Source organism: Camellia sinensis, chromosome 3, assembly GCF_055761805.1.
Source record: "Camellia sinensis isolate YWXY chromosome 3, ASM5576180v1, whole genome shotgun sequence".
NCBI classification, from domain to species: domain Eukaryota; kingdom Viridiplantae; phylum Streptophyta; class Magnoliopsida; order Ericales; family Theaceae; genus Camellia; species Camellia sinensis.
This window is the reverse complement of record NC_138963.1, coordinates 90,524,794-90,596,882: the sequence shown is the minus strand read 5'-3', so window position 1 is coordinate 90,596,882 and position 72,089 is coordinate 90,524,794. Positions and strand designations below refer to the sequence as shown.

General features: G+C 35.1%; 2 protein-coding genes across 4 annotated transcripts; one reads left to right on the top strand and one right to left on the bottom strand.

The window, feature by feature from the left end:
- The first annotated feature begins 11,999 nt into the window (after positions 1-11,999).
- ATG2 (autophagy 2) lies at positions 12,000-28,300 on the top strand. 3 transcript variants are annotated; one of them, XM_028214951.2, is made up of 15 exons: positions 12,000-12,658; positions 15,014-16,092; positions 16,758-16,906; positions 18,902-19,077; positions 19,199-22,486; positions 22,584-22,696; positions 22,940-23,144; positions 23,426-23,539; positions 23,745-23,852; positions 23,946-24,078; positions 25,329-25,531; positions 25,888-26,084; positions 26,657-26,729; positions 26,849-27,088; positions 28,037-28,300. In XM_028214951.2, exons 1-13 carry the CDS (start codon positions 12,455-12,457, stop codon positions 26,724-26,726), a joined length of 6,039 nt encoding a protein of 2,012 aa, XP_028070752.2. In that variant the 5' UTR covers positions 12,000-12,454; the 3' UTR covers positions 26,727-26,729; positions 26,849-27,088; positions 28,037-28,300. The 3 variants fall into 3 exon arrangements, with proteins under 3 accessions (XP_028070752.2, XP_028070753.2, XP_028070754.2); XM_028214952.2 differs by having other exon boundaries at positions 24,321-25,531; XM_028214953.2 differs by lacking the exons at positions 23,426-23,539; positions 23,745-23,852; positions 23,946-24,078; ... (3 more) ...; positions 26,849-27,088; positions 28,037-28,300 and adding an exon at positions 22,784-22,800 and having other exon boundaries at positions 22,940-23,143.
- A 7,589-nt stretch (positions 28,301-35,889) lies between these two features.
- LOC114273202 (uncharacterized) lies at positions 35,890-37,409 on the bottom strand. Its single transcript, XM_028214976.2, has 2 exons — positions 36,930-37,409; positions 35,890-36,189 (listed from the first exon to the last, which is right to left on the bottom strand). Exons 1-2 carry the CDS (start codon positions 37,405-37,407, stop codon positions 36,179-36,181), a joined length of 489 nt encoding a protein of 162 aa, XP_028070777.2. The 5' UTR covers positions 37,408-37,409; the 3' UTR covers positions 35,890-36,178.
- Between the last annotated feature and the right edge of the window lie 34,680 nt (positions 37,410-72,089).

The window sequence follows — 72,089 nt, the reverse complement described above, 5'->3', positions numbered from 1 at the left end:
TACTAAGGTTAAGAATATACATTCATGCATAATTTAAGATTCCTAAAAAAGATTGAAGTTGTTTTGTATCTTCTAATTTATCTGGATATTCTAGGATTTTCTTGACTATATGGGGTTGTAACTTAATTTTTCCATCTCCTAACTCCATTCCTAAAAATTCTATATGTGGCATATTTAATACCATCTTTTTCTTGCTAATTATTATTCCATTGTTTATGAATTCTTCTAATGCTAAATATAAATGATCTATGTGACTATTTTTATCTGGGCTGAATATTAATATGTCATCTATGTATACCAGTATAAAACTATATTTATCAAATATACTATCCATTTTACGCTGAAATATGGAATGTGCATTTTTTAGTCCAAAAGGCATGGCTAGCCACTCATAATGTCCCTGTGGGCAACAAAAGGCTGTCCAAGGTATGCTTTCCTTTTCCATTTTTATCTGCCAAAATCCTGACTTACAATCAAATTTGCTAAATATTTTAGCTGTCTGTATTCTGTTTATGAGCTAATCTTTATCTGGTATATTGTATTTATCATCTTCTGTATTGTCATTTAACCTTTTATAATTTATAACCATTCTAACTTTTCCTCTTTTTATCTCTGCATGATTTCTAACCATAAATGCAGCGCTCCTATGCGGACTATTACTAGGTCTAATTACTCCTAAATCTAGTAACTCTTAATCTGTGTTCTAAATTCGTCTATATCTGCTGGCATATGATCTATTTGTGCTGAGGTAATCCTGTAATCTTTATTTTTTATATCTAAGCTGGCTAAAATTTTATTTCTTTCCCAATATTTCATGGGCTGTTCTCCTAAAATCTCTGTTGTTTCGGCTAATCTTATTATCTCATCTAAATCATTTTCCGTTCTTCTATACACTGGTTTTTTCTTTAATTTTCCTATTTTTGCAAAAATTAATTCTAGGTTAACTGTTTGTTGAAAATCTTCTAAATTCCAATAGTCTCCTTTTTCTTCAAAGTCTTCTAGATCTTCATAATTTTCTATGTCTAAATTTTCTAAAGAAGTATTTGCTATCTCATCAGGTATATATTTTTGGGCTAGCTCAGGAAAAATATTTCTACTGGGAAATAAAAAACTAGCAGGAACGGAATCTACTCCTATGGTACCACCACGCTTCGCATACAACTCTGATGAATAGGCTATGGTGCTAAGGGCATATGCTGTAGGTGTATGTACTGTTCGCTTGAAGAAGCTAATTGTGATCTGGCTGATAAACATGCCGCCTTGTAAACTAAGTATGAAATTAAGTCCTAAGATGAAAGGATGATTCTGTCGGGTATTGCCAATCCAAACTTGAGGTAAAGGGAACCATTCGTTATGCTGATCTTGAGAACCTAGATGATGAAAACTAATCTGTGCTCCATTGATGCAATGTGTGTATGTTTGTTTAGTGTCGTCGGCTATACTGACTAAAGCTGGGGTTGTTAAAGCTGTGCTCCATCCTGGTGGAATTACGTGTTGTTGAATGTATGATTTACTGGCTCCTGTATCTATCATGGCGTCTATATTAAGGGTTTTTTCTACAAATTTAATTACACAGGCTATCTCAACTAAATTTGGCTTGGGTATAACAGGGTGATTGGATGGTAAATATGTATTATCTGGTTGTGCTTGAGAGTATTGACTAAAGGGTTGAGAATCAACTAGGTTGACTAATTCTAAAGAATTCATATGTTCTTTAATCAGTTTATCTTTTAAAGGATATTTTTTGTGAAATTGTTCTAGCTGCTGTTTAAGCTGTCTATTTTCTAGTTCTAAACATTCTATGTCAAAACTAGTCTTGGTTTCTATCTCGTGTACCTGTAACTTAAGTTCTCTTACTTGTATTTCTAATTCTCTAATTGTTAAATGTAATTCTCTGCTTTCTAGACTATGATCTTCTCTGTTATCTTCTAATGTTATCTTATGTGTCATGTTTAATTTTTCAAGACAGACTAAACAATAGGTTATGCTGCATAATAAACATTGAGCTCCCTTATCTTTAGCTGGAAACCAATTACAATAGCTACATCTAGTGGTATCAAATCCTAGTCCTATTTGAAAATTATGCTGACATTCAGTATCTGCATTACATTCCATCATAAAGAAAGTATCTTGGGAAGGAGTTAGTCCTATTTCCTGGTTGAGTTGTCCTAAAAGATTATCTATATTCATATCACTTTCTGAATCACTATCTGAACTTATGGCTTCTATTTGATATTCATAATCGCTAACTATGCTATATACTTCTGAATCATCACTAGTTATGCTAACTATATCTTCTTCTAAGTCTTCTATAATATGAAGTCTTTCTATCTGTTTATTAGTATTCGGCCTTTGTCGTTTTGGGCAGTTTTTTGCAAAATGATTGGGTTCTTTGGGTAATTTCTTATAATTTATCCTATTAAAAGTTCTACTTTTTCTAATGAATTTCTGTTTTTTCCATGGTTTTCTATGTTTTTTCTTCCAATATTTTTCTTTTCTATATTTTTCATATTTTTTGTATTTCTTCCTATTAAATTTATCTTCATATTGCTGAGGAGTATATATTACACTGCTATAAAAGCTGTAACTTTGTTTTTTCAAATCTTTCTGTATTTTAACTTCTATACATTTTTCTCTGAGTTTATAAGATATGAAAACTATTCTAGGTCCTATTCCTAAAGTTCCTCTTATTTTTATTTCTCCTGTGGCTATTTTTGCTGGTAAACTTGCATAATAAACTGACCATTTATTTTCTATCTCTCTTCGTAGTTCTCCTGGTAATTTTCTAAAATATTTATTTCGTATTTCTTCATCAAAGCTTTTTCTAGTTCTTGCTGCTATGGCTAAATATTCTTTACTAAAAGGTACAATGTATTTCCAACTTCCTAACGTTATTTGGTCTAGCTCAGTTAATGCTACGCTTTGAGCGGAATCATTTCTTCTAGAGGGATCATATCCTAAAAGTATTTCTTCAATAAAACTGGTGAAATTCCACGGGTTATTACCTAACTCTTTGAGTTGTTTAATTGTTTCTTCATATTTTCCTTTGAAAGTTAAATAACTATTATAAGCTGAATCTCCTAAAAGTGTCTCCATATATTCCCACATATCTGTTGATTCATAGGGACTGGTCATCCATGCCTTTACTGCATCTTTTTCCCATCTTTCTATTACTTCCTGCCATATCTGAGGGTCGAATCTGGCTAAATCTAAAAGGGTTCCTTGATTATTGATTGGCTGTAATTGTATACTCATAGTTTGGATCTGCGTGACTACTAGTTGTCTACGTTTTCCATGAAACTTATAGTTTTTATTTGGATCTGCGTGACTACGTCCTGAACTGGCTAATGGTCTTCTTCCTCATACTGCATAATGCATTGGTTCTATGGGATTTTCTACAATTGGTTGTGGGTTATTAGTTCCTGAGCTTTCTGTATTCATATAAAAAGTATCTTCTACGTTAGATTGTTTTGGTATTCTAAATATTTTGCTAGGATGTATATTATCTTCTATGATATCATCTACATATTCTGTATGAAATTCCTTATCCAAAAATGACACTGCTTCGTCATGGGTATCTCCTCTGGCTAAGTATTCATAATATCTAGCATCTAATATTTTATTCATGTCTTCTAGGGTAAATCTTTCTAAATCTATCTCATTAATATTATATATCTTATTTTGTGACATAGTTTTTTCTTCTGTCATTACATAAAGCTGATTTATTTCACTACGATTATCTTGATTTTCTTCCCTATCTATACTGCTAAATTCATCATCTTCAGACTTTTCTGGTGCTACATAGGTATACTGAGTAAATCTTACCGCATAATTTCCATCTGCTGTCTGATATAATAAATTATCTTGAGGGGCTAACCTTTTTTGTCCTAGAAAGTCTCCTAATTTCCAATCTAATGCTGCATTATCTTCAGAACTAAATTTTTTAGCTGGTAATGCTTTTATTCCTTTTGCACCTAATAACTTAACTATCTGATCATTTGTAAGTCTATAATGAGTATTACTTTCTAAGACTGCTAAACCTAAAAATCCTGTGCAAACTAATAAATTCTTTTCTCCTTTTTTCATATTGTATCCCCTACTCTTTATTCCTATTTTTATCTTTTTATGAAAGGTCGAGGTTGGTAGTAAGAAATCTGGTGTAAAATAAACTATACCTCCTTTTGAATTCATATCTAATTCATAGCTGCCCAAAATACTCTGTCCTACATCATTAAAATCTATCATCATAAAGACATACAAAGACTTTAGTTCCTAAATTTTCTCTGGTTAAAGCTTTAATTCCTACCACAACTAATCCTAAATGAGTCATTTTAAGGTGTTCTTTTACTGCATATTCATAGCTTTCTCTATCTATCAAATTTAACTCTATTTTCTCATCTTCATGAGTTACACTAATCATTTGTTCACCATAATGTTTAAATAGATATTGTTTTTTATGAATCTTACCTAGCTTATATATATATTTAGCTGGAATTAATTCTAATTTCTCTTTCTTAAATTTTTCTATTTGTTGTTCTACATCTATAAATTCTTCCATTTTAACATCTTCATCTTCATTACGCTTTTTACTACTACTTCCTTTTTATTAGCTGTTTAAACATTTTTATTTTCTGTAAATTCTACAGGTGGATTTTCTTGGTAATTTAAGTTTTTCAAAATATCTGGCTATATCTTCTTCGATTACCTGAGATTAGGGTCTATTAGTTTGTCCTTCTACTCCTTTTCCTTTTTGAAGTATTATTTTTTCTAAAGAAGCTAAACGATTTTCTAAGCTGTGTAGTTGTTCTGATAAATATTCAATTTTTTCACACAATCTAATAAGAAATAAAATTTCTATATTATTTTGTCTTACTGATATTTTATCTGACTGATTTATTCCTTGATAGCTATTGATTCCTTCTGGGTTATTATGAAAATCTTCTGCTTGTTTTAAAATAATCTGGTAGTCTCTATTAGATTTCTTATCACTACTCATAAACTAAGATCTTACAAGTTGTTCTAAAATTTCTAATTTCTGTTTTAAATTATCTTGAATTTGGTTGATTTGTTCTATTTGTTTAGCTATTTGATTTATCTGACTATGGATTTTTTCAATTAATTGTTTAAATTCTAACTCTATTTGTTTTGAGCTGTTAGTATTTATAGCTGAAATTAAAGTTTCTATTTCTAGCTTTGTGGAAAATTTTTCTAAATTTATATCTGTTCGTTTTTGTAAAATTGAACTACACTGGTCTTGGATATAATCTAATTTTTTATCTTGATCTTTGATTATGCTACGATTATTTCGAAGATGATCTATGGATGAAATAAAAAGATTACTAATTTTATCTATGTCCTTTTTAATATTTTATGCAAAATTAATCTGATAATCTATGATGCTATTTAACTGAGGATTATGTTCACTATGAAGCTGATATGTACAAGTATTTTCGAAATTACAACGAAATTTGTTTTTATCTATGCTGAGACGATGGTTATGGCTGCTGAGTTCTAAATCTAGATACTCCACTTTTTTCATACACAAAATTAACTCCTACTTTAAAATTATTTCAAGCTACTGTAATATGACATTTATAACTAAAATGTCCAAAAATAAAAACTACTCTATTACCATAAGCAAAATGCATAAACTAACTTAAACTGTCCTAAAACCGAACACTGCTCTGATACCAATTTTTGTTTGGGGTGAGTTAGTGGTCTACCACTATTTTGAAATTGGGTTGAGAATTATCTAATTAATTCTACAGTTGTGCTAATTGGTCTTCAAGCTGTTGTATGGCTAATTTTAAGGCTTCTTGTTTTACAGTTAGCTGTTTATTTATCTGAGAAATTTTTAAACTGTAATTTTCTAAAGATCTGCCAGAAGCTAATGATAAAAAAAACTGATATCTTGATATTTGATCTTCTAATTCTTGTATGAGTTCAGTACTAATTTTGATTTTAATCCTAAGTTTTTCTTCTAAGGGCATCAAGTTTTGATTTTTTAAATTTCTTTTATGGACAATATTTCTTTAATATTTCTACTCGGGTTGCACTCCTTTTATTCTAAAATTCTTTTCTTTGGCAAAAATTATTTTTTGGCAATGTTTGTTTTCATTACATGTACTTCCACCTTGAAGCTAAGCTTCGTTCAACATAGTATATTTTTATTTTCTAAATTTTACCTTTCCCTTTCTGCCTACAATTTGCCCTCCAACACCTAACCACGGCTAACACGGGCTCTTCGGCTAAGGTCACTCAGTAACAAAATAGAAAATAGCAGATACTACGAAGGTTCAAAGCATGTAATATTAATGAGCAAACAAGCTTTCCATAAGCTTAGTTTTTCCAAGAAGAAAATAAATTTTTAGAATAGAAGAGTTACCATTTTGAAATATTTAAGGAAAAAGAGAAACTACTCACACTTCATATTAATAAGAAATATACTTATAAAGATTATATTACAGACTCTGAAATTCTGAAAGACTTAGTACACTTAGAGGTTTTTTAGAGGGGTTGGAAATTTTTACAACGCAGAGTGAAGGAGTATTTTTCATTCTGCTTTTTCCGTTGGCATGAATGCCAATTTATACACATGGTTGATACATACAAGCCAAAAAGAAATATCTCTACGTCAAAAGTTTTAGACTCAAAAGTCCAAAGGCTACTAAGCCTAAGCCATAGACTTTTCTAGACTTTACATGATTTTCTATGGATTTTGACTATTCAAATCACTATTCTAAATATAGATAAAATTCTATCAATAAAAGATTTGGATAATGATATCGGGTACTGCTTTGGGCCCCATCGCATATCATTCAATCCTCCTTTTTTAATAAAATTTTGACACTATAATTGATTACAGGACGCGTGTAAGGATTCTCACAGCTTTTCTTTAACGGAGCAGGGTGGAGGTCATCTGCTCTACTAAAGTAGTGAGTGCTGGAAAATCCTTATTACCGACAAAAACAAATAATTACAGACACAAAAATCTACAGAATATTTTGGCGCGCATTTCTCTGATATCTGAAGGGAAGCCTTATCTTCTACGGATTTTGTCTTCTTTTGCAAGATTTCCAATTATTGATGTTGGCGCTTGGAGGATGATTCTTCAAAGCGGATTCTGTGTGGAAGATTTGCAAAATTTGAAGAGTCAAAAATCTTGGAATTATTGCAATATTTTCAAAATATTATATGAGTCTTAATTTTGGAGTGTCACTTAATTTCATACTTAGTTTACAAGGCAGCATGTTTATCAGCCAGAACACAATTAGCTTCTTCAAGCGAACATTACATACACCTACAACATATGCCCTTAACACCATAGCCCATTCATCAGAGTTGCGTGCGAAGCGTGGTGGTACCATAGGAGTAGATTCCGTTCCCGCTAGTTTTTTATTTCCTAGTAGAAATATTTTTCCTGAGCTAGCCCAAAAATATATACCTGATGAGATAGCAAATACTTCTTTAGAAAATTTAGACATAGAAAATTATGAAGATCTAGAAGACTTTGAAGAAAAAGGAGACTATTGGAATTTAGAAGATTTTCAACAAACAGTTAACCTAGAATTAATTTTTGCAAAAATAGGAAAATTAAAGAAAAAACCAGTGTATAGAAGAACAGAAAATGATTTAGATGAGATAATAAGATTAGCCGAAACAACAGAGATTTTAGGAGAACAGCCCATGAAATATTGGGAAAGAAATAAAATTTTAGCCAGCTTAGATATAAAAAATAAAGATTACAGGATTACCTCAGCACAAATAGATCATACGCCAGCAGATATAAACGAATTTAGAACACAGATTAAGAGTTACTAGATTTAGGAGTAATTAGACCTAGTAATAGTCCGCATAAGAGCGCTGCATTTATGGTTAGAAATCATGCAAAGATAAAAAGAGGAAAAGTTAGAATGGTTATAAATTATAAAAGGTTAAATGACAATACAGAAGATGATAAATACAATATACCAGATAAAGATCAGCTCATAAATAGAATACAGACAACTAAAATATTTAGCAAATTTGATTGTAAGTCAGGATTTTGGCAGATAAAAATGGAAAAGGAAAGCATACCTTGGACAGCCTTTTGTTGCCCACAGGGACATTATGAGTGGCTAGCCATGCCTTTTGGACTAAAAAATGCACCTTCCATATTTCAGCGTAAAATGGATAGTATATTTGATAAATATAGTTTTATACTGGTATACATATATGACATATTAATATTCAGCCCAGATAAAAATAGTCACATAGATCATTTATATTTAGCATTAGAAGAATTCATAAACAATGGAATAATAATTAGCAAGAAAAAGATGGTATTAAATATGCCACATATAGAATTTTTAGGAATGGAGTTAGGAGATGGAAAAATTAAGTTACAACCCCATATAGTCAAGAAAATCCTAGAATATCCAGATAAATTAGAAGATACAAAACAACTTCAATCGTTTTTAGGAATCTTAAATTATGCACGAATGTATATTCCTAACCTTAGTAAAATAATCGGACCTCTATACAGCAAGACCACACCCACAGGACAAAAATATTTTAATCAACGAGATATAGCTCTAGTTAGAAAAATTAAAGACATTTGTAGAAATTTACCAGGCCTACAACTTCCCTTAGAATCAGAATATATAGTCGTAGAAACAAACGCAAGTCAATTAGGATAGGGAACAATATTATTAGCTAAACCTAGTAAGTATGATAGTAAAAATAAAGAACGCATCTGTAGATATAGTTCTGGAAAATTTAAAGAAAAAGACACGACCATGACCAGCCTAGATTTTGAAATACTAGGAGTAGTATATGCAACAAATAAATTTAGATTATTTTTGCACAAACCTTTTACCATTAGAACAGATTGTGAAGCTATAGTTAGATTTCATAATAAACTTAACGAGCGTAAATTAAGTACTAGGAGATGGGCAAAATTTTTAGACTGTATAGTAGGACAAGGATATAAAGTAGAGTTTGAACATATTAAAGGGAGTGATAATAGGTTAACAGATTGGTTAAGTAGGAAAATTTATTTAGAAAAAGAAAATAACCAGTTTAATTTTTGTGCAGATAATGGAGAACAGCAAAACCATGAACTTTGGGGGATTCGCTCTTCCCATTCATGAAGGCAGAAACAAGTTCAGACCATTAACAGGAATAGACCTAGACATAGTCCAACAGTGTCTTTTAGATAACCTTTGAAACAGTCAGAACCATCCAGTTAAACGCCTTTCAGCCCTAAACTCTCTCAGTATATATTTTTCAAAGATCCAAAATAAACTTTTGTCAAAACGTTTTTCTTTCTATGCAGTAGCTAAAGGAACCAAGCCCGGGATTTACCATGACTGGATAGAAGTAGAACCCTTAGTTAAAAATTTTCCTATACCCTAGTTTAAAGGATTTTATGATTTTGAGTCAGCTAGTACCTATGCCCGAAGACAAATAGGAACCAGTTACTTTATTAGCCAGATAGCTAAAGATTACCTGGACACATTGAGCAAGATGAGGTCAACCATTCTTGCTACCAGTGGAGTTCCAGTTAGCCAGATAATTGGAAGCAGTAGTACATGCAGTAGTAGTTCTAACCCTCAGATAGATTCTCAGAATCCTCTTCAGATGTGCAGACATTGTGAAGGCCTTTCTAGAAACTTCAAGAAAATTATGGATAAAAGCAAAAAGGTCAGTGAAGAGTTAGATCAGCTCCGAGACGAAGAAAAACAATTAAAAGCAACCGTTCGAACCCTAACTAACCAGCTTAAAAAATTAGCTCCAGAAAAAACACCGACCTACTTACCTAGCCTAGAAATCAAACAACCCACCAGTGAGGAATTTGACCAATTGAGTGCTAGAATGTATTTCTTCAGGCATTCTATCATTCGATCTTTTTGTGAGAAAAGCCAAGTAATGGAAGACCTAAAACCCTATATTTACACCTTAGCCGAAGATAGCAGAAATAGCGAGTTAGTCATTATTTAGCAATTTCTTCAGGACCTCTCCATAGCAAGAGTTGGCTGCCCTGGCCTAGCTTACCAATGGACATATACCTATGAAGATGAAGAGCAGCCCTGCTTAGAAGAAGAAAAATGCAATAAGAGGTCCGAACATTTTGGTAGATGTTAGTATAACCTAGACTTCAGCATTTGCCTCTGCCAGATAAATCTAGCTACATTCGAGCCATTGGAGATAGAGATTAGGGGCGAAACTCGTTATCTAACAGCCCCAAAATTGTTAGATTACGACTTTGTCTCTAGACTAATTTTTACAGAACCAGATCAGACAGATAGCTTTGGACATAAGCTTGCTCATGCAGTACTGTGTGTAATGAAAGAACATCATCCGTATGTAGAAGCATTGATAGATAGCAGATTACCAGAGTAGAAGGGAATATGGTGCAATCCAGCTAAACATAAAATGTATCTCAGAGGAACCTCAACATTCCCAGGATTTCCAAGACTTCTCAATCGAAGACCCTGGCCATGCAGAAGATTTCCACTCAAAGACTAGCTCAATAAATGGAGGAAATTTGCTAGCGACTCTCTATTAGCATATAATGGAAATTATGGACATCTAGTTTGTGAAGATAGACATCAGAAGATACATTATAATTTAGCCATCCCAGGACATCCCTTCAGCAAAGAGACATTTGTCGATGAAAGTCAGTACCCTAACTATCAGCATGGCATCTCTCATGAATCACCGATAATGGGAGAAAATGACCAAGAATGGTATGATGAACCACCCATGGGAGATGGGGATGACTTTTACGACCAACTCTCAGCAGCAGACCTGGACGACCTCTCAGACAGAATGTATGAAAATAAATAAATAAATAAATAAATAAATAGGTGATACTCCAAAATCGTTGGCAGTGATAGTAGATAAATAAGTAGACAAATTGATAATTAGGTAATAGTAAATATGGTCTTTTGAATTGTTATTATTCTTATAGACAAAAAAGAATAGAGTTTAGGACAATTGTCACAAAATTTCAAATTTAACCTTATAATTTGAGTGCTCTTCAATTTTTCAGAACTTAATTTTTATTTGAGGGATTTGGTCAAAATTCCATCATAATAAAACTTTAATACTTTAAGGATAAGCACAAAAAAATTTTCTTAAAAAGTCCAATACATACTATTATTACTAAAATATTAAATTTTAAAATAATGTAACTTCTGATTTAGATGTCAATTTTTAATAAAATTAGTATTTTTAGAATCCTCTCATTAAGATTTATCAAATAATATCTATGTTGACTATGAAATTCTTTATAACAAAAAATTATTATCGTCAAAATTAATATAAATAGTAACAAGTTACTGCTACTTTATTTGACAGTAACATATTACTCTGATAATATTGTCAGAGAATAAAAAGAATATTTTACTTTGTTCTTACTCAATTATGTACCTCCTCCTTAGAAGGTTTATGACACAAAATAAATTAATCTGTCATTTTCACCAAACAAGAGTCTAATAGAAGGGTGTTGACTAAATTTTTCTTTTTATTTTCTTTGGGATCTTTCTATTTATTTTAAAAAATAAGGACAAATTACATATATCTCCCTTGAGATTTAGTTAAATTACAAATTTTCTCCTGAGGTTTCGAAAATTACAAATACCCCCTGAGGTTTATATTTTCATAATAAATCGCTCCCTGAAGTTTATATTTTCATAACAATTTGCCTCCTAATTTGTTATGCAAATAATACCTTCAGGTGATATCTGTAATTTCTCAAACTTCAGGGGTATCTGTAATTTTGCTAAACCTCGAGGGGTATATATAATTTGTCCAAAAAATAATTTGAATTTTTTTAATATGTGACAAAGAATAAAATATTTTAATAACTTAAAAAACCAAAGGCAAACGAGGCTTCCAAGCCATTTTACACGTGGGGTTTGACTCAACCGACGACCCTCGTCACCCCATGTTTTGTAGCAAGTTGGGTCGAACACAATCATCACAACGAATACGACACAGACTCGGACATTACGAAGGCACAGAGTCTTTCCAGCACACCTTTTTATATTGCAATTCTTCGTTTTGATATTTATTTAGCATGAATTAAAAAAAAAATTTACAGTATGTTAATGTTTCATTCTAAATAGCGTTTTAATTATTATTTAATTACCGTTAATAATGTAATAAGAAAACATCAACAACAATACAATCTCAAACAAACTCAAACACGTAAACACAATCCCAAACCAGACCTCAATTCATCGTCTCTCTCTCCTAAATTATTTCTCTCTCTAAAAATTGGAGCCATATACATACATAATTTCTGTATCTCGAACGAGATCAGTCTCTCTCTCTCTCCTTTGTTTGTGGATGGAGGTGCGAGCTTCCATCTCGAGCAAGTTGAGGTTGTGTTTGGCAAAACCCTAATTCGCAGATAGAACCCCTGAAATTAGGATTGTGGGAAATTGAAGAGAGAGAGATAGCGAAGATGTTTCAGTGGAACATCGCCAAATCGGCGGAGGCGATGTTCTCTCGGTGGGCGATAAAGAGGGTGTGCAAGTTCTTGTTGAAGAAGAAATTAGGGCAATTGATTCTCGGCGACATCGATCTCAACCAGCTCGATGTGCAGCTCAGCGCCGGCACTATTCAGCTGTCCGATCTCGCTCTCAACGTCGACTATCTCAATCAGAAGGTGTAAGCTTTTTCTTTTTTTCTTTTCTTTTTCTTGTTTTCAATTCACTCTTCTTTTTAACTTCTTTTTTTGTCTATCAATTGGAGATTATTTACAAATATCATGATTATTCCAACAATGCATACCCCAAAATCAATACGAGAAACAAGAAACAAATTAAGTAAAAATAGCCCCTACTAGGAAGGTATAATCAATAACTGTCAGTGGTAAGTATTGGACTCCCTTACTTCTCAACGTGGCAAACTGAGCTCAACCCTTGTTTCTTCACAGTGCTAATGTTCGTGGGTAGCTCAATTTTGAATTTTTTTTTTTTTTTTTTTTAATTGAACTTTGTGTATTTACTGTTGTTGTTGGATAATCCAATTGGTGTTTAAATTATCAATGGCATGGAATTTGTGTCCCAAAATGAGTAGAAGCTTTACAATTAAAAGGTGCTACCCAGTGTACAAGCCTTCTGCTTGCAGCTGGGAGAGGTAGTAGGTTGATTCCCGTGACACAAACCCACAACCACAAGATTGGGGGATAACACTTGCCATTGTGTTAGGTCGCCCTTTTAGCACTTGGCTTCCGTTTTGTAGAATTTTTTATTTGTTTTTTATAGGTATGGATGTTGTGGGGGTTTCATAGAGTGTAGGTGTAAGCTTTTTCTTTTCTTTTCTTTTCTTTTTTAATTTATTTTTTATGTTCAATTCACTCTTCTTTTTAACTTTTTTTTTTTGTCTATCAATTGGAGATTATTTACAAATATAATGATTATTCCAACAATACATACCCCAAAATCAATACAAGAAACAAGAAACAAAATAAGTAAAAATAGCCCCCTAATAGGAAGGTATAATCAATAATTGTCAGTGGTAAGTATTGGACCCCCTTACTTCTCAACGTGGCAAACTGAGCTCAACCCTAGTTGGTTCACAGTGCTAATGTTCGTGGGTAGCTCAATTTTGATTTTTTTTTTTTTGAATTGAACTTTGTGTATTTACTGTTGTTGTTGGAGAATCCAATTGGTGTTTAAATTATACAATGGCATGGAATTTGTGTCCCAAAATGAGTAGAAGCTTTACAATTAAAAGGTGCTACCCAGTGTACAAGCCTTCTGCTTGCAGCTGGGAGAGGTAGTAGGTTGATTCCCGTGACACAAACCCACAACCACAAGATTGGGGGATAACACTTGCCATTGTGTTAGGTCGCTCTTTAGCACTTGGCTTCCGTTTTGTAGAATTTTTTATTTGTTTTTTATAGGCATGGATGTCGTGGGGGTTTCATAGAGTGTAGGAGACTTAGTTTGAGAGGCCTGGATGTTTGATTGGACCAGTGATTTTGGCTTATCCGAGCTTCATGTGGCTTTAGATTGAGAAGCCGAAGGTAAACGGCCCAATGTGGTGGATGAACTGGGGATTAGTGAGATATTTATCTCGGCTGGAGTTTATGTTGTGATTGACATTGGTATTAAAGTCACCTTCTTTAAGCCTCACTAAATTAGTGCATGCAAGGCACAAAACTGAAAGGCGGTTCATTTTTTAGGTTCAAGTAGTCTCTGAGTGTATTTGTTTATTCTATGTAATTGTGATATCGATCATGAAAGGTAGGGATTGATATTATAGTATTTTTCAGTTCAGTTCAATTCACTCTCTTTATGAGCTAGAATTCTAGTGCATCTTATTCTTACCAGAAAAAAGAGGAAAAAATAAAATGTTTCGTAGAATGTGATTGGAAAGCAACTTCAGATGACAAAATGGTTGAGTGTTAATAATTACTTGATTCTCCAAATTTATTCTAGATTTCGACACCAATAGGCTTCATGTTATTGCTTTATTTATGATATTTTTTTTTATAGGTATGCTTTATATATTTATGATTTCAAAACTATTTCAATGCTTCAAAGCTTTCAACTAATAAATTCCTTTACATTCTTGTATTTCCAAACCCCACATTCTAAAAGTTTCTAATGTTTGTATTTTATATGACATTGAACACCACTGGAATGGTTACTTATTCATTTAAAGAAGGGGAAAAGGAAGAAAGAAAAAACACTACTGGAATGCTTCAAAGAATTGGTTTGAAGAGAACGAGCAGTGGTTGTCAATTGTTTAAGGCCCAAGTCATGCACTTTAGTCAAACAATCTGTGTTCTCCTACCAAAAAAAAAAAAAATTATGAAAGGATGCCTGCTGGATTGCCACACCTTGACTTAGTCATTTTATGAGCTTCTAAAAATCACTTATCTGTTGGTTTACAACTTAATGATTAGGTTGTCATGATTTAGTGAGCTTCTGTTTCTATGAATTAGAATCTCTCTCTCTCTCTCTCTCATAGCTGTGAATCTTTTGGTGCTCACTTATGCCTGTTGTTTCAGTTTGGTGCTGCAGCAGCAGTTCTTGTGAAAGAAGGATCGATTGGTTCTCTGTTAGTCACAATGCCTTGGAAGGGTAAAGGTTGTGAGATTGAAGTGGATGAGCTTGAACTAGTGCTTGCGCCCTGTGGGGAGCTTAATTCATCTGAGACTTGTATTCCCAGGCAAAATGTGAGCCATGACTCAGGAAAGCTGGAACATGAAAAGGTGGAGAATTCTATGATGTCTACTTCTGTGGATGTTCATGAAGGAGTTAAAACCATTGCTAAAATGGTGAAATGGTTGCTCACTAGCTTCCGTGTAAAAGTTAAAAAACTGATTGTCGCATTTGATTCCTCTTTAGTACAAAATGAAAAGAATGCAGGGTTTCACAGAACCTTGGTTCTTCGAATTACTGAGGTGGAAAGTGGGACACGCATTTCTAAAGAGGTTGCTTCGAATGCTGATGCTACAGCTGATAACTTTCTTGGGTTAAATCAATTAACAAGCTTTGTAAAATTTCAAGGAGCAATACTTGAATTTCTTCAGATGGATGGTGTTGACAATCAAACCCTACTTCCATGTGCTTCAGGAACAACTTTCGGTGAACGGTTTTCAGTATGTTGTCCATCAAATGCTAGGACTCCCATTGTTACTGGGGAAGGTGGTGGATTTTCAGGGACCCTAAAATTAAGTATTCCTTGGACAAATGGTTCATTAGATATCCGCAAAGTGGATGCAGATGCTTATATTGATCCTCTAGAATTAAGATTTCAACCTAGCTCCATAAAATGGTTCTTATATTTGTGGGAAATTCTTAAAGATTCGGGTAAGAATGACAAGGGTCATGCAGATTGCAATATGACAGAATCTGTTTATTTCAATGCACCATCTCCATCAATGCTAGGTTCTTTTGTAAATTCTACTTATAAGGTGATGCCATGCAATGAAAGTTCGTCCACTGATTTTGGTTATTCAATTGGGAAAGAAACAGGAACAGATGCCCTGCTACCAGAGTCACAACTTATATCAGATTGGGTGCCATTCTCTATTAGTAAAAACCAGAAAGACAGGACCGAAGAAGAACCAGATTTTGGGGCCAGGTTGGTATGCTTTCTTGTTCTCTCAATCCCGTATTAAAGTTTCTCATGCTTTCATCCCTGTCTAATAAAGTGGTATGTGAAAATCAGTTTTGGGCTAACGGCTCCAATATGTTTCATATTTGCATTTTTTCAATTGAACTTTATAAACAGTAATGAATAAATTTAGTTTGCATTTGAATTTATGTTGTAGCCAGGGGGCCACTGATTCAGTGGTTAAAACTCGGCCCGTCAACCTTGAGGTTGTGGGTTCGAGGGTGAGTGCGGCCACTTTATGCAAATATTGTCGAAAGTCAGGTCTGTTCCCAATCTACCCGCCTCTACCCACTTCATCCAATGACTACTGAACCATGCATACTTTTTCATTTGAATTTATGGTGTGATGGTACCTTATCAAAACTCTATATATCTTGTATTGTTTCTTTTTCTATCAGTGAGGTATATTTTCTCTACTAATTCATTTGCATTAGCCCTTCCTAGTTTGTAGTTTTTGCTACATCTAGTGTTGTTAGTAGTCAAGGTCATTAAATTTGTGAATGAGAACTGGCAGTTTCAATTTTTGAAGTGTTTATGCCTATATTTTATTTCTGATATTTAAGGCAGTTCATCTACCATTTTTCAAGTTATGCTGACGTCTATGTTATACCATGAAATTGATCTATTTGCAGCGTAGAGCAGTTTTTTGAATGCTTCGATGGTATGAGAAATTCTCAATCAGCATTAGGAAACAGTGGGATGTGGAACTGGACATCTTCTGTTGTCAATGCAATAACTGCAGCATCCAACCTTGCTTCTGGATCTTTGCACATGCCCTCTGGTATGAACTTTAGTATCAGTTGTACAATTCAGAAACGTAATGTCATATCCAGCATTTATTCCTTTAATTGTATTTTCTTCACCCATAGTTATATGCCTTCCATCGCCTATTATAGGCATGTTAAAACTAGTGTAATCAAAGTATCTAGAACTAAGGTTTGTAGGCCTGCAAGGAAATATATTTTATTTCTATCTTTGCTAATATGACATACAAATTAAATAATACCTGCTATTATTTGTGAAATGTATATTTTATTATGCACCTTCTTTATAAGTTTTGAATTTCTTACATTTTGTTTCTCTCTTCTATGAGCATGAAATAAAGTCAATTGCAAGGGAGAAAAATTGAATGCATAGATTAACCTTAATATCCTTTTGTAAATTCTACGGTGAAGTGCTTAGCTAATTGTTCCCTCTGTATAACTTGCTAATAACTATTAACAGGAATAATGCACTATGTACATATTATCTTGAAATTTAAGTTGTATCCATGAGGTTAAAAACAGAGGTGAAATGTGTATCTACATGGGTAGAAAATTGAAATTTGATGATTTTCAATTGTAATAATAATAATTTTTTCTGCATGGATGCATCAAATTGTTGGAGATAATAATGCATTGGATAGCATTAAGACATATCAGGAAAGCAACAAAATATAGCAAGCACCCACAACCTGATACACTCAATACAAGATTCACCGTTCCTGAGACATTTTGAACAGTTATAAGGTTCTGTAACTTCTGTCCACCCCTAAGGCAAAAATGAGCCAAAAGCCAAGCTCTCCTTGTTTGCTTCCCCACTCTGCCGCCCCATCAACAATGCAACATCTCTCCCACCCCAAGGGAAATACCCCTGACATCCCGAACATCACAAGGATCAAGTTTCAAAGTTTTTCCAGATGCACAGCAGCTATGAGGCACGGTTACTCCAAAAATGGTGCCGTACTAGCACCGGGTACGGCGAAAACATGCCGGGTATGGCAAATACTTTTGGGTACATCGTGGGTACAACACGTGTATGGCTAGGTGAATTTTTTTTTTGCAGCTGCTATGTCACATCCTTTATTATTCTTCTTTGAACTTCGAAAATCATCAAGTAATTTATTTCCAACATCCTTTACTCATGAGTCATTGTTTTGCTCTCTTTTATATTCTGTTTTAGACAATCAAAAAAGAAAAAAAAATTATATAACTTTTTAGACAAGTTATTTTCTTTTTAGTTTTGATATGGAAACTTTGATTTGTATGTTAGATGTTTAGTTTTAAAAAAAAAAAAATTGACATACCCTGGCCATACCCGTGCATTACTTTTTTAAGAATTTGCAGTATTGGTGTATCCATATCGTATCCATACCCGTATCCATACCCGCACCCGTGCTTCATAGCATAGCAGTGAATAAGTTTGTGAGACTTCGATTCTCCATTGTTTGCATATAATTTAGAACTTTTACTAAAAGAAAATTTTAATTTCTTTTGTTAATTCCTAATTTTGTTAAGAAGGTCCTGTTGTTACCAGTTTGGGAGAGTGACTTTTAGCCTTGTAGGTTTAAATTGTAGCCATAAGTGTTTGGGCATGTATTGGTACTTCAAAATGTGTCGGGATTTTCCCCCCTTAGGGAGTGCTTAAGGTGCTCTGCAGTGTCATCAAATTTTGTAATGTGCCTTATCAAAGTCATTGGCATGAGCCTCAAATTCATACACATTGGGAAATGTACATGAGGACAAACAGATTAAGCCGCTCACACAACCTGCTCTTGGGCGGAACACTCGTCATTATTAAATCTTGTCACTAGTCATAGATGTTTATGAATGAGGTTTCTGTTGGTTCTCACTTCTCATATATAAAATGAGCATGGACTTAAATCTAGCTGTGACTTAACTCATTGTTTTGTTAAACTTCCTGATACTTTACTTGTTTTTGAGTTGGGTTCTCATCATCTGTATGATCATATACTCAATATCATTTGTTGGTGAAACTATGATTTTCACTTTTACAGAACAGCATCATGTTGAAACCAATCTGAAGGCAACTTTTGCTGGTATTTCTGTGCTTTTTTCCTTCCTCGATGGAAACCTGCAACATTCCTGTGATCTAAAGGGTGATCAGACAAATGTTGGTTCATATGCACATTATCTTGCAGCAAAATTCCAAGATATGCTTCTTGTCTTGCAGGTAATGGTTATGCTTTGAGTTTGTTTTTGTTTCTGGTCAGCTTTACTTGCTATACCCTACATTTGTCAGTCTTTTCATAGCTTTCGCTCACACTAACTTCAACATTCAATAAGGTCAACAGGTACGTCCTCAAGAAATGAATTTTACAGCAACAGTGAAGCACATTGAGCTTACTGATCACTTCAGTAATGGTGATGATGCTATAGGGTTTGGTTTGCATGGCAGTAATGATGACATTGAAAGTAAGATGGTTATGATCCAACAAGTGCAAGCGGCAGTCGAAGGTGCTCTCCCACCATTTTCTTCATCTTCCAAAGATGCTGATTCAGAGAAACCAAATGGATCAATGGCTGCAGATTTTCCATCTACCAGGTCTCGCTTGGGCAGATACATTAGCGGAACAAATTGTAAAGGTATATATAGGGATGATGTAGTCAAGGTTACCTTGCTCAGAACCTCAGGTGATACTCAGTGCCAATTTACAGTATCTAGTTCTTCGGGTGACAGTTTTATGGGACCAACATCTTTTTCAATAAAACTGCCACCATTTGTTTTCTGGGTGAACTTTCATTTGATAAATTTGGTACTGGGTCTTTTGAAAGAAGTGGGAAATTCCTTTGAAATGAATAGCACAAGAGATGATTCTGCATCTGAGGGCATCAATAGTAAGAATAGCCCTTCATCTCATGGGGAAGTGAAAAGGAGTTCTTGCCCTTATTTGACGAGATCTTTTCCACAAGAGCTTTTGACGGGTAATATATTCCTACCCACTGCTAGGGGAATATTGTGTTTCGCTTCTGAGAATGATGGAGATTTTAAAAGTTACTCGTCCTGGAATCAGTTTATTGCTCTTGACTTTTCTTCTTCATCGACTTTGAATGAGAAAAAAGTTAAAGTCACTAGTTCAATTCCAGTTCCTAGTGCTTATAAGAGGAATTCTTCGACAATATCCCAGTCCTTGCATTTGAATATGGGCAACCTTGACATCTACTTAATTACCTCTGCCTCCAATAGTTTTGTCGGAAGTAACTCCTGTGGCTTACAGAGGCAGAAATTTCTTGCTGAGAACATTCTCTCTGCCGTCAATAGAAGAGGGAACCTTTCTGTTATTAGTATGCTTTGGCAGGAGGGGTCTGTGACTGGTCCTGGAATAGTAAAAAGTGCCAAGCTTCTAGCTGCTTCAGAGGATTCCAGGAGCAGAAATAGATTTGTGGGAAAAGGTTATGACTTTGCTTCTGTGACCACTGTTAAAGATATGGAAGCCTTGGAAGACTTAAGTACTGGTGCACGGCAAGATATGATTTTGAGCTCTTCATTTGTCCTGCATGCTTGTTTGTCTCCTGTTACGATCAATCTGAGCAGTTTTCAGTATAAAGGCTTACACCATCTTTTACAACAGGCGATTGATCGTTTATCATGTATAGTGCATGATCCAGTCAGTGTTAGGAATGATTCTTCTGCATCTCAGACATCAATCCTTGTAGAATGTGATTCTGCAGAAATTTCTGTTAGTCTGGAACCGGTAGAGAGTATTAAAGGCTCGATCCAGAATGAACTTCCTGGCTCATGGCATCATTTAAAACTTCAAATTAAGAACTTTCAGTTGCTAACAGTCTCAGATATAGGCGGGATTTGTGGTTCCACTTTTCATTGGGTTACCCATGGTGAAGGCAATTTAAGGGGCTCCATTACTGGAGTTCCTGATGAAGAGTTTCTTCTGATCTCATGTAGCAACTCTACAAAAGGGCGTGGTGATGGAGAAGGTTCAAATATATTGTCTTCTAAATTGTCAGGTTCTGATATTATACACCTGTGGGATCCAGAGACTTCTCACAGCTATACATCTATAACCATCAGATGTGGCACTATTGTTGCAATTGGTGGTCGCTTGGACTGGTTGGACACAATACCCACCTTTTTCAGTTTGCCCTCTTCTGAAACTGAGCAATCAGCTGACAACAGATTGAATAAGGGGAATTCTGTGGAAAGCATACCTTCTGAATCTTCTTTTGTACTTAATTTGGTGGATGTTGGTTTGAGTTATGAGCCCTACTTAAAAGGTTTGATGGTTAGCGAAGTTCCAGATTCCGAGTCCAGCTCAGTTGATGCCAATGAAGGAATGCAGACGCAATATGTTGCTTGTCTCCTAGCTGCTTCTTCTTTGAAACTTACTATTATCAAAGTGCCAGATTGTGTTGAAAGTGACTACAAAATTAAAGTGCAAGATCTAGGGCTACTTCTTTGTGCAGTGTCTGCACCTGAGAATGTCGGTGGCACATGTAGTGTAGAACATCTTCACAAGGCTGGCTACGTTAAAGTTGCTCGAGAGGCACATGTTGAAGCAGTTTTGAGAGTGAATTGTAAGAATGGCCTTCCCTGGGAACTAGAATGTTCTGAGTCTCATATTTTTCTGGATACTTGCCATGATACCACTTCTGGCCTAATTCATCTGGCTACTCAACTCCAACAGCTTTTTGCCCCTGATGTGGAGGAATCAATTGTTCATTTGCAGACAAGGTGGAATAATGTTCAAAAGGCACAAGAGAGTGAGGGAAATAGGGTCTTCAATAGTGATGCTGCACCATCAACTTCTCAAGTGGATACTTCACATCTAGATATGAAGAGTAAGCCTGGTGTAGTTAACTTGATGGATGAGATTTGTGAAGATGCATTTCACTTGGATGGACATTGGGATGGCTTATCTTATTCTTCTGAATCACAACTTCGTATTTCAGTTGACAATAGTCTTTTTGAAGAGGCATGTAATTTAAGTGCCAGAAACCCTGATGGTTTCCCAGATAATTTGTCCTTGGCTAGCTCAGTGCCCTTAGATGTGTTGAAAAGTAGTCAGTCAATGTTACAAAAAAGCTTTCCAGAGTTTATAGAAGGCTATTTCTTAACTGGGTTCCGCCCTCTGTCAGAGCTGTCTCAAGAAAAGCAGTCATCAAATGAGATCCTTAAATGCAACACCAGAAATATGGTGAAGGTAGATGTTGAAAAATTAAACAATGGTTGGTATGGGAATGACTCATTAAAAATTTTGGAAGACCATGTGTCAGATATCAGTGGGCAAACTGGTCATCAGCAACTTGTAGCAGAGGAAACTACTCCTAGCAACTGCCACAAAATTGATGATAACAAAAAAGTGAGGGGGCGTGTACTTCTTAAGAACATTAATGTCAGTTGGAGAATCTATGCCGGATCTGATTGGCACAACTTTCAGAAAAATGTCCAGCATTCTCCAGTTATCCATGGAAGGGATAGGAGAATTTGTCTTGAGCTTGCATTATCTGGAATGGAATTCAAGTATGATATTTACCCTGATGGTAACGTATGTATATCCAGCCTTTCTCTCTCAGTCCGTGATTTTCATCTCAATGATAACAGCTGGGATGCACCATGGAAACTGGTAAGCTTAAAATTGCAGGAATTCAAGTGACTTCTACCTTTCTTGCCTTACTTTTGTTTGGAATAGGGTTGAACAATTGTGTTCTTTTGTCTGAAAGGTGCTAGGATATTATCAATCTAAGAGTCATCCTAGAAAATCTTCTTCGAAAGCATTCAAGCTGGACTTGGAAGCTGTCAGACCAGATCCTTTGACCCCTCTTGAGGAGTATCGGTATGCATCCTGTTTATTTCTCTTTCTGTTTAGTTATTATAACTGGGTTCTGTAATGGTTTGTTCCACTTGTTTACCAAAATTACAGGTAGATGCTCGTTAGAGGTATGATCCCAGGGGACCTATGTTCTTGTTGAGGGTGGCAGCCTCATGGATGCCTGTTTAATAATTGCTATGTGGACAAACAATGAAGCAAAAGAACTAATAGAATACCTTTTTTGTGTGGGCAAAATCCTCTCTTCAGGTTACGGATTGCTTTCCTTCCTATGCTTTTGCATCTTCATCAGAGCCACCTTGATTTTCTCACCAGCTTCTTTGGAGGAAATGGCTTGTCTGACCAGTCTCCAGATGCTTCCCAGGATTTGAGTGAATCGGGAGTGTCGCAAAAAAGGGGTAGTAAATTTGGGGGACATACCATCAATGCGGAGGCACTGCTTCCTTATTTTCAGGCAAGTAATTTAATTTATCTTGCTTACCAAACCCTGAATCTTCCTGCATTTTGAAAGTAAATTATGAAAAAATTTGACACTTCATTTATTTATTTATTTTATTTTATTTTATTTATTTATTTATTTATTTATGGTGATCAATTAATCAATAGTGACTTCTTTGTTCAATGTGTGTTGTCTATATTTCTATGTAGTTACTACTCAGCAAGTACATAATAGTCATACCTTGTATCCTGGTTACTGAAAGGTTATTTTACTGATGGTATTGAATTTTACTCCAGAAATTTGATATGTGGCCTGTTCTTGTTCGTGTTGATTACATTCCCTGTGGTGTTGACCTAGCAGCATTAAGGGGCGGCAAGTATGTGGAACTAGTTAACCTGGTTCCTTGGAAGGTAAATTCCTGGTTTCCTGTTTTCAAATTAATAACTAATGTGGGTGAGTTCATTACCTTCTTAAATACAATAATAGTAAGTTGGAAAGTATCCAATCTCTTACCCCGCCCCTTCCCCTCTTTGGAGTTGGCACTTGAAATGTAATTGGGCGCAATGTATTCGAACATTTTGGGCTACTATCCTATTGATATGAGTTCTGGTGCAGGGAGTTGAACTACAACTTAAGCATGTGCATGCCGTTGGTGTCTATGGCTGGAGCAGTGTATGCGAAACAATAATAGGGGAGTGGTTGGAAGATATTTCTCAAAATCAGGTTTTAATTTTACTCAGTACTTCTTGAGAGGCTTTGGGGCATTCAAGCAATATTGTCTGCTCATATTTATAGATTACATTTTGTACAACATAGATTCATAAACTGTTGCGAGGCCTACCTCCCATTCGATCATTGGTTGCTGTTGGTTCTGGTGCTACCAAGTTGGTTTCTTTGCCTGTGGATAGCTACAGGAAGGATCACAGACTACTGAAAGGAATGCAAAGAGGTAATTCATGTCTATGGTTAAATTTATTCAATTATCTCACCCATAAAATGGGTTTTCCTTCTGTAAAAACCAATACCTTCTGCATATTTGGACTTTCAAGGATTAATTTTCATTTATAAGATTGTATTAGTTGGAAGTGTGCAGTGCAAAAAAATTTCCTTGGGAGCCACTTTATTTTTTTTGGCTTGAATATACATAAACAGGTGTCTGATGGCCTCTCTTCCTTTTTGTGGTTGAGCTAGATGAGAATTATGAGATTCATGGCATCAAAGAAACTCTTGAAAGTAGAATGATCCTTCAAGTTATCATTTGGAACTTAGTTGAGTGCAACCCTCCTAATCCCCTTTCAGCATCTCTATTCAGTTGTCATGCATTCAATGTGGATGATGAGTATTATCTCAAGACCAGACCACCCTTACAACTTCTCTTAATTTGGAATAGATAAGTGATGGCTCTAGCTTTTTGAAATGGATTTTATCTTTGACTTTATTATTTGTTTTCTTGGTACATTTTTCGACCTACTTACCGATGGTATACGTGCTTGATCAAGTGCTTCTTAAGAACTTTAAACTATTTCGACAGGAGAATATATTTTTTTATTAAACTAGAAGCATGCAAGAGCCATTCTGCAATTTCCTTTTTTCTTGTCTATAAATTGTTTACATGCTTAAAGCTCTCTTAGCACATTTGTCATGACAGTTTTGTTATCACATTACCGAGGCTCCGTATCTGGTGCAGCTAGTAGTTGCTAGTGGCAAGGCAAAGTAGTGGCTTTGGTGTCGTGTGGAAATGCCATAATTTTAGCATCTTAGGTTAGTGAAATATTGGCAATGACATGCATTCTGTGGGTGAAGCTTTGAATGCATTATGTGAGGATCCCACTTATTGGTTCCCATATATATTGTGTGCTCTGATTTGTGTACATGTCTTTTATCGGGTCTGATTGCAAGTTTATGGTGGCATCTCTAGGCTTCGTTTGTTTTTTAAGTCTAATCATTGTGTTTGTGTGGAAAAAGGAATAATATGCTTTGTTATCTCAGATCATAATTTTTGCTCTGTTTAACTAAGGATCAACCGATCTTTCCAAATTCCAATGACTGCTAGTATACCTATATTTTTGCACTAATTGCAAGTCCTTGTGAACCCTGTCCTCTCCAACCATGGTTAAGTGGATAACTTCTGACCTCCTATAGCTTTCACTGAATAGGTTTTTATATTATATAATGATGACCCAGCTATATCCTTTCCAGGTACAATTGCATTTCTTAAAAGTATTTCAATTGAAGCTGTTGGGCTGGGAGTACATTTGGCAGCGGGGGCTCATGAAATCCTACTCCAAGCAGAATATATTCTTACCAGCATTCCACCATCTGTACAATGGCCTGTACAAAGCAGAACAAAAACTAATGTGAGATCTAATCAGCCCAAAAATGCCAAACAAGGAATTCAACAGGTGAACTTCCAACCTGCATTGTCTTGCTTGTAAAACTGAATTTTAAAATATCACTTATGTTCTGATTGGCAGTTATTTCAAATCTTGGTAATTGATCAACACATGTTTGTATATTGTGGAGATATGAGGAAAATTGATTTTTAATGGCTGCAATTTTACATGTCAAGCATGTTGGGTTTTCAACACAAGTGTCCCTTCTTTTCTTTGGGTTCATTTGTTTTTTCTTTTTTCTTTTATTTATTTATTTATATTTATTTTTGAGGTTTTCTTCACATCTCTATGTGCTGTCTTGGTGGTGGGTGGGTGGCTTGTGTGCATTTTCTCCAAATAACACTTTGATGTTCTTAATTTGATAGGCTTATGAAAGTATCAGTGATGGCCTCGGCAAAACTGCTTCTGCTTTAGTTCGAACTCCCTTGAAAAGATATCAGCGTGGTGCTGGTGCAGGATCTGCAATAGCAACTGCTGTTCAGGCAGCTCCAGCAGCCGTCATAGCTCCAGCTTCTGCTGCTGCACGTGCTTTTCATTGTGCTCTTCTTGGTGTCAGGAACAGGTCAGCTCCTCCCTGTGTGTGTGATGCTGCCTTGGCATCCCTCCACTTTTAAGCAGCATGGGCATGTGACACGACACTAATACAACAACATAGAAGTTTTCAAAAAAAAAAAAATGTAGGACATGGCACTTGGGGGACATAAAATATATAATTTTATATATTTATTATAGGGCATATATGATGTAGGAAATTATGTCATATATATGAATATTTAGTTCATAAATGATTATTTTTAAAGTCTAAAGGTAGAAAGCAGGTATAAATTTACCTTGTTTTTCTTTTATTATTGGATTCTAATTTTTTTTATTCAAACTTATAATGTGTGTCATGTGTGTTTTAAGTGATAGACACATGTTTCTCAAGTGTCTAAAGTGTGTCCGAGTTTAGAAATTTTTTAAAAATAGTAGAACATGTTTGGACATGCGGTGTTGAGAAGTGTTTAATGAGTGTAATGTCATCTCGGTGTTGGACACGACACTGCTATTTTCTTAGAAGTGTTGGCGTTTCTTATCTCTGCATTTGAACTTGTCAATATCTGTGACCTAACCTTAATACTGGTATTGTATTTGCAGTCTTGATCCTGAACACAAGAAGGAGTCGATTGAAAAGTATTTGGGTGCTACTCAGCCTCGGGAAAATTAACGGGTATCAATTATTCTGATGGCTAACTGCATTTACTTTAACGAATGATTTTCTCATTTCCTATTTAGACTGCACATTATGATTATGAAATTTACCTTTATTTCATTACATTTCATGTGCAGAGGGTTAAATGCACAAGTGAATCTATTTAGAACTTCTGTTTCTCACAACAGAAAAACACCAAGAAGAAAACAAAATATCATTCTGAAGCCCCCCTTTTGGTTACCACTGTGGAGACTGTATCATGTAAGTTGAAGCTCTTACAGAATGTGCAAGCTCAATGCAACATGCCTAAAGCCAAGTGATTTGGAATATAAATCCATCTGGTCGCCGGAGAAGGGGGATTCATATGTTTTTTTCTGGTAAGTACACCAGGGGAAAAATTATAATGATAGTAAAATACATGACAATATTTATTTCCTGTGCTAACAGTTTAAGCACAATTTTATTTCAGCATCTTCTGTTTATTTCAATAATGCAAAGCTATTGCTAGACTGACTTGCCAACAAAAATATATATATATATATATATTGCTGGACTGTCCATCTGATTTTATTCCTTCTCAGCCTCACCCATGTGCTGCCTCCTATTCTTAAGAGTACACTGGTCCCTAAGATGAATATTCTGATTATAAATTATCTAATGTAAGTATGCTCCTCCATGGATCCAGAAGAAGTTCCTCTTAAGACAAATTAGTCAGCCAGTTGTCTCAGCTTGAGGATCTTGACGGTGCAGATGCTGAATCCGTATTCTCTTTACAAGAGGAAACCACATCTGATACTATTCTTTCAATGACTGTCAATGACTGAGATTCCTAGTTTTTTGATGAAGATAATGTTGATTTCTATCTTCAAAGTTTACCAGTAAAGTCTTAGATCATCTAAGATCGCTGCCAATGCTTCAAATTTACAGATAAAATGATACTATTCTAGGATTTGTGTTTCCCAGCACCTCAAAAGTAATCTTGTTACTTGCCAGCTATGCTATTTATTTTATAATGACAATCAATGTGAGGGGAAACGAGAAGGAATCGGATGAAGAGTAGGGATTTATTTGATCTTATTCTCTTATTTATGTTTTAATAGGTTTTGTTGTTTTGTTTGTCTTTAATTATGGTAATTTTTATTTGAAAACTTTTTAAGGGTTTTCTTGGATGCCTATAAATAGGTCATTGTGTAACAAGTTTAGCTCTTTATTTCAATTCTCTTTTTTCTTTTACTTCTTTTTTTCGCTGGTCATCCGTGTCAGGCTTCACAATGCCTCCTATTTGTTTTCAAAACCGAATGACATAATGTATTTATCATTCGCAGGTTTACTGGTGGTGAAGCCATCAAATCGATTCATTCTTTGCCGAGAAGAGGAGATAGTAATCTTGTAGAAAATGTAAATACCAGGTTATGTTAATACAGTTTACTTGCAAAGTCGAAATTTGTGATGTAATCATTTCATCAGTATTAGATTTTGTACAGTAACACTTCATTCTTGGAGGACCTAGTTTTATTGTTTGCTATCATGTTTGTTGTATATAGCACATTGAAATGGCCATTCATTTTAAATGTGAATAGTTTTTCCCACTGTTGGTTGCCAAAGAATCTTTTGTGTATATGATACAACCCTAGTTTGCTCATGCAGTGATTGGCAGATGGTGTGTTTGTAATGAAGCGTTACTAATTTTGATGATATTCTAAATTTGTTCTCTTTTTTTTGGACTCTGGGTATATATTAAACTTTGTTGAAACAGCTGCTACTTGATTAATGAACTGGACTTGGTTTTTTTTGTTTTGTTAAGTTTAATGTATTAGTAACGTCTATATTTAACCAATCATTGTAACCTCTGGTGTTTTTAGGATAATTAATATGACTTCATGTGCATATTTGTTAGGTCTTGATAGTTTGTTTGTTTGATAATCAGTCTGTGGAGGGCATTTCATGACATTCCACATTGGCTAAAAAAAGAAATGTTTATAAGAAATTGTCAATTTAAAAAAGAAAAAAAAAAAGAGACTAATTACAGGGGATCTTTCCTGTATTTTTTTTGAAATTACACAATTCTCTTTTACTTTTCTTGAGAGGGTGATGTTATGGTATACACCCTTTAAAAGGTGTATATTATATGCACTTTTTTTTTTTTTTTTTTTTGTTCAGAATGTACTTTATGCATCTTGTTACGTAATTTTGTGATAAATATCGTGTATTTTTGTGGTAAATTTAAATGTTACATATTTTTCTTGTAAGAGTTATAATAATCCATGGTTCATAAATAAAATTATGCATTTTGTGGTAGAGTAACGTATTGTGGTAATGTTACACATTTTTTTTAAAGAAAAATTAGTCTAAGGTTCCTTTCTCATTTTTGATAATGAAAAAGATTCACCATATTATTATTTGATGTCTAAGGTCCCTCACAGATAAATTTGATATATCTCACGCTCTCTCTCCCACTGCTCTTCTCTCTCTCTCGTCGATCTCAACTACTAGTTCAAACCCTTAGATCTCTCTCTCTCCCTAGATCTATCTCTCTCCTCTCCTCTCTTCTCATCTTCTCTCTTCTCTATGAAGTCCAGAGAAGAAAAGTGTCTACTAACTCTTCCTTCCTTATCTAGATCTCTACACTCACTCTGCCTCACACACACACACACACACACACACATACACACACACAGATGACTCTCTTTAATGGCTGCCGCCTCCGCCTTTACCGCTGTGAGACTGGGTGACCGCAATCGCAACCTCAATCGATAACTTGGAAGATAGAGTCTACGGTCTCCCTCGCCGTTGCCTCCTCACCAGCCACTCTCTTCGTCGAAAACTTCCTCTCTGCCACTTTCTCCTTCGATAATCGCCAAATCGTCTAGGCATTAAACTCGCTCGTTGCCTCAATTTTTGAGAAAGAGAAGGATCATCAAATTCTATCTGAAAAGGAATACACTGCTGCTATTTCTTTGGTATATGTTATCAGTGTAGCTTTAGAGCCTTTGTAGCTGGAGTTGAGTGCTTGTATAAGCAAAGTAGAAACCTATTCAGATTCGCCACCCGATTTATCAAACAAATCTGTGATTTCACCATATAAACCATCTGGTGTAATGCCTCCACTTCCTGCTGGTACTCAGAACATCTTGCCATACATAGAATCTTTCTTTGTGATTTGTGAGAAGTTGCAACCTGGGCAGTCATCAAGCTGTAGATCTCAAGGTTGTGTCGTTAGAATCCATATTTTAATCCATGAATTACAGAATGTAGGTTGAAATTAATAGGTACTTATCTCTGGATTGAAATGTTCAATTTTCTCTAGATTGAAATTTTCTCTGAGTGTTCAATTTTCTCTGGATTAAAATTTGGAATCCATGCTTTAGTCCATATTTTAGTCCATGAATTACAGAGTATAGATTGAATTAATAGGTATTGGATCTCTGGATTGAAATGTTCAATTTTTTCTAGATTGAAATTTTCTCTAGTTGTTTAATTTTCTCTGGATTGAAATTTGGAATCCATATTTTAGTCCACAAATTACAGAGTGTAGATTGAATTAATAGGTACTGGATCTCTGGATTGAAATGTTCAATTTTTTTTGGATTGAAATTTTCTTTGGTTCATCTATTTTTTCAACAAAATCGAAATTTCTCTGGGTTGAATTCCTCTGGTCTAGAATTTCTCTGGACATAATTTCTTTGGGAAGTCCAGAGAAATTCTGTAGATGAAATTTTTCTGGATTAAATTGAGGGACCTTAGACATTATGAAAATATTAGATGTCATTTATGCTATAAAATCTTAATACCAGGGACCCTGTATTTTTTTGAAATTACACAAATCTCTTTTGCTTTTCTTGAGAGGGTGATGTTATGGTACACACCCTTTAAAAGGTGTATATTATATGCACTTCTTTATTTTTTTTTTTGTTCAAAATGTACTATATGCACCTTGTTACGTAATTTTGTGATAAATATCATGTATTTTTGTGGTAAATGTTACATATTTTTCTTGTAAGAGTTACAATAATCCGTGGTTTATAAATAAAATTATGTATTTTGTGGTAGAGTAACGTATTGTGGTAATGTTACACATTTTTTTTTTAATCTAAACATTTTTAATTACAAAATGTGTAACAATATCACAAAATACAAAATATTACCATAAAAATACATAATTTCATTTCTAAATCACAAATTATTGCGACTCTTATCAAAAAAAATGTGTAATATTTACTATAAAAATACATGACATACACCTAAAAACACATAATAAAGTGAAAAGTGTGTACAACAGAATTTTTCTTTTTTTATATTAGCAAAATTTTGCCTTTAAATATCAAAATTACGTATGTTCCCAAAAGCTCCACCTTTTCTCTTTTATGTATCCCCTCCTCCCACCCCTCGTTCACCATCCTCCCTCCCTCTCCGAATTAAATTTACAACTCACTTTATCTACCATCATCCGACAACTTTGATATATAAATTCAGAAATTACATGGAAAGTTCTTATAAGAAAATTTTACCTATAAATTCTATTTTAAGGAATGATGATTTATTTAGTCTCATTGATTTTAAAAATGGTACATTTAATATATTATTTGAAAATTAAATTTACAGTTATACTTTTATTTCTATTATGTTTTCTTCTCTCTTTTTTTTTTCCTTTTATGTTAGAAAGATAAGATACACAATCTATGATAATCAAATTTGAGATAAATTTTTGTATAAGAATCTTTTTATTTGAAAAATATTTCAAAAGAAGTACAAAAATAACTTGAAATAAAAGATTTTTCAAATATTCCAAAAGGATGTGAAATTCTTCAAACATGTTAAAAGGAGTACAAAAACTCCTTAGTAAACTTTAAACAAATGAGTCACGGACTTCTCTCTCTCTACTTTTGAGAACTTCTCTCTCTGCTTTTCTAGGGTTTTGGTCAGAGAGCCGTTTGGGGAGGGGGAGAAGGCCTCTGGCCTCCGGCCACCTCTCCTCCTTTCTCCCCCCTTGTTTCTTTCCTCTTCTGCTTACTGCAAATAAGTTTTGGGAGCTCTGCTTTCCCTCTTGTCTCCCTCCATGGGAGGTTTTTCTTCCCCTCATGGTGGAAGTTTGCTGGTTTTCCCTTCTCCTCCGCCCACCGACGCCAGATCTGCTTTGTTTCCCCTTCGCCAAACCACGCCGACGCTGCATTCTACACTACGCCACCAGATCTGCTCGGATCTGACCCGCCTCCACAGATCTGGCCGCTCTGGGTCTGAGGTTTCTTTGTTTTTCTTGTTTTGCTTTGATTTTTTTTGGTTTTTGGTTTTGTTCTTGGAGTCCATTGGTGCTTGTTTGTTGCCTACACACTCTGTGGTTGTTTCCTATGATGTATCTCAGACATGCTCTAACGCTGATTTTTTATAATCGGCTCTGCTTCGTAGTATGAGCACAAGTATAGTTGTGCGTCTGAATACTTTTATAGTTTTCGCCTTTGCGCTTCTTGTAATAGTTTTACTTTGTTTGGTGTATGCCTTTGATGAATGGACTCTGTAAATGCCGTTATGGCTATTTCCTCAATGGAATTCTCTTCTGGAAAAAAAAAAAAAAAATTTAAACAAATGTATAATTTCAAAATGTAACACTCTAATGTAACACTCAAACGTAACATTCCAATGTAACATTTTAAAAAAAATACTTAGTATATTTTTTTTTTCCAAATATAACTCACTCCAAAAAAACTCATTAGTGTACTTTTCTCAAACGTAATGCTCCAATATAACACTCCGAAAAAATTACTTAGCGTAACACTCTAATATAACATATAAAAAACATCTTTGTGTAACGCTCTAATGTAACATACCAAAAAAACTCATTAGTGTACTTTTCCTAAACATAACACTTCAATAACACTATAAAAAAAATAAAAATAAAAACATCCTTAGTATACTTTTCCCAAACGTAACACTCCAATGTAACATTCCCAAAAAAAAAATCCTTAGTGAACACTATAATGTAATACACAAAAAAAAAAAAAAAAAAAAAAAACTCTTTAGTATATTTTTCTCAAACGTAACACTCCAATGTAACATTTCAAAAAAAGGATGTGAGATTCTTCAAACTATTCCAAAAGGATGAGAGATTTTTCAAACCATTCTAAAAGGAGTACAAAAATTTCTTAATAAGTTTTATACAAATGTATAATTTTAAATTGTGAGTGTTACGTTTGGAAAAAGTATACTAAGGAATTTTTAGTATTTTTGTGTGTGTTATATTTGAGTGTTATGTTTAGAATTACATTGTGGATGTTTGGGAAGTGAGTTTTTTTGTAGATTTTTTTAGTTATAGGATATTAGTGGAGAAATTTTTTTTTGTGTTTGGAAAGATAGTTGGATTTTTTTGTGGTTGGATGTGATGTTTGTGAGAGAAAAAGTGAAATGATTATGGGATTTGATATGATATTTTGTTTAGATTGATTTTTTTTGGTTTTGTAAAACATTTGTCTTGTAGAGAAAAAAATTAAAAAAAAAACCTAAAAACCAAGTTGCCAAACACCGCCAATGGAGTGTTACGTTTAGGATTACATTGATTGGAGTGTTACATTTGGAAAAAACACACTAAATTTTTTTTTTTTTTTTTGTGTTACATTTGACTGTTACGTTTGGGAAAAGCACACTAAGGAGTTTATTTTTTAGTGTTATGTTGTTACGTTTGGGAAAAATACACAAAGGAATTTTTTGATATGTTACATTGGAGTGTTACGTTATTAAAGTGTTACATTAGAATGTTATGTTTTTGTTTGTAATGTGGGATTTGTTCCAGAAGGAGGAAAATTCCAAAACTTCTATAGCACAGATTGCCCAAATGTGTAATTTTACATTTGGATAAACCCACTTTTATCTCTGAAAAATTAAACCCAAATATGTAAGTAACTACCTTTTAATGTAATTTTCACTTTAATAGGACCTTTGAGATCATAAGAAAAAAGAAAAGACTAAATAATTTACAAAATCATATTTTGGGACTTATTGGTATTTCACCCTTTTTATAATTGTTAGATACCTTAGGAGACGTCCGTTTAATTAGCATTAAAAAAAAAAAATTACAAATTTCGAGTACTCTACTAGCAAAATTCTAAAAAAAAAAAAAAAAAACTTCTTGTATTAAATATTGTGTTTGAAACTAAGTAGAAGAGGTGTTTTTCTACTTGACATTAGGAGTGCTCAACAGTGCAAGTTGAGCGGGCTCAATCTAAGTCCAGTCCAAAATTTTTTAAGGTTTGGACAATATATTTGGCCATTCAGCTAAAAGTTAACTTTTTGATTCTTTAACTTTTTTAGATCACATCACCTCTCTACTTTTTACATATTTTTTCAAAAAAAGTTAAAAAAAAGTCAAAAATTAGCTTTTAACCGATTTCTCAAAACAAGCCTAATTTTGGTACAGATTTAGATAAAAATTCAAAAGCCCGAATTAAATGTGGGCGTGCTTGAGCAAAGATATCAAATAACCCGAGCAACCCGAAACCGAATTCTACATATAAATATATAAAACTATTAAATATATATATAAATTAGAAAAAATTAGTCTAAGCTCCCTCTCCCATTTTTGTGATAGAAGAGATCTATAATATTAATTTGTGATGTCTAAGGTCCCTTAACCCTACACCCACGAAAATTCACTCTCTCGCTTTCTCTTTCTACCCAACAATCTCTTCTTCCCTCTCTCTGATTCACTGACCTGACCTCCATTCATTTTTTTTCTCTTTGTCTCTCTCTCTCTCTCTCTGATTCGATCAACCATGAACCGCTTCAACACCGATTCAGAGGGTTGCTTAGCACTGATTTGGTTCCGAACCCTACTTGTAGAGCGTCTGCGACCGAGTCTCCGAGCTCAAACTCAGATTCGACCGCTTGGTTAACGGCAGCTGTGGAGATCAGAAGTATACTTTGACGACAGAGATTAATGATCCGGACAGGAAGTACAAGTGGACGGCAAATATCAAGGGCGAGAAGGAGAAGAAGAAGAACAAAAAGGAAAAGAATGATAAGAACTATAAATGGACGGCTGAGATTAAAGAGAAAGGTAAAGATGCTCCTCCGATCACAAGAACATACACATTCAAAGCATTGAGAGGTAATGGAGGTGAATGTAGCGAGTCGAAGAAGAAAGAGAAGAATCTAGAGAAATTTCTCTGGAGAGAATTTCTCTAAGAAGTCTAGAGAAATTTTCTCTAGATAAATTTTCTGGATTGAATTTTCTCTGCTCTCCGCTCCTCCACCGCCGCCTCAGCTAGCTTCTCGATAGTCATAGGGTCAAGCTTCTTCTCTTTCTTTGCTGGTTTTGTAGATTTCCATGTGGAACTTTAAGCAAATGTCTGTTTAGATTTCTATTAGCTTTCTCTGTGTTTTTTCTTTTTCTTTTTCGTTTTTTTGTCCAAACAAATTAGCTTTCATTGTTCAGTGCAATGTTTCCAACTGTTTGACAAATGAATTTGGTCTCCCAAGACCGGGGAATTTCTCTGGGTTGAAGTGTGAGATTTTTTCTGTGAAATCGAATTTTCTTTGGATCAATTTGAGGGACCTTAGACATTATTAAAATATTAAATGTCCTTTGTACCATAAAATCTTAATAATAAGGATCCTAAAAAAAAATCCCCTATGATATTAAAATAATTTAGATTGTTAGATTATGCTGAATATATATAATATACACAAGTAACACAATACAAAATTTTACTTATTTATTTTTCTCACTCATAAATTGTAAAGACCATCATAACAGTAGTATCACTTTTACATTATATAAATTATTTGTTTTGATATTATTAATGATTTTATAAAAAAAATTATAAATAATCTAATTTTAACAAATTAATTAACTTAGTTGCACTAATAAAATAAAAATTTATATGCAATTCGGGCAATTTGAGTTTAACTCAAGTGAGTTTGGACAAACAATCTCGGGTTACAATTCAAATTTGAGCGGGCCTGGACAGATCTCAATTCAACTTGCGCTAGGCTTGGACAACCTTCTCAACCTGCACAATGACACTCCTACTTGAAATACCTGAGTTCAAATGTAGCTTCTCTTTACCCTCCTAACTATTCTAAGAAAGAAGGCGAGAATGAAAAAGCTAAATATTGCGTTTGCATCGCTTTGTGATGCATGAAAAGCATCAAAAGAAAAAATTCCAACATCAACGGAGAAAAAAAGAGATAGTGGAAATATTGCTGGGCATCATTAGATAGATTAATTAGATCAATCAAAACATGTTAATTATTACATGAAATTCTTCAAACTGCAAACATTTGTACATAGCACAACATTTGTTTTGAAATGGGGAATGATAAATAGAGCTAAAACCAAACAAACAAATCTTAAGATCTCTACATCCATCCAAACCTATACTCTTCTCTTCTAGCATTAGCAGCTAAAAACCCTCCTTTCCTTTAGGCAATGTCCAAATATTCCACATTGCTTTGCTTCCTCCTTATCAATTAGTCTATCAATTAGTTCCTGCAACAAAGACACCGAATAAGACTGGTTCTTGCTGATCCCTTACTTATTTACTTACTAAGCTTTTAAATCTTAATGCTCTATCCAACTATATGCGGCATAGGATCTTGTATCCCTAAAATTCGTGTCACCCTATTCTAATGTATTTGCAACCACAAGATCATAGCTCGAGATTTTCATCACATTCTATGGCTAATAATACATTGAGAACAAAGGGATAGAAATTTTGGAGACAAAAGATCATTTGCTTGTGACACGGGATCATGTATTCCCAAAATTCATGTCACCCTCTCTCGGTGAATATCTAGCCTTGAGATCATAGCTCAATATTTTCATCACATCCTACAGTTGAAAGTATATTGGGAACAAAAGAACAAGATTTTGGAGACAATGGATCCTTGGCCTGGTACACAAGATCCTTTGTTTTCAAAATTTGTCACCTTGTCCCAATGCATTTTCAGCCGCAAGATCATACCTTGAGATTCCTACTATATTCTACGGTTGAGAGGTACATTGAAAACAAAATGACAATGAATTTTAGAGATTGAGAATCCTTGACTCGTGGCACGAGATCCTCTGTTCTTAAAATTCCTGCCACACTATCCCAATGTATGTCCACTTACTAGATCTTATTTCGAGATTTTCATCACATCCTACAATTGATAATACATTAGGAACAGAGGGACAAAAATTTTGGAGACAGAAAAACCCTAACCCTAACTATATACACTTCATCTCACCTGTCTTGTTGGGATCAGCTTTCTTTGGTACAACGTGAGCCCTCTTGAGACCCAACCTTTGCTTCCAGTGATAAGAACCACCCTTTGGTAGCCTTGGCAACGCATACTCATCATCATCATCATCATCAACAAGGAGTTCATCTCTCAAAGTGGTCATCTTGGAACAGTGTTCCTTCACAGGCACCAACTTCCCTTTGACGATGAGCTCCTCTGCAGAGATCATGCCATAGTTAGAGACAGAGAATTCAAAATCCGACGACGATGCCGGTGGTTCTCTGTAGCTCCTCTCATGCTTGATCATTTGTTGTGCATCAGCAAAGTCATTGGAGAAGGAGATTCTTGGGATGGAAGTGCAGTACTGGCCTTGTTGCTCATTGTTGAACATGTTTAAGCAATGCCAATGGGGACTGGAATTCAATACACCAGCACCAAACACCACCTTGCTCCCTTGTCTTTGACTACTTAGAATCACATGCATATGTTAGTATTTATACAAGAGGGTTCTTATGTTATGTACTCATTCTATTGCGTACAGTTATTGGAATTGTTTACATTTTTTTTATAGAGAAATTTATGTCAGGGTGTTTAATCAAACTCCTGCTTATAATTTTGGCAAAAATAACTTATAATAAGTTGAAAAAACTGATTATTAAAAGTTAGAAAATTGGTGCTTGTAGTTTCTGCTTTCAAATTATCGAATAACTTGAAAAAAAATTACACCAAACAAGCCTTTATAAAATCAAATGACAGGTTAGCCATAAGAACTAAATATGTTTATTTTGCTTTGTCATTCCCTTTTAATAAAGTTGAAGAGACCAAAACTAACGCAAATGATATAAAAATACAAAGATACCTAACGAAAATTATACATTTTAATATAAAAGAGATGATAATATCATTTTTTTTTCATTCATATAACTATAACATTTATGATGAAAAAGGAGAAGAGCGCTATTTGGATTAAAACTTTAAGGAAATTCAGTGTCATTATGCCTAACTTATAAAGCTTACTGTATATATATATTTTTAATTTCAAGAAAAGTCAGTGTAATTTAGACATAATTAAAAAAAAATAATTATCTAAAAGATTAGAGAGAAGAGCTTCTTGTAGCTTGTACTTACAAATTATCAACTAACTAGAAAGTTACACAAAATAGACCTATATAGAATCAAATGACAGCCTGTTCATAAGAACGAAAGTAGTACTGTGGAGTAGACTAGACATGTAATGTTTACTTTGATTTGTCATTACTATAAATGTCTGGATGAACAACCATTTAATATGAAGTTAACATAGAAGACATGTGAAGTCCATTTAAACAATTGATACCGTGTCTAATTATTTTTTAATGTAATATGCTTTTCTTGACTGGATCAATGTAAAGAAATTGTGTTTATCTTGTGTTTAATGTAATTGCTTTAGTTTGAACTGCAAGCAAATTCAAATTGGATAAGGAAGGACGGTGGAACAAGTAAACAATTTATTAATATATATATTTTTTTTTGACATAAACAATAATGTTAGAAATACTGAGAAGTGTACTAACTAAATATAATGTTCAGTGGGAGGATCTATATGTAAATTTTGTGTCTTAATTATTATGTTTATTGATACATTTGTTAGTAGTTTCAATATTATCCAGACATGAGTGATAAAATATGAAAAAATTACTTAGTAATGATGGAGTATCATTGCGAAATGTGCATGTTGTGCTCCTAACTAACAAGACTATACGATCTAAGATGGATGAGAGTGATCTTATTACTTACCCAACCAACTAAAGCCGATTAGTTCAGTTTCACTCATTTCGAGACTATTATAAGAGTAACCATCTTTCTATACCATCTGGAGTTACAATCTCATGTGCTACTATCACAACCATTCCTCTTGCATTAATGGCTATGATTATACCACATGACATGGTATTTCAAATCATATATATAAGTAGTATTTTTTCCTTTCTGATCATGTGACATATTCTAAAAGCTTACTTTTTTAAAAAAAAAAAAAAAATCCTACATCAACATGCCTTTTTCATTTATATATAAAGTTGTACACAAATTCAATTTCAATTATAATAACCAATTTTATATGGACTCTATTTGAGAAATACTTATTTTCTATATATATAATTATAATTTAATTATTATGATATTCAAAAAAAAATTATCTCGATATAAAAATAAATAAATAAACCAGAATGTGCTTAATTATGTGCATCGCACGGATCAAATTAATTTACTTTTATATTTTTATTTTTTTGTCTATCTTATTGATATCTTAATATTAATTTATATTTAATTTTTTTATTTAAAATGAAATTATTTATTACAAAATATTTGTATTTAATTTAAAATTTATATATACTTATACAATATGTATGAATACTTCAAAAAGAATATTAAAGAAAAAATTCAGTACTCTACATAATTAATTTATGTATTTTCTTCTCAGTCCAATCACAATATATTTATATTTAGTCTTTTAGATAAAATTTGTGTAGTTCTATTTTTATATATTGTAAAATTCAGCAATATAATTTAGTGATCCTAAAAATCGTTGTAGTTGAGTTTTATCTAAGATTTCATCAGGAAATTTAGACGCAAATTCAATGGAACGACTAATAGTAAAATAGTATTCTGGTGAATACCATAACCTAAAAATCTAACTTTGGTTTGAAACAATTTAATCTTAGAAGCAGAAATGACTATACCATAACTCTTAATGGTATAAAAGAATGCAGTAAGATGTTTCCAGTGTTCACCAATTGATTTTGAAAAAATAAGAATATCATCTATATAAACTATGGGAAAATGCCTAAATGGATTGAAAATGCCATTCATTATATTTTGAAATTCACTTGACATCTACCTTGTCTTAGTATTCCTACTGAAAATTCATTCAAAATTATTCAAACTGATGTCTATGATATTGGTTATGGTGGCATCCTTCTCCAGAAAATTACTCCTCAGTCATCTAAACAAATTGTTCGTTATCATTCTGGTGTCTGGAATAAAGCACAAAAGAATTATAGTACTATTAAACAAGAAATTTTATCTACTATTTTATGTATTAGTAAATTTCAAGATGATATTTTAAATCAAATTTTTTCACTTCGTGTTGATTGCAAATCTGCTAAATATGTTTTAGAAAAAGATGTTCAAAATCTTGCTAGTAAGCAAATTTTTGCTCGTTGGCAATCTATTTTAAGTATTTTTGATTTTGAAATTGAATTTATACCTGATTGTCAAAATTATATTCCTGATTTTCTTACCCGAGAATTTTTACAGGGTGGATAGTGAGTTACATCATGCCCATTCCCTTTGGTATCAGAGCCAAGTTATGTTGCTATCTATTTTATTATTCCGATAAAATAATAAGTCTATCTCTTGCTTACTGCTTTGCTACTTCTGTTGAGTCAACTCTATTTTCTGTCTGTTAATCTGTTCCCGTCATCTTAATCTGTCCAAAATTATATCTGTGTTTTCCACTTTGTTACTAGCCACCCAATCTTCGTCCCTGTCCTTGGTCATGTCCTTTGGTTAGGCAGTGTTGGATTTTATGGGTCCTCCGAAACGGGTATGTGTGAAAGCTTAGTATGTGAAAATATGATAAATTTAGACAATATATTAAGATTCCTGTAAAACAGTTTAATTAAAAAAAATGAGTCGATTATTTAGAAGTAACACTTCAGTCAGTTCTAGGTCAACAACTTTGCCCTCAATACCTAATCAAGGATTAGTAATTAATGAAGAAAAATTAGAAATACAAAATGACAAACTAGATTTAGGTTGGAATATACCAAAATTATCAGTTAAAGAGATTTATAAAACTACGTTTTTACAATCTGCTTTTAATGTTAATCTGCATGTTAAAACATTAGAACAAGTTTATACTTTAGAAAGACCTAGAGAAACCTGTCACTTATTTGATGCTAACACTATTAAACGTCATTTAAAAACTGGTTACAATTTTATTCATTTAGGATTAATTCAAGTTGGAATCAAACCATTAACTTCACAAGGTAAAAATACTTCTGTTTTATTATGTTTAAGAAATGCTCGTTTTATTGATTATAATGATAGTTTAATGGGTATGGTGGAAACTGGTCTTCACAAAGGACCTATTCATTTTAATTGTTTTCTTGATTTTACACTCAGTTTTAGAGATCCACACATATTAGATGCATTAACTTTAAATATTCAATTAAATGGTTCATTTACTAATATGAAAGAAAAAACTCATAATATTGCTTTAATTTATCGTGTCCATTATAAATGTATTAAAACCAATTTAAATGTTTAAGCTTTACATAAAAGTCCTAAGGATAAAACATTACTGATTCAAACTAGTAACAATGATACTAATATAAATATCCCTCGAATGATAGAATGAAAAGATATTACTCTCCCTGATCAATGGATTACGGTCAATGAAAATTACAAACATAATCAACAATAATCCACTAGTCAAGATATCCAAGATATTCAACAATTTACTGACGGTTCAATCCGTATTAAATTTAATCGTATTCAATCTTCTAGACATAGTACTTCTAGTATACCTACTGATATTGAAACTGAAGATGAAATATTTACTACTCCTTTATTCCGAAAAAATAGTCAAATTAATCTTGGTCAACCCTCCCATAGTAAATTAAAAGGCATTGATAACTCTACCGCTTCTCAAATTAATAAACCTGTTTACTCTACTCACACACATTTACCTGACGAAGATACTGAATCAAATAATTCTCCTACTCAAACTGATTTCGAAGTAATACCTCCAATCAATCCTTAATTAATGACAATTAGTAAATCTTTTGCTCCTAATCTTGATAAATTACATGCTGAATTTAAATCTAAGAAAATAGGACTAAAAGACATGCTTATCGTGCTAAATATGATTTTACGCAACAATCTAAACTTACTAGAAAATGGTATGATTTTATGATTGAATATAGTATGTAAATTCCTTTCTTTGAATATTTAGACAACTATTACAAAAAGGTTAATACAATCACAAAACATAAATGGAAAACTTCTCCAAATACTTCTGTTAGTTCTAGTCATCCTCCATTAGCTAATATAATTATTGAACACCAAGGATCTGATGTCCCAGCCGCTCCTTTTAAGCTACCTAGTACTGATCCTGAAATTAGAAAAGATATTGAACAAAATAATTATACTAATCAATGTTTAAAAACAATTGGTAAACAATTAGATAAAATAGAAACCAATTTAGACGATTATTCGGCTAACAATACATCTACTAAACAATCCTTAGATCAACCTTTGCTTAATCTACCTAGTAATCGTTTCAAACGAAATAGTTTAGTTACCCAAGATAATACTACTGTTAAAGCCATAAAACAATTACTTACCAAATTAACTACTTTTGAGAAAACCTCTCCTTCTACTGAAAAAGGTCTTACTGTATTCTAGACCTACTGATACAACTGATGATGAAATTAATCAATTAGCTCAACAATTTCAATCCTCTAATCTGAATGAAATTCATTATCCGAAGCCTAATCCTACATCTCTTACTAAAAACTGGTATTCTAGGCCTACTCCTCCTGATCTCCAATATGAAAAAACTAATCTTAATAATCAATTTTCTGTATCTGCTAAAAAGTTGTAGGAATGGAATATTGATGGTCTTAGTGAAGATCAAATACTTCAAAAATTAAATCATTTATCTATGGTTGCAAATAGTTATTTTAGTAATTACCCTGATTACACTCAACCTGAAATTGCTTCTTTAATCACTTCTGGTTTTACTGGTATGCTCAAATCTTGGTGGGAATACTTAACTGAGGATCAAAGAGAATCTATTTTACTTGCTAATCAAAAAGATGAAAATGATTTACCTATCTTTGATGAAACTATTGGTTACTATAAACCTGATGGTGTTAACACATTAATCTATACCATAGTTAGACATTTCATAGGTACTCCTACTAATATATATTCTCGCATACATGATCAACTTAGTAACCTTACTTGTCCAAAATTAAGTGATTTTAGATGGTATAAAGATGTATTCACCTCTAGAGTTATGTTAAGAGAAGATTGTACTAAATCTTTTTTTGAAAGAAAAATTTATTAACGGATTACCTAGTTTGTTTGCTCACAAAATTAGAGATGTTCTTAGTCAACCTACCGGTATCATTGAATATGGCAATTTAACTTATGCTGATATCATTAGCACTATTCAAAAAGAAGGATTAAGAATGTGGATTGATCTTAAACTCAGTCAAAAAACTACTAAAGATAAACATAAAGCTAAATAAGAATTAGACAATTTTTGTGAACAATATGGTTTACCTCCCATCGCACCTTTCCGTAGGAAAACACATAAAAAAAACATAGTAAATCCCATTACAAATATTCAAACAAGTATAAAAAGAATTATTCACCTTCTAAATCAAATGATAAATTCTATACTAAATCTAAAAAGAAATATTACAAGAAATCACATCCAAAAGCTAAATCTAATAAAGATATTACTTGTTATAACTGTGGTAAAAAAGGTCCTTATTCTAATAAATATAAAGAAAAACAAAAATTAAAAGATAAAGTTAATCAACTTCAAATTAATGATGAATCAAAAAATCAATTATTTGAAATCTTTTAATTATATCAATCTGTTAGTAATTCCTCTTCTGATAATCCTAATACTTCATCTAATTGCAATTCACCTAGTGAAGATTCTGATAATAATATAGAATTAAGTTGTAATGATGTTTGTTGTAAACCTATTAAACAAATTACTGTTCTTACTAAACAAAATCAAGAAGAAACTATTCTTATTGAATTAATTAGTAGACTTGAAGATTATGAATTAAAAAAAGAAATATACTGATAAATTAAAATCTTTGTTAATCAATACTAATCATAAACCTAAGTTTGATAAGCCCATTATTAGTCTATCTAAAACCTTAGAAATATTTAAAAATAAACACAAAGAAGTTACCTTACAAGATTTACAACAAGAAATTAATCAGATTAAACAAACCATGAAAGATTTACAAAATAAAGATCAACATTTAGAAGATGAAATTATTACATTAAAACTCAATAAACATTTAGATATTTTCCAAACCGATAATGAATCTAAACATGAATTTGATGAACCTACTAACCCTGATAATCTTTTATTTAATAATCGATCACATCAATCTCAATCTCATAATCATGAAGATAATAGATTAAATCTTCTTAATAAATTCATATTCAAAAATGGTATTCTAAAATTAAAATAGTTATTAATGATTTTGAATTAGATGTTATCGCTTTAATTGATACTGGTGCCGATCTTAATTGTATTCAAGAAGGATTACTCCCTACTAAATATTATGAAAAATGTCGTGAAAAATTAACTTCTGCTAATGGTAGTAAAATGCATATTAAATCTAAAATACCTAAAGTTCATATATGTCAAAATAATGTTTGCTTTAAAACTTTCTTTGTTTTGGTTAAAAATATGACTGATAAAGTTATTTTAAGAACACCATTTATATTTTTACTATACCCATTTACCACATCTAGTGAAGGAATAACTACTCATGTTTTAGGTCAACCTGTTACTATTAAATTTTTATTTCCTCCTGAAATATTAGAATTAAATCAATTAAAAGATTGTTCTATTTCTCAAACAATTAATCGATTAACCCGTCATTTAAGATATCTTAAAGAAGAAATTAATTACAAAAGAATTGATCAACAATTAACTAATCCAGTTATTATTTCTCAAATTAATGAATTTAAATTAAAATTAGAAACTACTGTTTGTTCTACTTTACCTACGACATTTTGGCATAGGAAAAAACATGTAGTCACATTACCATATATTAAGAATTTTCATGAAAATCAAATTCCTACTAAATCTAGACCTATTCAAATGAATCATGAATTACTTGAAATGTGTAAAAAAAAATCAATGAACTATTAAAAAATCGAATAATTAGTCCAAGTAAATCACCTTGGTTATGTCCTACTTTTTATGTGAATAAAAATGCTGAATTAGAACGAGGTGTCCCTTGCTTAGTTATCAATTATAAACCATTAAATAAAGTTTTAGAATGGATTCGATATCTTATTCCCAATAAAAAAGATTTGATTAAAAGACTTAGTCAAGCTGTTATTTTTAGTAAATTTGATTTAAAAAGTGGCTTTTGACAAATACAAATTCATCCTAAAGATAGATATAAAACTGCTTTTACTACACCTTTTGGTCACTATGAATGGAATGTCATGCCATTTGGGTTAAAAAATGCTCCTAGTGAATTTCAAAATATAATGAATGATATTTTCAATCCATTTAGTCATTTTTCCATAGTTTATATAGATGATATTCTTATTTTTTCAAAATCAATTAGTGAACGCTGGAAACATCTTACTGCATTCTTTTATACCATTAAGAGTCATGATCTAGTCATTTCTGCTCCTAAGATTAAATTGTTTCAAACCAAAGTTAGATTTTTAGGTTATGATATTCACCAGAATACTATTTTACCTATTAGTCGTTCCATTGAATTTGTGTCTAAATTTCCTGATGAAATCTACGATAAAACTCAACTACAACGTTTTTTAGGATCACTGAATTATATTGCTGAATTTTACAAAGACCTTAGGAGAACTTGTCAACCTCTGTTTGTTTATAGTGCTATTAAACAAGAAATTTTATCTACTGTTTTATGTATTAGTAAATTTCAAGATGATATTTTAAATCAAAAATTTTTACTTCGTGTTGATTGCAAATCTGCTAAATATGTTTTAGAAAAAGATGTTCAAAATCTTGCTAGTAAGTAAATTTTTGCTCATTGGCAATCTATTTTAAGTATTTTTTATTTTGAAATTGAATATATACCTGGTTGTCAAAATTCTATTCCTGATTTTCTTACCCGAGAATTTTTACAGGGTGGATAGTGAGTTACATCATGCCCATTCCCTCTATTCCATACCATAAACACCAGATTAAACACTATAAAGCCTTAGTCAAACATACTGCTCGTCGCCTTGACTTTTTCAAATCAACCCATTTATCTACTAAAAGAGCCCAGTACATACAATTTCATCGGTTTAAAGCTTAGAAACAACAACTTTCTCATTATATTAACTGTTTACATGAACATACTGATCAATTAGATATCCTCAGTGGATGCTAATTTATCTCCTCTATTTCACAGATGTCTCGTCCACGGCCTGCTTCCAAAGCCTTGGTCCCTTCTAGTCAACCTTTTGTTCCGCCTCCCATGGAGTTACTAACGAAATACCATCCTGCTGAATTGGTTAACCGTTTCCAAATTCTTGGTAACATTCCTAAACCTAGTTATACATCTGCTTTGGCTACTGATCCTTTTGCTTCATCTAGTCAAGCAGTTACTCCATACCCTCTTAATCCTATTAAATTAGCCCAATCTGATTATGTTAAATCCACCACTACTAATCTCTTTTTCAAAGAACCTAGTCACCCAAAGAGTCATACTGTTCATGATCTGGTTAAATCTTATTTTCCTCCTGGATAGCATTTTATTCCTCTCCATCCATAAAAAACAATTACTTTCTACAAAGACATCCTGTTCAACCATCAGTCAATTGTGATTAAACCCATTTATGATCGCACTTACACAAGTAAAATTGTGTACCATTCACTTTATATTCACAACTTTGTTTCTCTGGTAGATTGGGGTTCTCCTTATCAACTACAAGATCTTCCTGGTCATTCAATTCAATACAATTACTATGATTACATTGATGCTTGGTTCAAAGTCCTCTTGTATCAAAATGAGTCAAACAGTCACTCTTGGTTTCTTCAATTTGATCAAAAGTTCAAATCCGAATTACCTACCCGGTTTCTGCGATGGTGGACTCAGTATGGCGCCATTTCAGTAATCTTCCCATAAGTCATTATGGATCAAGTCAACTATTTTTCCACTGTTTTCTCATTCACTCCTCGGCAAAGGAAATTCCCTCAATTACTTATTTTTATATCCAAATACAAAATCCCTTGGATATTCAAATGGCAATATAGTATTTCTGATGATGTTATTTACCGACAACACATGGTTAAATGGTGAGATAATTTCGAGATTCCACGAATTGTTAAAATTGTTCAAACTGAATTTCTAATCAACATTCATGCCCCTACACCTGCCATGATTAAAGCTCAGCATAACCCAACTGCTCCATTAACACAAGGAAGCCAACTTCCTCCAATCAATCTTGGAAGCCCATCATCCAGTTCTTCCAAGCCCAAGTCATCCAAATCAAAGATTAAATCCAAGTCAGCAAAGCCCAGTACTGACCAGCCCAAGTCAAAGGATAAGTCTAAAACAAAGGTTAAGCCTAAGTCCAAGTCATCCAAAGATGAGCTCCTCCAAATGGCTCGTCTCCTCATGGCCCAAGCCAAGTCAGACTCGGATAACAGCAGTTCAAAAGACGGTTCAAACAGTTCAAACTCTTCTGAAGGATCAACTACTCAAAATCCATATGGACCCAAGTTCCAAGATGCTCGGGACCCATATGCTTAATTTAGTCATTGGATTCTATATAGCTATAATTATCAGCTTCAATCAATACTCATCTTTTGAGAAAAGCTGCTGATATATATATATATATATATTGATTCCCTCAGTCACATGCCTCCAAGCAATGAATAATAAAAAAGTCAACTTTACTGTTCACTATTCATCAAAAAGTCAACATTGCTATTCATCATTCATCATGATTCATCCCACCGACAAATTCAGCATAGTAAAAGCTTTAGTCATTCACCGAAAGCAGCAGACAACTCCCATGTGCTTCTGATGCTCCTTTTAAGTCAAGACTATTCACTCACAAGGCTCACAGTATTCACTCACAAGGCTAACAGTGGTCTCTTTTGATTATAAAAGGGCCTCGTCAGTCAAGAATAAGGCAGAGTTAGAAAAATTGCAAGCATTCCTTCCTCAAGAAAATAGCTTTCTCTGTAATTTTATAACATTGTTTTCAGTTTACAAATTATGTATTTTGAAGAACTACTGGCTTTATTCCAGTAAACAATTGTAAGTTTTATTAATAAAGTTATTATTAAACTGTTTTTTGTTTATTATTATTATTATTATTATTATTATTATTATTATTATTATTATTTTAGTGCTACTTCCTGCTTCCGATCCCTTTTATTTTAGTGCTACTTCCTGCTTCCGATCCCTTTTAGTTAGGCAGTGTTGGATTTTAGGGGTCCTCCGAAATGGGTATGTGTGAAAGCCTAGTATGTGAAAACATGATAAATTTAGACAATGTATTAAGATTCCTGTAAAACAGTTTAATTAAAGAAAAATGAGTCGATTATTTAGAAGTAACTCTTCAGTCAGTTCTAAGTCAACAACTTTGCCCTCAATACCTAATCAAGGATTAGTAATTAATGAAGAAAAATTAGAAACACAAAATGATAAACTAGATTTAAGTTGGAATATACCAAAATTATCAGTTAAAGAGATTTATAAAACTACGTTTTTACAATCTTCTTTTAATGTTAATCTACATGTTAAAACATTAGAACAAGTTTATGCTTTAGAAAAAGCCTAGAGAAACCTATCACTTATTTGATGCTAACACTATTAAACGTCATTTAAAAACTGGTCACAATTTTATTCATTTAGGATTAATTCAAGTTGGAATCAAACCATTAACTTCACAAGGTAAAAATACTTCTGTTTTATTATGTTTAAGAAATGCTCGTTTTATTGATTATAATGATAGTTTAATGGGTATGGTGGAAACTAGTCTTCACAAAGGACCTATTTATTTTAATTGTTATCCTGATTTCACACTCAGTCTTAGAGATCCACACATATTAGATGCATTAACTTTAAATATTCAATTAAATGGTTCATTTACTAATATGAAAGAAAAAACTCATAATATTGCTTTAATTTATCGTGTCCATTATAAATGTATTAAAACCAATTTAAATGTTCAAGCTTTACATAAAAGTCCTAAGGATAAAACATTACTGATTCAAACTAGTAACAATGATACTAATATAAATATCCCTCAAATGATAGAATGGAAAGATATTACTCTCCCTGATCAATGGATTATGGTCAATGAAAATTACAAACATAATTAACAACAATCCACTAGTCAAGATATCCAAGATATTCAACAATTTACTGACGGTTCAGTCCGTATTAAATTTAATCGTAGTCAATCTTCTAGACATAGTACTTCTAATATACCTACTGATATTGAAACTGAAGATGAAATATTTTTATTATTTTATCAGAATAATAAAATAGATAGCAACATAACTTGGCTCTGATACCAAAGGGATCAGAAGCAGGAAGTAGCACTAAAATAATAATAATAATAATAATAATAATAATAATAATAATAATAATAAAAAAAAAAAAAAAAAACACAGAAAACAGTTTAACAATAACTTCATTAATAAAACTTACAATTGTTTACTGGAATGAGTTGACTTGATCCATAATGACTGATGGGAAGATTACTGAAATAGCGCCATACTGAGTCCACCATCGCAGAAACCAGGTAGGTAATTCGGATTTGAACTTTTGATCAAATTGAAGAAACCAAGAGTGACTGTTTGACTCATTTTGACACAAGAGGACTTTGAACCAAGCATCAATGCAATCATAGTAATTGTATTGAATTGAATGACCATGCAGATCTCGTAGTTGATAAGGAGAACCCCAATCTACCAGAGAAACAAAGTTGTGAATACAAAGTGAATGGTACACAATTTTACTTGTGTAAGTGCGATCATAAATGGATTTAATCACAATTGACTGATGGTTGAACATGATGTCTTTGTAGAAATATAAAAATAAAAATAAAATTAAATAATTAGAATCACTTTTAGTTTTATATTACTAATTCTCTTTCTAATTTAACTATAACTATTATTTTTTAATATCAAAATGTGTACTTATTTCACTATCTTATAGTTTAATATATATCATATAAAATTATTATATGATAATTACACTTTTGTAGCATAATAGAACTAAAATTATCAAAATAAACAAATAATTTAACAAAATTTATTATGTATAAGTATTCAAGTAAGATTTGGAACGATAAAATTAAGATTATTAAAATAAATAATTTAAATTTGAATTTCATTTTAAATTAAAATTAATATAATTCTTTTATAACACATATCATAATATAAAATTAAAAATAAATTTGCATGCATCGTACAAATTACCTTTTGTAACACATATCACTTGGCACTTAGGGCCATAACTCAAGTCCAAAGACCCTTTAGCTACAAACTTTGAAGGTAAATTACACTTACTTCCTCAAGTCTTGTAATTTTGACATAATTATATTAATTTTATTTTTAGTAAAGTTAAATGGACCAGAATTGATACAAATAGTATTAATATATATATATATACACACATATGGTTTAGATTTTCTCAAATTGACCATTTCAACTTAAGAGTGCGCTTGTGTCACGCTTCGGATTTTCAAGATCCGACCTATGTGAATAAATCAATTAAATAGAGCAAGTGAAAAGACATCCATAGACAGAAATAAATGGTAACCTCCCATACATGCTTATATTAACATCATTCACATCATAAGGTAATTCAATTACATACATACAGTGTACAAACAAAGTAAAATGCCTTAAGGCTTACAAAACAAGGGTGTAACCCTTTACAAAACACAAAAAAGAAGGGTCCAAGGCCTATAAATCAAAAGAGCTCTTTTAGCTGAAGCACGTATCTCGACGCCTAGCCTCAAGGTCGAGGCATGCCATCAACACATGAAAAGATTTTAGCCACATAGAATGAATATATAATCCAGTAAAGAACGTTTCATAAACCAATACAACTTCACAAGTATAGATGATCATGATGCTATATAAGAATAACAAGCTCAAAACATTTTGTTTAAATCAAACATTTTCCACCAACAATATTAAGACCCAATGAATCCGCTCAAGTACATGTATCTGCCAGTGGTCATCGCAAAGCACCACTTAAACTAGTGTATTATATGAAGTCACACTCTTCTAGTGACCATCGCTAAACGTCACTTAACCCACCAAATTTATCGGTTGCCAACCGGAATGACTGTACCCAAACTCGCCCCTATAAGTTTAACATCGTAACCAGCTAGTAATCTTAGGATTATTGAAGGCCTCTGAAACATATTAACAAAATTAAGGGGCTAGCGGAAGCAAATATCAGAATATAATATCCATAGAGCTGTGTAGACATACATGGGATAGAAAATTTAAAACTTATTTACATATATAAGACGTCATATTCACATTGGTCTTACGTCACCAATACAGGTACAGTCAAAAGAGACTTAGCCCTAAATACGGAGTATACAAAAACTATCTAGATAACCAGAAGAAAACAAAAACTTAAAACTTGTTTACAGAAACATTACCACACTTTAACTCGGGAATCTCCTCGGGAGGCGTTGTGGTTGGATGATAAAATAAATCTCCAAGCAATCATCACTGAGCCTGGTCACGCACCTCGTTACCTACATACAAAAATAATATAATAAGCTGGAGCCCAGTGAATAACAACAGCGTAAAGGTTTTAATGAATGATGATGTCCGTAACAGATTCAAAAATCAGAGTTTAGAGTCAGAAACAAATTCATATTCATATTTAGAATTCAGAATTCACAAATAATTATACGTGGTACATCCAGTAGCGCTAACAGAACAGATGATCCATAAAAACACCAGATGACCCATAAAGGGACGTATATAGAGCAAATATAGGGCATATAATGATTATACTTAACCAGTTCCATAATGGAACCTCTGTACCAAACAGATAATAGATATCACATGATGCTAATGATGCCAAAAATACACTTTAGAAATTCGAACAATTAATCATTCTTACAGAATCTAGTATTTTAGAAAGCTAATCAGAGCATATCATTCAGAAAATAATTAAAGTTGAACATAACTTTACAGAGTTATTACTCACAGATAGCTCCAGTAGCATAACAAATAGAGCAGACAGATCAGACAGTCTATGGCACGTGACCTACACAAACACATAACGGATACACATTGAAACACACGCTCGAAAAACACTTAACTCATTTCTTTTCTGTCTCGGTGTGTTTCTAATCCTTATCCTCATTATTATGTATTAATTAAGACTTAGAAATGCCTAAGATACAATAAGGATGCCAAAATGTAAGTTGAAACACTTAGTCAAATTTTCAAAAACAGGGCAGTTTGTTTGAGCGCAACTTTGGTCGCTCAAGTGGACCCCTTGGTCTGCAAAACTTCTGAGAGCTCTCGTTTTAGGCTCGAGCGAAGAGCTTGGTCGCTTAAGCCAAGATAAGAAAAAAAAGGTGGCCGCTCGAGCGCAGATTCTGTTGCTCGAGCCTAAGCCCATGTCTGCAAAAGTACTGGGAGTTCAAATTTTGTTCTTGAGCCAACTTTGTGTCACTCCAGCCAAGGTTCAAAACCAAGGGTGGTCGCTCAAGTGCAGCTTTGGTCACTCGAGCGATGATGCAGAATTCGAGAATTTCTAGATTGTTGTTCAAGATGCAAAACTCAAATTCAAAGCTTCAAAACACATCCTTTGGGCCCAAAACTTGAGAAAATATATCTAAACGTGTATAACACTATGAATTGAAAGTAATTTCGCAAAATCAAAGCTCAAAAGCATATGAATTATTCAAAAGTAAAACTTGAAATCTTGAAACACATCAAGCATGTAATGATATGAGCTTCAATCTTCCAAAACATGACCAATTAAGATGTTTAGCACAAAAGCATGTTGAATTCTTAAAACATAGCCAAGATAAGAACATACATATGAGAATTCTTTAAAAACAACTTCAAACTGCCATGATATGTACATGCATGCGTGGATTGAGGTTAATTTCTTCAATTCTAGCTTCATTTTTATAATTCTTTTGATTTCTTGCACTAAGTGACTCAAATTCATAATCTAAGAATTGAATTCTTACCTTAGATGCTCAATTGTGTTCTAGATGTTCAACTGATTGAGTTTCCAAGTCAAATTCTTTAATTCTCTACAATCTTCAAGCATGAACTCAAATTTTCCTAAGCCTCTCTCTCTTTCTCTCTATAGTTTTTTTTTTCCTCAAGGAATAAAGATGGAATGTTATATTGAGTCCATTAGCCTTATATAGCCTTGCTTAGTGAGATTAAATTAATCCTAGCTTAACTTAATAAATTCTCATTATTCTATTCTAATTATTTAGTTCCAAATCAGATTTCAATTAAACCTACCATATAGTTACAAAAATTCTAAATAGCACATAAACTCAGTCAATTTCTTGATCAGATGCCGATAAGGCCCTCAATTTGCATACCGAAACAGAAATACGAACAGATATTCCTACTATGAACAGATATAAACTCAAATAACACATAGAATACACAATTAATTTGTAATTTCATCTTAATTCGTTGTTAAACTCTTAAATGAGGATTATAGGCTAATCACAGGTCGGGATTGTTACAGTCTTCCTCTCTTAAAGAGTTTTTTCCTCCAAACTTGAATCACCTCAATTCGGAAGAACGTAGGGTCCATGGAAATAAGTCTGGATATCTCTTCATCATATCTTCTTATGTTTCCCATGTTGCATAAGTTCCTCCATGATTTTTCCAATCAACCTTCACCAATGAAATCTCTTTGTTCCCCAATCTCTTGATTCTTCGGTTAACAATCTGGATTGGTCGCTCCTCGTAAGTATAATCATCATTCAGAAGCACATGAGTTGGCTCAATCACATGTAATGGAATAATCCTGAAGCATTGAGACATGAAAAACATTGTGCATATTCTCCATAACTAGAGGTAAGGCCACTTGATACGTCACCGGATTTATTTTCTCAATGATTTTATACGGGCCAATATATCGCGGTGCCAATTTGCCTTTAACCCCAAATCATGTCTGGCCTTTCATAGGAGTTACTTTGATGAACACATGGTAACCTACTTCATATTCTCTGTCTCTCCTCCGAACATCTACATAACTCTTTTGGCGACTTTGGACGGTTTTCAAATGTTGTTGAATCAATTTCACTTTCTCAGTTGTTTCTTATATGAGTTTCGGTCCCAATAACGGTCTATCGCCTACTTCGGCCCAACAAATCAGGGATCAATATTTTCTTCCATACAAAGCTTCATAAGGAGCCATACTAATACTTGAATGATAGCTATTGTTGTACACAAACTCTGCCAGTGGCAGATAAGTTTCCCAATTTCCTTGGAAATCCAACACACACATTCTGAGCATATCTTCCAAGGTTTGAATTGTTCATTCAGATTGGCCATCCGTTTGTGGGTGGTATGCACTACTCAACCTCAATTCAGTCCCCAAAGCCGGTTGTAAACTCTGCCAAAATCTTGAAATAAACTTTGAATCTCTATCAGACACAATGGATACTGGCACTTCATGCAATGTCACAATCTCATTCACATAAATATTAACCAATTTGTCCGCATTATAAAAGGTTTTAACAAGTAAAAAGTGAGTAGATTTAGTCAAACGATCAACAATAACCTAGATAGAGTCCATACCTCTTGAAGAACGAGGTAGACCAACAATGAAGTCCATCGTGATATGCTTTCATTTCTATTCTAGTATTGGAAGCGGCTGAAATAATCCAGCGGGTCGTTGATGTTCGGCTTTCACTTGTTGGCAGTGCAAACATTTAGCTTCAAAGTCAGCAATACATTTCTTCATGCTAGGCCACCAAAAATTATGTTTCCAATCTTTGTACATTTTTGTGTTTCCTAGATGCATAGCAAATTTCAAATTATGAGCTTCTGTCATAACACATTTTCTCAATTCCGAACAACTTGGTACATAAAGCCTACCTTGAAATTTCAACACATTATTTTCATACACAAATCCCGACCTTGGTTTTAATTCAATTTCATCAACAATCTTCTTCAAAAATTCATCTTGTAATTATTTTTCTTTAACTTCCTCAACTATGGCCGACTGAGTAGAAATGGCAACTAAAATTCTACCATGTTCACGCAAAAAAATTTCAATTTCATTTCTTTTCAACTCATAGAACAATTCTTCTTAACCGGTAAGAAAACATGCCAAATTCCCAATGGAGTTTCTGCTTAAAGCATCTGTAACTATATTTGCTTTTTCTGGATGATACAAAATCTGTAAGTCATAATCTTTAATCAACTCAAGCCATCTTCTTTGTCTCATGTTCAGTTCTTTCTGAGTGAAGAAGTATTTTAAGCTTTTATGGTCAATATACACCTCACAAGTCATAATCTTTAATCAACTCAAATACTATAGCTGCAAGTTACAGGTCATGAGTCGGATAATTCTTTTCATGTCGGTGGAGTTGCCTAGAAGCATAGGCAATTACCTTTTCATTTTGCATTAGCACACAACTCAAGCCTTTGTGCGAAACATCACAATAGATTTGGAACCCATCAATACCATTAGGCAAAGTCAAAATTGGTGCAGTCACCAATCTACTCTTCAATTCCTGAAAAACGGATTCCCTCTAATCATTCTAATCATACGGTACATTTTTATGTATTAACTGCGTCAATGGCATGGCAAGTTTGGAGAAGTCTTTTACAAATCTTCTGTAATAGCCAGCGAGCCCCAGAAAACTTCTAACTTCTAATACATTTCTCGGTCTTGTTTAGTTCACAATGGCTTTAATTTTCTACAAGTCAACTGATATGCCCTCTTTGTTGATTACATGTCCCAAAAAGGTCACATTGTCAAGTCAGAACTCATATCTGGATAGTTTAGCATACAGTTTCCTTTCCCTCAAAGTTTGTAGTACAATTTTTAAATGATTTTCATGATTTTCCCTGCTTTTAGAATAAAGTAAAATGTCATCAATAAACACAACAACAAATTCATCTAGCGAGCCTTGGGTAACTGCTTCTTCGCTCGAGCGAAGGTTCTTGCGCTCGAACGAGCTTTGCTTGGTGTGTCTCTTGGCTCGAACGAGAACTCTTGCGCTCGAGCGTGCGTCTGCATCTAGATTGAACTTGAAGGTTGGTATTCTTCACTCGAGCGAGCTTTCTTGTGCTCGAGCGAGCGAGCCCTATGTTTTGAGTTTCTTCGCTCGAACGAGAACTCTTGCGCTCGAGCGTGCTTCTGCATTGCAGACCTGAAGCTTTACATTGTTCGCTTGAGCGATGCTTCTTGCGCTCGAGCGAGGTCCTTTTGTGTCTGGTCGCTCGAGCGACCAATCCTTCGCTCGAGCGAGCCCTACGTATATCAGATCGCAACAGCGTGATTTTGATCAATTTTTCATCTCCTTTTTACTCCAAACCCTAAATCCGACTGTCTCTCTCTCTAAACTCTCTCTCTCTACAAATACACCTTGTTCTTAGGTCTCGCTACCCTAGTCTCTTTGTAAGAAAGCTAGAGCATTTCGTGGGCTTCACTTTGATCCGAAAAAGTTAGGATTTGGAGCATCTTGGGTTTCTCTCTTCATCTCCTTTGAGCTTCTCCTTTTAAGGTAGGGATAATCTACTCATTCTTATGAGCTTTAACATAAATGTTGGTCATTTTGTATAAATGGTTGGATTTGGGAAGTTTGGATGAAGTTAGGGTTTGGGTGTTGATTTGTGAAAGAGGGGCATTCAATTTCAAACTCCATATGTGTACATGGGTCCTAAAATGGGGTTATTGGTGTATAATTGATGAAGTGGTGAGATTTGGACCTTTGGCTCAATGTTGTGGAATTTTGGGGAAAATGCCCTAATTTGAATTTAATGACTATTTGGTATAAATAGTAAAATAGATGTGGAAATGAGAAATTAGAGGAAATTGTGATTCAATGGTGTTGTTGGATCAATGAGTCACTTACTTATGGAAAACGTAATAAATTATCTGTTGAGAAATTTATTTATCTATTTAGATATAACTGTTTTGGGCTATCGGTGGAGGATAGCCATGATTGTTGTAGAAACTGCATGATGATTAGGTAAATTGAAACTAATCAACTGGATTACGTCATTGAATATGACGGTCAGATATAACATTGAATATGTGATTAAATTGGTCATTGTATATGATAACTTGTTTTAATGCATTGTATATGTATATTGTTTGGGAGGAGATAGGGGATGTACTCCATTATTTGGAAAGAGATAAGGGATGGACTCCATTGATAACTAAGTTGGCCGAAGTGTCCAAGGTGAAAGTTCTGAAATCTTATATACATCTAAATGATGTTGATGATTGAAGTGTTGATAATATGAGTTATAGTCTCGTGTTGAATTGTTTGGATGAATAATGAATCGTGTTAATGAATTGGTTTGGATAATGAATTGGACATGGATTGAAATGTGGTTGTAAACGCTGGTTAGTTTTGAAAAGAATGTACATTGGTTTACATGTGTTAAACATTTATCGGATGCTAATGTTATAGTTATTTCTCATATTATGTTTAGCATATCTCTACTGAGCTTTGGCTTACCCTACTTGGGACACCATTTTCAAGTACAGGTGACATGCTGCCTCCGAGGTCTTAGCTTTGGAGGTTTTGGAGTTGAAGACTCTGTTTTGTTACTTTTGTTTGATAATTATATGTAAATTCAAGCCAAGGGCTTTATATGTAAAGAATTAGAACTCTTTTTTTGTGTAACTAAGTAACGACTTGGAAAGATGTAAGCCCGCAGGGCATTTTATTATTTTGGTAAACATTTGTAACTTATATAAAATATCCTTTTGTAATATTAACTCTGATGAATGGAAATGTGACTTATCTATCATGTTTAGAGAATTGTTAAATGATGGGTTTATGTATTATTTTGAGGGCATTACAATCCAGATATGATTTGAAAACCCTATTCATTAGGTCCATAAAGGCGGCAAGTGTATTGGTTATCCCAAATGGCATCACCAGAAACTCATAGTGCCTATGTTTTCTCAATGTCTTCTGTCTTAACTTTTAATTGGTGGTAGCTGAATCTAAGGTCTATTTTTGAAAACACTTGAACTCCTTGAAGTTGGTTAAATAAATCATCTATTCAGGGCAGTGGATATTTGTTCTTGATAGATATTTTGTTCAATTCTCGGTAGTCAATACATAACCTCAAAGACCCATCTTTCTTCTTAACAAACAAAACTGGAGCACCCCAAAGTGAAGTGCTCGGATGAATGAACTTCTTATCCAACAATTCTTGAGCTAAATTTTTAATTCTTTCAGTTTAGAGGTTGACATTCTGTATGGGGTTTTGGAAATAGGTTGTGTTCCAGGTACTACATCAATGGTAAATTCAATTTCTATCAATCAAATCACCAGGTAGTTCATTTGGAAACACATCGGGAAATTTATTGACTATATAGCGATCCCGGTTGTCCCTTTGCTGTTCTGTGGTATTCCGGACTCAGTTCCGTGGAGTTGGTAGTTGTAACTATCTTGTTGTCATCCTTTAATTCCATTTGTTCGGGTTTTAGGATGTATTGGGCAGAGTTGTTACAGGTTGGTTAGGCTTTGGTTTCAATTCTTTGTTGCCCAGTTTTTATGAGGTCCGCTCGAGCGGGTCTTCTTGCGCTTGAGCGGAGATTGCACGCTCCCAGTATTTTGGTGCTCATGCTCGAGCGGGTTTCTTTACGCTCGAGCGGTGGCGCTCGAGCGGGTAGTACTTTTTGGTGTAAGTTCTGGGAGGGGGAAATCTATGCTCGAGCGGACTGGTTTTCGCGCTCAAGCGGATGTGCTTTATTCTTGTGTCTTGGCGCTCGAGCAGGCCTTCTTGCGCTCGAGCGGACCTAGTTTTTTGTTCTTGACGCTCGAGCGTTGTGTTCTCTACTCGAGTGGGAATGTCGTATATCAGTTGGCAGCTGGGCATTTTAAAATCACTTTTTACATTCTCTCTCTCTCTTACTTTCTAAAAAGTCATTTTGAGAGTTCCTCTCTCTAGAAACTCCCTTCTCTCTAGGGTTTGATCTAGTTAGAGTGCTCCTCTTGCCTTCGACCTTTGTAAAAGTTGGGTTGATCGTCGAGGGCTACACATTGATCCGAAAATATTGAGTTTTGGAGCACGTTGAGTTTCTTCACCTTCTTTCCTTGAGCTCCGAATTTGAGGTAGGGATTCCTACTCACTTTTATGGGTTTTAACCTAGATTTTGAGCTTATTGTTTAAATGGTTGATTTTGGGACTTAGGGTTTCAAAATGTGTTAAAGAGGGTTTTGTGATTTTGGGCTCATAATATGTATTTTGGGTTTCAAAATGATGATATAGTTGTTGGTTGGTGATATTTGAACCTTTGAGTTGATATTGAGAGTTGGGGGTAAAAGCCCTAATTTGTTGTTTAAAATTAATTGGTATAATTAATTTGGGAAAATTGTAGCTATACGGAATTGAGTTGGAAATAATGAAATTGGTTCATTATATGGTAGAATAGTGGAGTTAGATTTATTAATTGCTCACTTTTGAAAACATTGATATTTTATCTGTTGGAGTTTTTATTATCTGTTTAGAAATAATTGTTTGGGCTACCGGTGGAGGGTAGTTTTGATTGTTGTAGACAATGCATGATAATTAGGCAAACTAAAACTAATCAATTGGATATGTCATAGAGTATGATGGTTAATAGAATACATTAACGTTATGTGTTTTTTGATTGTGTATATGACCTTTGTGTATATACGTTGTGTGTGTGGGAGGAGATAATGGATGTACTCCACGGTTTAGGGGAAGATAGGAGATAAACCTCTAAACCGGATGTTGTTTAGGAGGAGATAGGGGATGGACTCCACTGATACAGCTCATATGCTTGTCAGATAATGTGTTGATATAGCTCATATGCTTATCTTTGGAAGTGTTGATACAGCTCATATGCTTATCTTTGGAAGTGTTGATATAGCTAATATGCATATTTGTTGAAATGTGGATACAGCTTGTATGCTTATCTGTTGAGATGTGATACAACTAGTATATTTATCTATTGTAAAATGGGAAATGTTTAATATGAGTCACTGTCTCATATAAGTGGTTGGTCAGGTTCTGAGCCGTTGATGTAAATTGTGAAACTGATAAGAAATGGAAATTGAAAAGAAATGGAAACGGGTTATGAATTGGTTTATGGAAATTGAACATTTATCAATTGCAAATGTCTTAGTTATTGCTCATACTGTGTTTAGCATATCTCTACTGGGCGTTGGCTCACCCTATATGGGACATTATTTTCAGGTACAGGTAGTATGCCACCTCCAAGGACATAGCTTAGATGATGATGAGAGTTGAAGACTCTTTTTTTGTTTATTTTGATGTATTACATGTAAATTCAAGCCAAGGGCTTAATATGTATTGAGTTAGTACTCTTTTTTTTGTAACCAAGTGTTAACTTGGAAAGCTGTAAGCCCATAGGGCATTTGCTTTTGTTGTTAACATGTAATACAGTTGTAAGAATTACTCTGATGAATAGAAATGGTTGGTTTCTTTTATATTAATGCATGTCTAAAGTGATGGGTTTTATGTATTATTTTGAGGGCGTTACAACTTGGTATCAGAGCGTACCAGGTTCGAATACTTTGGGTACGTGGGAAGTGATTAGGATCACAATGGGTTTGTCTCGCTTGATAGAGTAGTGTCATATGCGATGTGCTTAATTGATAACATGCTTATGTGACTATGTGGGTATGGAATGTAGTTTCTAGGATGTTGATTGGATCCTTGGGTTTCTGGGAGTCTTGTTGGAAAGGCACTTGATCAATGCTATTTCTAACCGAAACTCTAGTGACGCCTCGGGACTATCACTATCCGGAAATGAAATTCGTAAGTGCTTATGTGTTTATGTGCTTACGTGGAGTGAATTATAGTTGTCCATGTATTAGGACGCGAGTGTTATAGCTTCGGCACATTTGTGAATGTGCTAATGGTCTTGGTTACCTTTATTAGGATGTCAGGACGAGGACGTGGTAGACGTGGCAGACATGGCAGGTGTGGTAGGCAGGAGATGCCTTTACCGGATGACATTCCGGCACAGCAGGAGGGGGTTGGCCAGGCCAATGTGGCCGAGCCAGCAGGTCAGGAGGCTATGGGCGCTTTAGCCCGAGGGATAGCCGATGCTTTGAGGGAGTCTGTGGGTATTTTCTGGGCTAAGAATCCAGTTCAGGCCCAGGTTGTTGAGGCAGGGCCTTCCTTCTTGAAGAGGGAATTCTTCCGGTCCAATCCGGACGAGTTTGTTGGGGATCCGAAGGAGCCACTTAAGGCTGACGAGTGGTTGGAACAGATGGAGAAGACGTTCGAGATGCTTGGCATCGAGGACGGGGCTTTAAAGGTGACCTTGGCATCCTTCCAGCTGAAGGGAGATGCGGGTCAATGGTGGAAGTACGAGAAGGGCAATGTTGGTGGTGCATGGGAGGCGTTTGTTAAAGCTTTCCAGGAGAAGTTTTTATCTTCAGCTGCTAAGGAGAAACTAAGGGAGCAGTTTTGCCAGCTTAGACAGCAGGGCTTGTCAGTGGCCGAGTTTGAGGCTACTTTTACTAGTCTGTCCAGGTTTGCACCTGAACTGATGGCGTCCGAGGAACGCCGTTGTTTTGAGTTTGAGCGGAAGTTGAGGCGTGGACTCAAGTTGAGGGTTGGAGGGTCCTTTATCCGAGAGTACAGACGTTTGGTTGATACTGCTGCTCATATGGAGATTATGATGCAGGAGGAAGACGAGGGACAGAGAGGCTCCAAGAGGAGCCAAGATGGTCAGGGTGACGGCAGGAGACAGAGGGGTTCTAACCCTCAGCAGTCTCAGGGAGGTTTGGCTAGATCGACCTTTCCAGTGCCGAGTGCGGGCTCTGGGAGAGGTAGTCAGGGAGGCTTGACTTGTTTTGCGTGTTGCCAGCTGGGTCATAAGTCTTCGGTTTGCCCGCAGAAGGGAGGGTGTCAGCGAGCTGCTTCTTCTTCAGCTAGACCTCAGGGCCAGAGTCAGGGCAGGGGCCAGCCTTTGTCTTGCTATCAGTGTGGTCAGCCTGGGCACTTGAAGAGGTTTTGTCCACAGTTGAGTGCCACTTCAGGAGCGTCTGGTTCTAGGCAGACGCAGAGTTATCAGCCAGCTCAGTCTGTGCAGGCCTCGAGGGCCAATCCGGGAGCTTCGTCATCCCAGTCAGTGCAGCAGTCTTTTGCTCCTAGAGGTGAGCAGGTAGATCAGGGGCCTACAGGGCGCGTGTATGCTGTTACCGCGCAGGATCTTGTACCTGCTCCGTCAGTTGTGAGAGGTACCTTCTTGTTTTGTAACTCGGTTGCTAGTGTATTGATTGATACGGGTGCATCTCATTCTTTTGTGTCTGCTGCATTTGCATCTGTTTTGGAATTGGAGTTGGCACAGTTAGCATCTCCTATATGTGTAGTATCTCCTGTTGGTGGTGAGTTGATCTTGAAACAAGGTGTTAGAGGTTGTGATATAGAGGTCGCCGACCATAGGCTTCTTTTTCCCTTTGTTGTCATGCCCATGAAGGGTTTTGATGTTATTTTGGGTATGGACTGGCTATCGTCATATCGGGCTGTTATTGATTGCTACCGCCAGAGGGTCACGGTTTGTACCTTGAGCGGGGAGTGTTTCCATTTCTTGGGGGATCGGGTTGGTAGTGTGTTGCCACCGATGTATGATCCGCGAGGGCGGAATAAGTTTAGTGGTCTACTTGCTAGCTTTATGAGTGGTGAGTGTGATAAGACCCAGATTGTATTGCCAAGGGTAGTTTGTGAGTATTCGGATGTTTTTCCCGAGGATCTCGTTAGTTTACCACCCCACCGAGAGATAGAGTTCTCTATTGATTTAATGCCCGGCACAGCCCCGATTTCTATGGCACCTTATCATTTTGCCCCAGCCGAGTTGAATGAGTTGAAGATTCAGCTCCAGGAATTGCTAGATAAGGGTTTTGTTCGCCCTAGTGTTTCGCCGTGGGGAGCACCGGCCCTCTTTGCTAAAAAGAAAGATGGTGCCCTGAGATTGTGTATAGACTACCGGAAGTTGAATCGGGCTACGGTCAAGAATAAGTACCCTATGCCCCGTATAGATGATCTGTTTGACCAGTTGAAAAGTTCCCGTTGTTTCTCTAAGATAGACTTGAGATCGGGTTACCACCAGTTGAGGGTCAGGAAGGAGGATATTCCTAAGATGGCATTCCGTACGCGGTATGGCCATTATGAGTTTCTGGTGATGCCATTCGGGCTTACCAATGCACTGGCAGTCTTTATGGACTTGATGAACCGGATCTTCCGGGAATTCTTGGCTCGATTTGTAATCGTTTTCGTGGACGACATTCTTATCTATTCGCCTTCTGAGAAGGAGCACGAGGTGGTGCTCGAGTTGCTTAGAGCCCATAGGCTGTATGCCAAGTTTGGAAAGTGTGAGTTCTGGCTAGGAGAGGTCAAATTCTTAGGCCATGTGGTATCCGGGGAAGGGGTGTCTGTTGATACATCCAAGGTAGAGGCAGTGCAAGATTGGGCACAGTCTAAGAGTGTGTTTGAGATCCGCAGTTTTCTGGGAGTAGCTGGGTATTACCGTCAGTTTGTGAAAGATTTCTCCAGGCTAGCTTCGCCATTGACTAGATTGACGCGAAAAGGGGTCAAGTTTATGTGGAGTGAGACTTGCGAAAAGTCGTTCCAAGAGTTGAAGGTTAGATTGACCACCGCTCCGGTTTTGATTATTCCGGAGAGAGGGTTGGGTTATGCAGTCTATTGTGATGCCTCACGAGAGGGTTTGGGTTGTGTGTTGATGCAAGAGGGGAAAGTGGTAGCTTATGGCTCACGTCAGTTGAAAATATACGAGAAGAATTACCCTACACACGACCTAGAGTTAGCAGCAGTGATCTTTGCCTTGAAGATTTGGAGGCACTACCTTTATGGTGAGAGGTTCAAGGTGTTCTCGGACCACAAGAGTTTGAAGTACCTGTTTACACAGAGAGACTTGAATTTGAGGCAGAGGAGATGGATGGAGTTCATTGAGGACTATGAATTTGAGTTGCACTATCACCTGGGAAAGGCCAATGTTATGGCCGATGCCCTTAGTAGGAAATCCATTAGTGATGTAGCTTGTATAGCCATCCGGGAATGGGAGATGTTGGGTGCACTTGGCGAGTCTGACTTGCATCTGAGTGAATCAACTGAGGCTGTGGCCTTGTTTTCTGTTGTTGCATAGCCTACACTTATGACCCGAGTGTTAGAGGCACAGAGAGGTGACCTTGAGGTAGAATCCCTCCGAGAGAAGATCTCAAATGGGAAGGTTGAGAAGGGATTGGCGGTGTATCCCGACCTGAATGTGAGATACCGAGACCGTTTGTTTGTGCCGGAGTCTTGCCGAGAAGAAGTACTCCGAGAGTTTCATCATTCACGTCTTGCGGTGCATTCGGGAGGCACTAAGATGTATCGGGATTTGGGTCGCCAGTTTGGTGGCGGGGTATGAAGAGAGATGTAGCTGTTTTTGTGTCTAAGTGCCTTACTTGTCAACAAGTGAAGGCCGAGCATCAGAGGCCAGCCGGTTTGTTGCAACCCTTGCCTATTGCCGAATGGAAGTGGGAGCATGTCACTATGGACTTTGTTGTAGGTCTTCCGAGGACTCAACGGGGTAGTGATGCCATTTGGGTGGTTGTAGACCGGTTGACTAAGTCGGCGCACTTCATTCCTATGCGCGTGAGAGATTCGGTAGATCATCTCGCCGACATGTATATTCGGGACATAGTGAGATTGCACGGGGTCCCAGTGACGATCGTCTCAGATAGAGATCCTCGTTTTACTGCTAGGTTGTGGCAGAGTTTGCAGAGTGCCTTGGGCACTAAGTTGACCTTTAGTACGGCTTATCATCCTCAGACTGACGGGCAGTCCGAGCGTACTATTCGGATTCTTGAGGATATGCTTCGAGATTGTGTCCTTGACTTTAGTGGGACGTGGGAAAGGCACTTGCCCTTGGTGGAGTTTGCCTACAACAACAGTTTTCAGTCTAGCATCGGTATGGCACCGTTTAAGGCCTTGTATGGCCGACCGTGTAGGTCTCCAGTGTGTTGGGCCGAGGTGGGTGATGCACCTTTGTTAGGTCCAAAGTTGGTTAGGGAGACGACAGAAAAAGTTGAGCTTATCCATAGGAGGCTTGTTACAGCCCAGAGTCGCCAAAAGAGTTATGCCGACCATAGGAGGAGGCCATTGGCGTTTGAGGTAGATAATCATGTCTTCTTGAAAATATCACCTAGGAGAAGTTTGATGAGGTTTGGGAAAAGTGGGAAGTTATCCCCTCGGTTTATCGGTCCCTCTGAGATCCATGAGAGGGTTGGCGAGGTTGCTTATCATTTAGCTTTGCCGCCGCAGTTATCCGGAGTGCATGACGTGTTTCATGTGAGTATGCTTCGGAAGTATGAGCCGGATCCGTCCCATGTGTTAGATTGGACCGACTTGGAGGTAGATGAGGATGCCTCGTATGAGGAGAGACCGGTTCGGGTCTTGGATAGGCGGGATCAAGTCCTATGTGGCAGGACCATTCCTTTGGTGAAGGTTTTGTGGAAACATCACGGAGTGGGGGAAGCCACATGGGAATGTGAGTTGGAAGTCCGCGAGAAATATCCGAACTTGTTTGTTGATGTGTAACCATGTATTGGAATTTTTGTAATATCGTTGAACTTTAAGGGCATTATATGTGTCTTAAGTTGTAAAACATTGTGAATGTTTTGGTTAATGGAAGTTTGTTTTAACATTGCGTATGTTAAGTATATTGTGGAAATGCAGGCATGATATTAATGTTGCATGTATTATGGAATTGTGGAAAATGAGTTGAAATTGGTAAATTTCAAAGGAATGCATGTTGATAATGCAGGTTGTTATGTGTAATGTGATATGCCTCTTGAAAAGAGATGGGATTGACCGGTAATGGGTCGGGTTGTTTAATATTATGTTGTGATATTGTTGAGAATAGAGAAAACTTGTTTTTGAAAAACTTGTGTTAAATTTCGGGGACGAAATTCTTTAAGGAGGGGAGGTTATAGCAATCCCGGTTGTCCCTTTACTGTTCTGTTGTATTCCGAACTCAGTTCCGTGGAGTTGGTAGTTGTATCTATCTTGTTGTCATCCTTTAATTCCATTTGTTCGGGTTTTAGGATGTATTGGGCAGAGTTGTTACAGGTTGGTTAGGCTTTGGTTTCAATTCTTTGTTGCCCAGTTTTTATGAGGTCCGCTCGAGCGGGTCTTCTTGCGCTCGAGCGGAGATTGCACGCTCCCAGTATTTTGGTGCTCCGCAGAACTTCTGCGAGCATGTTTTCCACGCTCGAGCGGGTTTCTTTACGCTCGAGCGGTGGCGCTTGAGCGGGTAGTACTTTTTGGTGTAAGTTCTGGGAGGGGGAAATCTACGCTCGAGCGGACTGGTTTTCACGCTCGAGCGGATGTGCTTTATTCTTGTGTCTTGGCGCTCGAGCAGGCCTTCTTGCACTTGAGCGAACCTAGTTTTTTGTTCTTGATGCTCGAGCGTTGTGTTCTCTGCTCGAGCGGGAATGTCGTATATCAGTTGGCAGCTGGGCATTTTAAAATCACTTTTTACATTCTCTCCATGTCTCTTACTTTCTAAAAAGCCATTTTGAGAGTTCCTCTCTCTAGAAACTCCCTTCTCTCTAGGGTTTGATCTAGTTAGAGTGCTCCTCTTGCCTTCGGCCTTTGTAAAAGTTGGGTTGATCGTCGAGGGCTACACATTGATCCGAAAATATTGAGTTTTGGAGCACGTTGAGTTTCTTCACCTTCTTTCCTTGAGCTCCGAATTTGAGGTAGGGATTCCTACTCACTCTTATGGGTTTTAACCTAGATTTTGAGCTTATTGTTTAAATGGTTGATTTTGGGACTTAGGGTTTCAAAATGTATTAAAGAGGGTTTTGTGATTTTGGGCTCATAATATGTATTTTGGGTTTCAAAATGATGATATAGTTGTTGGTTGGTGATATTTGAACCTTTGAGTTGATATTGAGAGTTGGGGGTAAAAGCCCTAATTTGTTGTTTAAAATTAATTGGTATAATTAATTTGGGAAAATTGTAGCTATACGGAATTGAGTTGGAAATAATGAAATTGGTTCATTATATGGTAGAATAGTGGAGTTAGATTTATTAATCGCTCACTTTTGAAAACATTGATATTTTATCTGTTGGAGCTTTTATTATCTGTTTAGAAATAATTGCATGGGCTACCGGTGGAGGGTAGTTTTGATTGTTGTAGACAATGCATGATGATTAGGCAAACTAAAAATAATCAATTGGATATGTCATAGAGTATGACGGTTGATAGAATACATTAACGTTATGTATTGTTGATTGTGTATATGACCTTTGTGTATATACGTTGTGTGTGTGGGAGGAGATAGGGGATGTACTCCACAGTTTAGGGGAAGATAGGGGATGGACCTCTAAACCGGATGTTGTTTGGGAGGAGATAGGGGATGGACTCCACTGATACAGCTCATATGCTTGTCAGATAATGTGTTGATATAGTTCATATGCTTATCTTTGGAAGTGTTGATACAGCTCATATGCTTATCTTTGGAAGTGTTGATATAGCTAATATGCATATCTGTTGAAATGTGGATACAGCTCGTATGCTTATCTGTTGAGATGTGATACAACTAGTATGTTTATCTATTGTAAAATGGAAAATGTTTAATATGAGTCACTGTCTCATATAAGTGGTTGGTCAGGTTCTGAGCCGTTGATGTAAATTGTGAAACTAATAAGAAATGGAAATTGAAAAGAAAATGGAAACGGGTTATGAATTGGTTTATGGAAATTGAACATTTATCAATTGCAAATGTCTTAGTTATTGCTCATACTGTGTTTAGCATATCTCTACTGGGCGTTGGCTCACCCTATATGGGACATTATTTTCAGGTACAGGTAGTATGCCACCTCTAAGGACATAGCTTAGATGATGATGAGAGTTGAAGACTCTTTTTTTGTTTATTTTGATGTATTACATGTAAATTCAAGCCAAGGGCTTAATATGTATTGAGTTAGTACTCTTTTTTTTGTAACCAAGTGTTAACTTGGAAAGCTGTAAGCCCATAGGGCATTTGCTTTTGTTGTTAACATGTAATACAGTTGTAAGAATTACTCTGATGAATAGAAATGGTTGGTTTCTTTTATATTAATGCATGTCTAAAGTGATGGGTTTTATGTATTATTTTGAGGGCGTTACAGACTACAAGGATGTTCTCTACCTTAGTGTTATCTGTGGGCACAGTCAATACATAACACAAATAACCCCGACACCCCTTTCTCAACAATTTATTACCTTTCATTGCAGAGATCAGATATGGGGAAAGAATTACCCCTTTCCCAATAAACACAAACTCAGGTAACCCAGGCACCGGAACACAACAAATTTATTCACACAATCTATAGTGGCATGATACTTGGTCAACCAATCCATTTCCAATATACAGTCAAAACAATCAAGACTCAAAGGCAGTAGGTCAACATACAATATCATATCACCAATCATAATATCACATACTGGACAAACATAAGCACATACCATAGAACCCCCAAATAGTGTAGAAACAGATAATAAATAATTCATAGATTCTAGAGATCTAGTCATCTTCCGCGAGAGAGCATGTGATACAAAGGAATACGTAGAACCAGAATCTATCAATACATAAGCATTCTGAGCACATATAGGAATTATACCTAACACCACTAAGTCAATGTTCTGCACATCCCCAGGAACAAGTGCAAATACTCGACCCTGCCTTAAAGTTTCTTTCCCAGTATTGGTTCTCACATTTGATTTTGGTGCAGAAGCGGATTCGGCTGAACTTGTCGTAAGACGGTTGGCATTATCGAACCCAAGCGGACAATCTTTTATTATGTGGCCAGTTTTGCCATACCAGAAACAAGCACCGATTGCACGATAACATACAGCATTATGTTTTCTTCCACATTCAGAACAAACATGCGTAGATCCACTACTTTGGCTTGAGCTGCTAGTAGACCCCGTGTTTTGCTTCTTGTTTATTGCAAACGAGCGGCCCTTTCTAAAATTGTACCCAGATCTTTTTCTTCTCCACTCAGTTTTCGGAGCTTTCGTTTGTTTCATAGTGGCCACGTTAGCTTCTATCATCGAAGCTCGGTTAAGCACATCTACATATTTAGGAAATTTCAATACACCAATCCGATCAAACACATCCAGATTCAGCCCTCCTTCAAATTTTTGAGCTTTCTTATAATCTGTGTCTACCATGTGTGGGGCAAATCGGGCTAACTCGGTGAACTTTGCCTCATACTCTGCCACTGACATTCCCCCTTGCTTTAGCGACTCAAATTCTGACACTTTCCTGTCTCGAAAACATTGAGGGAAGTATTTTTTTCATAAAAGATCTCTTTAAACTAGCTCCAAGTCCAAACCCCATTACTGTCTCGTATTAACATCCACCAACGTTGGGCTTCGTCTTTTAGAGTGTAAGTGGCTATCAGCACTTTTTGAGTTTCAGTGCATGGAAAGACTTCAAACAACTTTTCAGTCTCTAACATCCAGGTCTCGGCCTTTAGTGGCTCAATACCATCCAGAAAAGTCAGTGGCTTCATTTTATTGAACTTCTGAGTCAATGTCATTGTTGACCAAGTCTACTTAAAATGGAAGGAGTGGAGAAGGCAGAGGCTGCTGTCTTTGTTGTTATATCATTGACTTTGTTAAGGCTTCAAGCATTGGTTCCATTCGGTTCATTCGGGACTTAGAAGATTCAGTTGTACCATCATTTCTTGTATTTTACATTGTTATAGGTAAACAAAATGATAATAAACATAGGCAAATAACCCTCACAGTTTCACAATGGTTATGTTCAGTTCAGATATGTTCATGTCATTTCACTATAATTCAGATACTTTACACACACACTCACACATGCAGATGTAATGTTCCTAATTCTTTTCTAAGACATCTTATACCTCATATGGACTCGCATGCGCGGTATAACACGTGCTCTGATATCACTATGTCACAACCCAAAACCGCCGCTATAGGTTTAGCATCATAATTGGCCAGTAATCTTGGGATTACCGAAGGCCTCTGAAACGAATTAACAAAATTAAGGGGCTAGCGGAAGCAAATATCATAATATAATATCTATAGAGTTGTGCAAACATACATGTGACAGAAAATTTAAAACTTATTTACATATATAAGACGTCATATTCACATTGGTCTTACATCACCAATACAGGTACAGTAAAAAATGACTTAGCCTTAAATATGGAGTATACAAAAACTGTTCAAACAACCAGAAGAAAACATAAACTTACAACTTGTTTGCAGAAACATGACCACACTTTAACTCAAGAACCTCCTCGGGAGGCACTGTGATTGGTTGACAAAACAAATCTCCAGGCAATCATCACACACCTGGTCACTTACATACATAAATAATATAATGAGCTGGAGCCCAGTGAATAACAACAACGTAAAGGTTTTAATGAATGATAATGTCCATAACAGATTTAGAAATCAAAGTTCAAAGTCAGAAACAGACTCATATTCAAATTCAGAATTCACAAATAGTTATACATGGTACATCCATTAGCACTAACAGAACAGATTACCCATAAAAAGACCAGATGAACTATAAGGGGACGTATACAGAACAGATAATGGTTATGCTTAACTAGTTCCATAATGGAGCCTCTGGTACCAGATAACAGATATCACATAATGCTAAGGATGCCACAAATACACTTCAGAAATTCAGACAATCAATCATTCTAACAAAATCTAGTATTTCAAAAAGTTGATCATAGCATATCATTCAGAAAATAAATAAAGTTGAACATAGCTTTACAGAGTTATTACTCACAGATAGCTCTAGTAGTAGAACAAACAGAACAGACAGATCAGACAGTCTATGGCGCGTGACCTATACAAACCCATAACGGATACACATTAGTGTGTTTCTAATCCTTATCCTTATTATTATGTTTAATTAAGGCTTATGAATGCCTAAGATGCAATGAGGATGCCAAAATGTAAGTTGAAACACTTAGTCAAATTTTCCAAAACAGAACAGTTTGCACGAGCACAACTTTAGGAACGCAACTTTGGTTGCTCAAGCGAACCCCTTAGTCTACAAAACTTCTAAGAGCTCTCATTTTATGCTCGAGCGAAGAGCTTGGTCATTCGAGCCAAGATGGAAAACAAAGGTTGGTCGCTTGAGCGCAAATTCTGTCACTCGAGCCTAGGCACATGTCTGCAAAAGTTCTGGGAGCTCGAATTTTGCGCTCGAGCTAACTTTGTGTCGCTTGAGCCGAGGTGCCTGTGGACGCGCCCTAGGGCCTTATGCTTACCACAGTTCAGACTCAAATGTCACGGTTCTGAATCTAATCCCGCAAAGTGCAATGCGAGACCGATAAATCACCAAAGAGTCCAAATCTGACAAATCGTTTTGGAAAACTGATTTTTAAGAAAGAAGTGTCAAACATGGACTGCTTTGCCAGATACAGAGTCGCCACCTAAATATTTTATTTTTGGGAGAATTTAGGAAATCCTGACTCATGCCTAAGGCCACGTGTCTATCATCACCAAAGTTGCCTCAGCTCGGAAACTTGGGTACGATTGGGGAAGGTCATCTATGAGCACCCCCGCTCGCCCGATCCGTAAATCGGCCTGTACTAAGCATGATATTGAGTTTTTGAAAACACATGCGTTCTTATTTTGGTTAATTAGCTAATCTTTACTACGCGATTCGCACAGCAAAACAAGTATAGACTAAATCGCCTAATTTGGAACAAAGCATCGCATATCCATTTGTTTAGAAATGGTTTTGAATTTTGCTACTCGCAAGTAGGCTAAAACACGAATTTCGATGAATCGTTCCAATTCAAGTAATTTAGCCTTCACCCACAGGCGTTCAGGCAGTTATATCTCATAAGCAATTAGCCTCAAGCATGCTGTCACGTTAACACTCACACATATGCAAGATGCTAAAGCATAAACACTTACAGTGTTTTCCGAGCCAAAACAAGAAACTAGTTAGTAATCATGCATGATCCTAGTTCATGTTGAGATGGCTAATGCAATACATGCAAAGATGCAACTAAAATAGGCTCGGCTATTCTAAAATGGCATGTTAGATGCAATATTTGATACATGTATTCAAATAGGAATTGAAATACTATGAAATTAGTATAATGCGCCGAGCCCGGTGCGTGCAATACGAATGAAT

What these genes read in the sequence shown, in the direction of transcription:
- ATG2 (XM_028214951.2), top strand. Translation starts at nt 12,455, where the DNA reads ATGTTTCAGTGGAACATCGCCAAATCGGCGGAGGCGATGTTCTCTCGG. An exon ending in CACTGCTTCCTTATTTTCAG is followed by an intron (nt 23,145 to 23,425) that starts GCAAGTAATTTA and finishes ATTTTACTCCAG; the next exon opens with AAATTTGATATGTGGCCTGT. An exon ending in AAGATATTTCTCAAAATCAG is followed by an intron (nt 23,853 to 23,945) that starts GTTTTAATTTTA and finishes TGTACAACATAG; the next exon opens with ATTCATAAACTGTTGCGAGG.
- LOC114273202 (XM_028214976.2), bottom strand. Translation starts at nt 37,407, where the DNA reads ATGCATGTGATTCTAAGTAGTCAAAGACAAGGGAGCAAGGTGGTGTTT.